We start from the raw sequence: 72,089 nt of genomic DNA on the forward strand, positions 1-72,089 counted from the left end.
TAAACGTCAGGCGGTCATAATAATCTGGCCACTCTGTATGTGTTATAATGAGTTTTTCACTTAATAGATCACTAATGTCTTTCCTGTTAAAACCATACTTAGAAAACATTATTTATTTATCATTCATTTTAATTGATCTCAGAGAGAAGAAGGGAGAGAGAGAAAAACATTGTTCCGTTGTTTCCTGCACTCACTGGATTAGGTATTGAATCTGCAACCTGGGCATGTGCCCTGACTGGCAATTGATCCACCACTTTCTGGTGTATGGGACGATGCTATGCTGGTACCCTGACCCCAAATTCCAGCTCCAGAACTGTGAGAAAAATACATTTCTGTTGTTTAAGCCACACAAATTTATGATATTTTGTTATGGCTGTCTGAGCTGACTAATCTATACTAATAAAAGGGTACTATGCTAATTAGACTGGGTTGACTGGACATCTTCTGGTTGTCCTTCTGGACAAAGCCATGGTGGTGGGGGCTGAGGCAGAGGCAGTTAGGGATGATCAGGCTGGCAGGGGAGAGCAGTTAGGGGCGATCAGGCAGGCAGGCAGGAAGAGTGGTGTTTCTGATTTCTTGGGATATATTCCTAGAAGTGGGATCACTGAGTCAAATGGGAGTTCCATTTTTAGTTTTTTGAGGAAACTTCATTCTGTTTTCCACAGTGGCTGCACCAGTCTGCATTCCCACCAGCAGTGCAGGCGGGTTCCTTTTTCTCTGCAACCTCTCCAGCACTTGTCGTTTGTTGATGGTAGCCATTCTAACAGGTGTGAGATGATACCGCATTGTTGTTTTGAGTTGCATCTCTCGGATGATTAGTGACTTTGAGCATGTTTTCATATGTCTCTTGGCCTTCTGTATATTCTCTTTCAAAAAGTGTCTATTTAGGTCTGTTGCCCATTTTTTTTTATTGGATTGTTTATCTTCCTTTTGTTAAGTTGTATGAGTTCCCTGTAAATTTTGGAGATTAAATGATCAGAGATAACATTGGCAAATATGATTGCCCATGCAGTGGGCTTTCTTGTTGCTTTGTTGATGGTTTCTTTTGCTGTGCAGAAGCTTTTTATTTTGATGTAGTCCCATTTGCTTATTTTCTCCTTAGTTTCTATTATCCTAGGAGCTGTATCAGTAAAGATACTGCTACAACATATGTCTGATATTTTGCTGCCTGTGGATTCCTCTAAGATTTTTATGGTTTCCTATCTTATATTTAAGTCCTTTATCCATTTTGAGTTTATTTTTGTGTATGGTGTAAGGTGGTGGTCTAGTTTCATTTTTTGCATGTATCTGTACCAGTGGATAATGTTAATCCCCCTCCCTTTTTTCCTGATTTATCTAAAGTTTGCTCCAGTCTTGGAAACTGACTTAATCTTTCCCCCTCTTACTTGGAGGAGGGATTAATACAAAGATTTAACATTTTGAATCACCCAAAATTTTTTGGGGGGGAATTTTTGGATCTTTTCCCTCTCACCTAGAGGAGAGAATGAAGCCCACAGACATCTCCCAAATCACACTTTTTAATCCCTTAGCTTTAGCTACCATGACCAAAAGCAGCCCATGGATCCAATGAGCCAGTTCTCCTGGGGTTGGAGCTATCATTTCAAAATCACATCTGACCCTCACAACAAACATCATTTCAGCTGCTGTTTCATGCCACAGATGGCCATGTGGCCACTGGGCATTGAAGGTTTGTCATTGTGTCCCCTTCATCCTTCCTTTCCCAAACATGCTTTAGCCACATTTCAGTGAGTCAGGTGGTTTTAGAAGTCCTACTTCAGACATCAACTGTCACTCCTCATTTGGGAATTTGTTAGAAGAATTTACAGGATTCAGCATATAGTTGTATTTATGGATAAAACTTATTGTACTAAAAGGATACAAAGCTAAGTCAGAAAAGGGGAAAGGCATATTGGGTGAAGTCCAGGGGAAACCAGAAGCAAGCTTTCAAAGGTCCCATAGGAGAACCAAGATGGCGGCATAGGTGAACACCTATACTTGCTGCCTCTCACAACCCCATCAAAATAACAACTAAAAGGCAGAACAACTACCACCCAGAACCACGGGAAAGCTGGCTGAGTGGAAGTTCCACAACTAGAGAGGTGAAGAAAGCACATTGAGACTGGTAAGAGGTACGGAGGTGAAGAAAGTGCTGGCACCTTCATGTGCTGCTCTTTTAATAGGGAGGGAGATACCAGCTTCCGCTTGCTCTGAACTCTAGTTCGGGGGACCCAGACACATCCGGGGAGAAACTGGACTGTCTGGCATCAGGACAGGAACAAGGGCGGCTTTCTCTCAGAGGTGCTCGCAGCAATCATTGTTCCTGGGCTGGGGTGCAGGATGCAGAGACCCAGGGACTTCTCTGGTGCAGGGCTGACTGGCAGCCATTACTGTTTGCTCCACCCTGGTGATTCCCAGAGACTCCGCCCCACCCAATTTACAACCCAACCCAAGCTGTGCCCAGCAGCTTTTGCATATGAATGGCCTGTGCTCTCTCCACCTAAAACCTGTCAAACTGCAGCTGGGTCAGAGAACCCCAGAGCTTCCAAAAGAAGGCCCAAGGCCAGCAGCAGCAGCCTGCCTTGCTTCACAGCTGGGCCTCATGTGGGCACTTCCAAACCCCATACAAAGAGGAGGAATCTGCAGATGTCTCCTGCTGGGCGGCCCCCGACAGTGGCTGACCCTGCACCTCCTTGGAGATCCAAGAGCCAGTGTACCCAGTGGTCAGAGTGAGACCATACCGGATGACAACTCTTTACATCCATAAGAGACACACTCAAGGGGCAGACTCAGTGAGCACCAAAGCCCCACTGAAGCAAGTCCTGCCCCATAAGGGTGTCTCCTGTGCAACAGATCTTCCAGTGTAGACACAGCTGGCCATCATAGCCAATTGGCCTGGAGGTCAATTCCTCCCAGTGATACCAACAGCAATCAAGGCTCACCTACAACAAGATTGTGCAAACAGCCCACCAAGAGGTTCATCAAGAGCGTCCACCTCAGGTGACTTAGGAGGCTGAGTCACTGGGCCCTATAGGACACCTACCACACAAGGCCACTCTATCAACTCAAGGAGACTTAGCAGCTACCCAGTACACAGAAACAAACACAGGGAAGCAGCCAAAACATGGAGACAAAGAAACAAGTCACAAATGAAAGAAATGGATGAAAGCAAAATATTGGGTCTAGAGTTCAAAATCATGGTTATACTCAAGAATCTTCTAGAAACCTCTGAGAAATTTAGTGAGACCCTCAAGGATATGAAAAAGGTCCAATCAGAAATTAAGCATACACTGACTGAAATAAAGAATATTATACAGAGATACAACAGCAGACTAGCGGATCCCAAGAATCAAGGCAAAGATTTGAAATATGAAGAAGCAAAAAACACCTGGAAAAGCAAAAAGAAAAAAGAATACAAAATATGAAGATAGTGTAAGGAGCCTCTGGACAACTTCAAGCGTACCAACATCCGAATTATAGGGGTGCCAGAAGAAGAGAGAGAGCAAGATATTGAAAACCTATTTGAAGAAATAATGACAGAAAACTTCCCCTACCTGGTGAAAAAAATAGACTTACAAGTCCAGGAAGCGCAGAGAACCCCAAACAAGAGGAATCCAAAGAGGACCACACCAAGACACATCTTAATTAAAATGCCTAGGGCAAAAGACAAAGAGAGAATCTTAAAAGCAGCAAGAAAAAAAACAGTTAGTTACCTACAAGGGAGTACCCATACGACTGTCAGCGGATTTCTCAACAGAAACCATGCAGCAGAAGGGAGTGGCAAGAAATATTCAAAGTGATGAATAACAAGAACCTACAACCAAGATTACTTTATCCAGCAAAGCTATCATTCAGAATTGAAGGTCAGATAAAGAGCTTCACAGATATGAAAAAGCTAAAGGAGTTCATCACCACCAAATCAGTATTATGTGAAATGCTGAAGGGTATTCTTTAAGAAGAGAAGAAGAAGAAAAAAGTAAAGATAAAAAATTATGAACAACAAAGTGACAACAAATACATATCTATCAACAAGTGAACCTAAAAATCAAATGAATAAAAACCTGATGAACAGAACAGACTGGTGAATATAACAGAATCAAGGGTATGGAAAGGGAGCAGACTGACAATTCCGGGGAGGAAGGGATTGTGGGGGGTGCGGGAAAAGATTGGACAAATAGTTTATACCTATGGACGAGGTCAGTGGGCGGGGGGTGGGGGGGGGGAGGCCTGGAGTGGGGTGGGAACTGGGTGGAGGGGAGCTATGGGAGGGAAAAAAGAGAAACATCTGTAATAATCTGAAAAATAAAGATAAAAAACAAACAAAGAAACAAAAAACAAAGGTCCCATAGGATGTGCATAATTCCTCCAGCAATGAGATGTGGAAAATGGCCAAGAATTCCTGTGTTTAAAAATGCAAGATTTTTAAAAAAAATATATTTCTTTATTGATTTCAGAGAGGAAGGTCAGAGAAGGAGAGAGAGATAGAAACATCAACGATGAGAGAGAATCATTGATCAGCTGCCTCCTGCACACCCCCCACCGGGGATCGAGCCCGTAACCCAGGCATGTGCCCCTGGCCGGGATTGAACCTGGGACCCTCCAGTCTGCAGGCTGACACTCTATCCACTGAGCCAAGCTGGCCAGGGCTAAACATGCAAGATTTTTCAAAGGTCTCTTTGGAACACTGAAAGAGTAGTGAAAAGAGCCAAGATTTTGTTTTTATGATGCACGCTTCAAATCTGGCTGCGCTGCTTAGTAGCAATGTCCCCTTGGGCAAGTGATAATCTCTTTGAATGTCAATTTCCTCATCTATAAAATGTGATACAAATCTCCCAGTCACAGGGGTTAAAATGAAAATAGCATATGTATAATATTTGACTCCATACTTGTCAAAAAGTAGGGGCTCAATCTATGCAATATTCTTCTTACCTTGGGGGAAAAAGGCCACCAAAGACAGGGACCATAATGTTTACAGAAGCTTTGTTGTTAATAGCCTCCCTGGACACAACCCAAATGACAGCCCCAAATGACCAGTAGGTTGGGAAAAGAAAGTGGAATATTCATACGCTTTTTTCATGACACAGCATGAACTATTCTTACTGCAAAAGCATGGATAAGTCTCACCAACATAATGTTGAATGACACAAAATAATGCAGGCTATATAATTCCATTGAAAGAAAGTTCAAAAGTAGGCAAAATTAATCTAGGATGACAGAGAGCAGAAATAGTAATATTTTGGCGAGAGGATGGATGGGAAGGAAGAAAGAGGGAGCCTGCTGGTGTGCTGGGAATGCTCTGTCTTCACCTGCAAGATGGTGGTTACACAGGGGGAAATGTATGTGAAAATTCATCAGACTGTGCACTTAAGAGTTGCTCATTTTACATGTAAATTATTTACATTTGAAAAAGATTTTTAATTGATTTTTAGAGAAAGAGGAAAGGGGAAGGGGAGGGAGGGAGGGAGAGAGAGAGAGAGACAGAGACACTGATGTGAGAGCAAAACATCTCAGGGACAGAGCCTGCAACGGGGCAGGTGCTGTGTCCTGTAATGGAATGGGCAACATTTCAGTGCTGGGATGACGCCCAACCAGCTGAGCCACACCAGCCAGGGCTATTTACATTTGTTTAACCTGTCTAATAAAAGACAAAAAGGGTAATTGACCGTACCTTCGCTACACTTCCCATTGACTAATCAGGGCGATATGCAAATTAACTGCCAAGAAAGATGGCGGTTAATTTGCATACGTAGGCGCCAAGCAACAGAGTGAAGCTGGCTGGGCCCAGGCAGGAGCAGCAAGTGAAGGCTGGTGTGGCGAGCGAAGAGCAAAGAGGGAAGCCCACTGCGCCAGCCTCCACCACGCCCCCGGGGCCTGGGCCCCTCCTGGCGAAGAGGCCTGGGTTCCGGGCGCCGGAGGAAAACTGGTCCAGCAGCCAGGGGAAGGGGCCCCTGAGGGGCCCCAGACTGCGAGAGGGCACAGTCCGGGCCGAGGGACCCACCTGAGTGCACAAATTTTTGTGCACTGGGCCTCTAGTGTATAAATAATGTCAGTGAAACACCCTTGGTCCCAGGAGCTGCATTTTATATCAACATCAATTTTATTTATTAGGAGAGTATCCAGCTCTAGATATGACATGCCAATAGCTGGCCATCTTGCAGGCTGCAGTCAGCCTGTCCCTGTGAGTGACCCCATTTTAGAGCCGGCCTGGGGCTGACAGGCATATGATGAGGGTCATGCAGGATCACCATTGACAGCTGGAGACGCCATCACAGCCATCGGCAGCAGAGCTCTGGGAACATCAGGCAGTGGACTGTGCTTCCCACCCTGAGGCTGCGAGGCACTAGCCTGGCAATGGAAGGATTACAAAGCCTCTCAATTTAAAGAGACAGGGGGGAGGGGAGGGGCGTGTGGGCAGCACAATTTATAAATAGACATTTCCTGGGGCTGCCTGATGGTGAAGGGGCTGTTTAGTAAATCTTTCTCCTTTTAAGGATCCATTTTCGGAGACCATTTGAAAACACCAGTTTCTTTTTTGTCTTTGGGGAGATCCTAGGTTTCATCAAGTCAGCTGAGTTTGACAATATTCCTCTCTGCCAGATTTAGAGACAGGCCTTGGCTGTTTTGAATCACCTCTCCATGGAGCACAGAGATGATGATGATGATGATGTGTCTTTTGCCAAGTGGATGAGCAGCTTCTGGGGTCACAGCTGGATAGAGGAGGATGGGAGAGGACTCCGGGCCCGCCGAGGATCACAGGACACCAGTTACAGGAAAGCTTCCCTGCCCTGCCCAGTGAGTTATCCCATGGAACAGGGAGGGCTGGACTAGGGGAGGGGGATTTCTCATAGATAATTTTTGAAGAGTCCCGCAGTATAAAGTTTTCTTTGGTTGAAAATCAGTACTCCCAAATCTTTTTTATGTCCACAAAAATACCTTTTATCATTTTGTCTTATCCTCCAAGGGACCTGATTTTCTTCTACTAGGTAGTGATTTCTTTATTATTATTATTATTATTATTATTATTATTATCATTTATTTTTGTTTTTATTTGTTTTTTCTTTTTCCTTTTAAAATTTCCTTTTTATTTATTTCTCTTTTTTTCTTCTTGATTTTTTTTTTTCGTAATGATTTCTTCATTTTAGTACTAAGGTATCTCTAACTTCTGTGCAGAGTTCCTGATAAGCCAGAGATAATCCTACTGAGTGACGATATAATTCAGGTCAAAGGGAAGAAACCTGATGCTGTAGTTAGTCTGTGTAGCATTGGTGTGGACCGATGTGTGATTTCCAATAGTCTTTTTAAAATAGTGAAAATAACTTCACTATTTGGCGAATTCTAAGGAACTGGGGATTCCACATAATAAATCACTCCCTTTGCCTGGCCAGTGTGGCTCAGTTGGCTGGAGTGTTGCTCCATATTCCAAAGGGACACAGGTTCCATTCCTGATCAGGACACATACCCAAGTTGTGGGTTCAGACCTTGGTCGGGGTGCCTACGGAAGGCAGCTGCTGATGGATGTGTCTCTCATTAATGTTTCTCTCTCTCTCTCCCCCCGCCCCTCCTTCACCCCCCTTTCCCTTCCTCTCTGAAATGAATAAAAGTATATTTAAAAATAAATACATAATTAATTAAATAAGTAAATAACCCCCTTTGATAAATTTGATACACGTTTTTTTCTGGTTCCCATTTGGTTTCCTGATGGGAGAGGTAACCAAAATTCTCCCATCCTCAGCACTACTTTCCTACGACTGGGCAGAGCACCCAGGGCAGGGGTGGGCAAACTTTTTGACTCGAGGGCCACAATGGGTTCTTAAACTGGACCAGAGGGCTGGAACAAAAGCATGGATGGAGTGTTTGTGTGAACTAATATAAATTCAAAGTAAACATCATTACATAAAAGGGTACGGTCTTTTTTTTTTAGTTTTATTCATTTCAAACGGGCTAGATCCGGCCCGCGGGCCGTAGTTTGCCCACGGCTGACCCAGTGTCTAGGGAGTAAGATGTGAGCTGGAAAGCCCTAAGAGGGGAACGGATGGGCCTGAGGAGGTGCGGACTGGGCAGCAGGTACCGGCAGGGTTCTCTCCGCTCACCTGGGGGCGGGGGACAGAAGATGCCACAGTGGACATGTCTGTCCTCTGCCTCACAGCCACACAGTGAGATGCTACAGCTTTTCTTTTTCACGAGTCACTTAGAATCCCAGGTACCAGAGCATCCCTCCCCACCCCCTGTTTCTGCCAACCCCAGAACCAAGTAATTTGGGGGGTCATGTTATTTTATTTTATGTTTAGCTCCAGAGTTCTCAGGTGCAACCTCTTTTATTCCCAGTGATCAGCAAGGTGGAGGAATGAGACCTCTTTGAGACACAAATGTTTAAAAATAGGTCTCTTACTAAATGTGTGCTCCAGGACAAAGGGCAAGTTTCAACACCTCTGTGAGTTCAGGTTCCTGACGTGAAAAAGAAGAGATTGGGCTGGATGGTCTCTGAGAACACTTCTTGCTCTGCCTTTCCCTGACTCTGTTGTGAAACAGAACACCTACTTATCACACTCCTATTTTAATCTCTTATGTGCCACATCCAGTGAGGCATTCACGATGTGTGAGCCGGGATATGATTAGTTTCCAGTTTCCAGGTAATGTGAACCAGGAAGAAACAAAGAGGAAAAAATGTGATTTACTATTTTTCACAACAGCCCTTTGGAGCCACAGGAAATATGAAAACAAAGGAAGATACATGACATAAAATATTTCTTAAATAAGTTTTACTATCTATTAGACTTTAAAAACTGAGATAAATCCTTTATTTAGAGAATTGACTTTTAGGTTGCAATGTATATTTTGTTCGTTTTTAAAATATATTTTTATTGTTTTCAGAGAGGAAGGGAGAGAGAGAGAGAGAGAAAGAGAGAGAGAGAGAGAGAGAGAGAGAGAGAGAGAGAGAGAGAGAGAAACAGCAATGATGAGAATCATTGATCAGTTGCCTCCTGCATGCCCCCTACTGGGGATAGAGCCCACAACCTGGGCATGTGCCCTGACTGGGAATGGAACCATGATCTCCTTGTTCATAGGTCATCACTCAATTATGAAGCCGCACCAGCCAGGCTAGGTTGCAATGTTTTTCCGCGAGTTTTAGGTGCTGAGTTCACTGGTCCAGGGCTTTAACATCAAACGGACTTTCTCGGTGCTTTAGCATCTCAGTGCTTCTTCTGTGCTCCAAGGAGCAGCATGTGTGCTGCCCACATTATGTCAGTGGAGGGGACAGGGGATCCAAAGTAAGCCTCTACCTACCTGCAGCCAAGGTTTTTAAAATTTGCTTTAAAAGAACACATCCTCCTCCCCCCATGTTATCGTCTGCCTTCATGTTCTCAATTTAAAACAGTAGAAGATATTTTTAACCTTTACTTTTATTTCTGACTGACATTAGGGTGGTCCACACGCTCAACGATGATAGCATCTCGCCAATGGGGTGGTTCTCGTGTAGCTGCTCTCCACAGGGAGCACTGCTCACACACCTGCGAGGTAATTGGGTTTAGGTGAGGTCGGGAGGGCAGGGCCCGGCCAGACGCGATGGTGCCCTTACAGGAAGAGGCACCAGCGAGCTTGCTCTTTCTCTCCCTCCACACGCATGCACCGAGGAAAGGCGAGCACACGGAGAGAACGCAGCCATCTTCGGGCAGGCAGAGGGCCGAGCTGGCCGTCACCTTGACCTTGGCCTTCTCAGCCCTCCAGGCTCTGAGAAGTAAATCTGCTGCTCAAGCCCCCCAGTCTATGGTATTTTGTCATGGCAGCTTGAGTTGACTAAGAGATGTTCCCACCAAGAATGGTCATCACCGGACAGTGGGGACCCAGTGGAGGAAAACATCACTATACAAGATTGAATGGAATGGCATCTGGGGGTATGATCTCAGCGGCATGTGGTTTAGATGAGCTTAGTTTGGCTGCTCCAGTTTCTGAATGAGGGAGACAAGTCCTTGAAAGGGGGAGCAACCTCGGGGAAGGTTCCAAGTGTCTGAGGCGTGGAGCTTCGTAAGTGCCAGGAGGCTTTCTTTGGCTCTCCCTTATGTCCCTAGTTATGACTAGTGATAGGGTCTTCATGGCAGATTCACCTGCCACGGCATGATTTAGTGCCACCGTATGACAGAGCAGGATTCATTTATTCCCACAATTTAAAAAAAGCATTTAAATGCATTGTTTAAGAAATATAATTAAGTAAATGCATAGTTTAGAATATTTTTTAGTTTCCCTAAAGGATGTCCAGTGGATGATATTGCATCTCTTTATTATTTCTACAAGAAATACCTACCACTTTATCAACTGAAAACTGGAATTTTTTTCCCCTGATGCTGTTTCCGTTTGTCGACTAATTTACATCCATCTTGACTCTGATGAAATCATTAGGCACTGTTATATATTACTAGTGACCTGGTGCACAGATTCATGCACGTTGAAAGGAAATTAATTAGAAGGTGGCCAGCGGGGCTGGACTGGGTGAGAGGGGCTGGACACGCCCTGAATCCAACCTCCCATGGTCCCTTTCCAACTGCCTGTACCTGGGGGGGACATGGCTCGAAGGGCATCTGCGGAGTGAGCAGGGTCCCTCTGGCAGGTGGGGTCCTCGGCCTGGCCTGTGGGGATCAGGCCAAAACCGGCTCTCTGACATCCCCCAAGGGGTCCTGGAGTGCGAGAGGGCACTCTGCAAAGTTGCTGTCATACAGGGTGTGGAACGCAAATGCAAGTGTGCAGTAAACCAGATTCAGGGCCGACAGTGCCCCGGCAACAACATAACTCACAGCTGAAGGTGGAATTGCGTGTCCCCATGAGGAATTGGGATCCCTCCTCTCTGGTTCCGGGGTGTGTCAACCTAGAACTGCCCCTGCCAAGTCACTGCAGCTTGGCAGCTCCTGCGTTGAATGTCTGCCCCCTGGTGGCCAATGTGTGTCATAGCTACCAGTTGGATGGACACTTAGCATATTAACCTTTTAAATATAGAGACTAGAGGCCCAGTGCACAAAATTTGTGCACAGTGGGGGGGCGGGGAGGGGTCCCTCAGCCTGGCCTACACCCTCTCCAATCTGGGACCCCTCAGGGGATGTCCAACTGCCTCTTGCAATCTGGGACCACTGGCTCCTAACTGCTCACCTACCTGCCTGCCTGATCACCCCTAACCACCTCTGCCTACCTGCCTGATCACCCCTAACTTCTCCCCTGCTGGCCTGATTGCCCCTAACTGCCTCTGCCTCACCCTGTACCCAGGACCCAGGAGTTCCTCCTCTGGCCGGTCGCAGGCATGTGGGACCTGGGCTTCCCTCCCTCTGGCCGGCTGCAGGCACCCAGGACCCGGGCCAGCTTTGCCAGGGCCAGCCGCAGCAGCAGGGGACTGTGGGTGGGCGGCTTCACCTGGGCTACAGCTGCAGCTGCAGGTGCCTGGGACCATGGTGCAGGTGGCTTGTCCCTCTCCCAGGCCGCAGCCCCAGCCGCTGGCACACAGGACCACGGGGCGGGCAGCTTGTCCTTCTCCCGGGCTGCAGCCTGGGTGGTCCCCATTCCTCTCTCGTGAGCTCATTCATTTGTGCCTGGCTGGTCCCCATTCTTCTCTCCCCAGTGTTGAGTGTCTGAGCAGTTAAGGCGTGACAGGGCGTGATGACATGAGGGCGTGATGACCATTTGCATACTAGCTCTTTATTATATAGGATTCCTCACATAAAATTCTTACATAGTATAATTCCTGAAGACCTACAAAGTATTATTATTACTTTTGCAGTAGAATTCTGCTACCTCTGGTACATTGTTAAAAGTGACATTTATAGGCAGTTTCACATAGAAATAGAATGAAGTTTTTGCTGCTGTTCAAGATAAAAGTTTAGCATTATTAATCGAAGAAAGAGATGCCTCATGCTTAGGCATGGCACTTGATTTCTCCAGTAGTCACTAGGCACACACGTCTTGGGCGAATCACTGAGCTAAGCTAAGATTCATTTTCCTCATCTGTAAGTGAGGAAGCATGACTTCCTGGGAGGATTTGTTCCAAGGTTAGTGATCAAGGTCAGAGTCCCCGGAGTCCCTGCACACACTGTGCACTAAGACTCCACACCCAGAGCCTCATCTTTCTGCTCACTGTCTGTCACCTCGCTGCCAGTGGGTGGCCAGGAGCTTGTGTGTACTCAGAGGGCAGGAGGGGTACAACGCGAGGGTGACTGCAGTGAAAGGCAGGATAAAGAACATCACGTTGTTAAGCTCTGAAGTGAAGATCTTACATAATCAACATCTTTAAAATCAGAACTTGGGGTCAGAGAGTACAGAGGGCTTTTTTTTTTTTTTTTAACAGCACGGGTTTCCTGGGCCCACCGTGAAAACAGCTAAGCTGTTAGAGCCTCTTCTGTAACGAGAGCCAGCGCACTGGGTAGTTACTGCTCTGGGAGTCAGTGTCTGCTGCAGGCTCTGCTGCTGGGGCCCCTGGGCGCTCAGCCGGTGAGGTCAGCCCCCACCCCAAGCGACAAAGCCTCCTTCCGTGACTGTGCAGGAGGCAAGTACACACTTGGTAAAAATAAGTTTTGTGGGGGCATTGATTCATGTCTTTGTCGAGGAAATTACATTACAAAGGCGTATAAAATTGCCAAAGTAGAACTTGCATAGTAAGTAACATTTCTAAAAGTGGGAATTTCTCCCTGTAACCAATTAGAGTGCCCTTTTATATTTGTTTCTCACAAAGCTCCACACCAAAAACAAACTGGAAATTCCACCTGATATAAAAAGATATTGTGATCAAAACTCTTGCTTTTCTTTTAAAAAATATATATATGTTGTTTTTATTGATTTTAGGGAGAGAGGAGGAGAGAGGGAGAGATAGAAACATCAATGATGAGAGAGAACCGTGGATTGGCTGCCTCCTGCACACCCCTTACTGGGGAGCCAGCCCGCAACCCGGGCATGTGCCCTGACCAGGTGGGAACTGAACCAGTGACCTCCTGGTTCACGGTTTGACGCTCAACCATTGAGCCACACTGGCTGGGCATAACTCTTGCCAATCTTTTCAGGCCTCTCAGTGGAAGAGGATATCAATATTTCACTCCCAGTCTCACATTTTAAAATTTTGTTTGAAAATGTCATTGTGGTGCCTGGCCGGTGTGGCTCAGTTGGTTGAGTGTCAGCCCACGCACCAAGAGGTCACTGGTTCAATTCCCGGTCAGAGCACATGCCCAGGTTGTGGGTTCCACCCCCAGTAGGGGGTGTGCAGGAGGCAGCCAACTGATGTGTCTCTTTCTCTCTCTCTCCCTCTCTTCCTCTCTCTCTCTAAAAAAATCAATAAAAACATATTTTAAAAGTTATAAAACATGTAACTGTGGTAAGAACAGTTAACCTGGGATCTATACCCTCAGCAGATTTTCATTTTTTTGCAGTTTTTAAAGTATATAACCCATTGTTATTATCTAGAGGCACAATACTGTAAAGCAGATCTCTGGAACTTATTCATCTTGCATAACTGAAATTTTATATCCACTGATTAGCAACGTTCCATTTCCCCTCCTTTATCCCCTGGCAACCATCAACCTATTTTTTGCTTCTATGAGTTTGACTATGTGTTTTGGTTGTTTTTTTTTTGTTTTGTTTTGCGTTTGACTATGTTAGATACCTCATGTAAGTGGCATCATGCAGCATTTGTGCTTCCCTATCTATCTCAAAATTTTAAAATAATCATTTCTTTTCTTGATAATGTAAATTCACTCATTGTAGAAAACTTGAAAAATACTAAAAAGGAGGAGAAAACAAACACAATCCCACATCACCGAGAAAAACCTTTGGTCACAGTTCGGTATGTTTTAAAATTGCCCATCCTATGCTAGCACCTTACGTCAAGCCCCTCCACATCTCCCCATTCCAGTCTCCCTCCCCTCAGGCCCCCATGCCCTCCAGCCCCAGCAGGTTTTTCTTCCTTCCACCCCACAGCTCCTCCTCCTGTGACAGGGCCTGGGCACCTGCGGTGCTAGTCCTCAGGCAGAAAATGTTCCTGTTCTCTAATTAACCCTGCTTGTCCTTCAGATTGTAGCTTAGTCATCACACCTACACGGAAGCTTCCTGCTAATCTTCCCAGCCTCACCCACCCAAGTACACACAGTTTCACCCTGTTATATCCCCTCATTGCACCTTGAACCTTTGTGTTTTGCTTTGTTTTTGGTTAATCCTCATCCGAGGATATTTTTCCATTGCTGTTTAGAGAGAATGAAATGGAGGGGGAAAGACAGAAGAAATATCGATGTGAAAGAGACACATGGATTGGTTGCCTCCTGCATGCATCCCGACCGGGGCTGGGGATCTAGCCTGCAACTGAGGTATATCCCCTTGATGGGACTCAAACCCGGGACCCTTCAGTCCGCAGGTCAAAGCTCTATCCATTGAGCCAAATCGGCTAGGGCCACCTTGAACCTTTGTAGCATTAGCCGAAGGAGTAAGCATGTGGCCTATTTGTTTTGTGTTTTTTCTCTGAGGCAGACATGAGCTCCAAGATGGGCACACTCTGCCTGTTTTGCTCCCCAACTTATTCACAGCACCAAGGACCATAAACGGACTTGTACGTACATATTTCCCTCATGTATCTTGGCAGCTTTACAAATCTTTAACCATATTTCTGATCATCGTTTGACAGTAAGTTTCTAGACATGTGTATTTGTCTTCTAGGGCTGCAAAATGCTCCCGACTGGGTGGCTTGAATAATAGAAATTTATTTCCTCACAGATCTGGAGGTGGGAAGCCCAAGATCAAGGAGTCGGCAGACGTGGTTTCTTTTGAGGTTCCCTCCTTGGCTTATAGACAGCCACCTTCTCACTGTGCCCTCACATGGTTTTTCCTGTGTGAACACATTCTTGGTGGTCTCTGTGTGTCCAAATTTCCTCTTCTATTAGGACACCAGTCAGACTGGACTAGGGCCCACCCTAGTGGCCTTATTTTAACCTAATCCTTAAAGGTTCTAGCTCAGTAGTTCTCAACCTTCCTAATGCCGTGACCCTTTAATACAGTTCCTCATATTGTGGTGACCCCCAATTTCATTGTTACAAATTGAACATAATTAAAGCATAGTGATTAATCACAAAAACAATATGTAATTATATATGTGTTTTCTGATGGTCTTAGGTGACCCCTGTGAAAGGGTCGTTCGACCCCCAAAGGGGTCTCGACCCACAGGTTGAGAACCGCTGTTCTAGCTCCAAATGAGGTCACATTCTGAGCATCTCACATAGGGCTTCAATATGTGAATGGAGGGGAGGGACACAACTCAGCCCATAACAACACTCAACAGATGGGTCCAAGGAGCAGGATATTTTAACCTCCCGACACATTCTGCCAATGGCTTACTGGGAAGGTGTGTCCATTTACAGTCCTACCAGCCAGGAATCACAGGCCTGTCTGTCTCCACTCTTGCCACTTCTTAGTATCACTAAGAAACATTTTTATTTTTATTTTTGCTAACCTGAAAGGCGAAATTGTACATTATTTCATTTAAATAATCTTTGGTGACTAGTAAGCATAAACAATTCTTACCATTTGGCATTTTTTTTCATTCTTTATATATCTATTAGTCCAATAGATATTTAATAAACTCATCCTGTGAATAAGGCAAGGTGCTGCAGAGGCCTGGGATTTCACAGAGAATGAAACACAGCCCTTGATGTCATGGAGATACAAATTAATGGAGAAGAGAGACATGTTACAAAATTACCCAAATTACCGATTACATAATGAGAGTTGTGAGCGCCCAGGAGAACATCTAGCAGGGACCTCAACCAATCAAGGTGGCAGGAAAGGCTTTCTGTGGGTATGCAGTTTCAGTGGTGACTGAAGGATGATTAGCTATTATCGAGGCAAAGGTGGTGGGTGAGGTCACAGGAAGAAAGAGCAAAGGGAAGCTAAGGGTATAGTGGTAGAAGGCAAGGGGCAGAGTGTTTCCAGAAGGGCAAATGGGTTGAATGCTACTGAATTAATACTAAAATTGCAACGATACAGGGAAGATTAGCATGGCTCCTGAGCAAGGATGACACGCAAATTCATGAAGCGTTCCATATTTTTTCAAAAAACAAAAAAAGAAATTCCTTCTTTGTACAGAAATCACATATACATTTTTGTATTATTTCTTAAACATGTGTGGTTTCATTAAAATTTGTTATGATTTTGGAATTTACTTATACATATCAACTCAAGGCTTTGAACACTTCATGATATTGCCCTAATGGTGGAGGAGTAAGATAACTAGTCTTGGGATGTTCTACTTAATGTTTTAACCGATTGATTCTAGTGCTTTATTATAGAAGAAAGGTCCCACTGACGAAAAAGATAAAAAAAATTTCAGTTCAACCTGAGGTTTGTTTAGTTAGTAATTTATGACTGTTCTATCTCTGAGCTAATTTAATGCAGTCTCTTTATGTTGTGTACATTTTTATTCTATATTTCCAGTTTCCTGTGCTTCCCAGAGTCACATCATATGACAACCATCCTAGAAGGCATTCTCATGAGGACCAGGGATTTCGATGTCGTAACCACATGAGGGATTACAGAAAACGCTCAGAAACCTTCAAGGACCCATTGGAATCAAACAGAAGATCCCATTCCAAAACTCGGGCATTTTCAGAGTCCTTTGAACAACAACTGTGCTTTAGAACCAAACGCTCTCTGTCTTTGGTATGTAACAGAGTTATTGAATATTTAAGCCACTTTAGAAAAGGAGACCCAAAGGGTTCTTCCTCCCCATACTCGTGGAGAACAAATCTAACTTTTTCATTTACAGCTTGTTGACGAGACCTTTGAAGAATGACACTCAGTTTTACTGTACATAGCCCAGATGTACATAATTTTTAATTATTTTTATTGAAGGCTTCTGGTGTAGGAAGAATTCCTGGAGGACCATTAGTGGAATGTTTTTGTTATGGAGGTCCTCTAGTTCTCTGAGACTGCTTTCATCACCCTTATTATAAACTAGAGGCCCGGTGCACGAATTTGTGCACAGGTGGGGTCCAGCTGATCAGAGTGGGGGAGGGCCGATCAGGGGTAGGTCCAGCCAGGGGGAGGGGCTGTGGGCAGTTGGCCAGCCAGCCCTGTCCCCTTGTCAAACTCGCGGTCTAACTCCTGGTCAAGGGGGATAATTTGCCTATTAGCCTTTTATTATATAGGATAATTGTGACTCATTCTCCTTGCACTTCTCCTGTGCAGTATTTAATCCAGTAGCAAGTAGTCCGTGATGCCACATTCCCTTGAACTTTTAGAAAGCATGTGGAGGGAACTCTCTGGTCACTTTCTACTAGTAGTAGGTTTCCAGGAGTAGGGGTGGTCCAAGTGCTCACAGTGGCCTTGGGAGGGTCTCAGTAAACTGCAAGGAAGACAGGCTGAAAATGGGGGAATAATAGAAGCTCCACTGGTGATGCTGAGCTTGCTTTATAAAGTAATAATGTAGAGATCAATTAATTTGGGGGTACAGTTACTTTGGGGAAACTTGCTCACTGAGTCGTCTTGAACAAAATATTTCTTTTTTTGTGGACCTTTGCTGTTTGTTTTATTTTGCAAAACAGGAATGATTATATATATATTCTGCCATATAGTAGACAGAGCAAATAAGTGAACCGAGGTGTATTACCACCTGGTTCAGCTGCGCTCTGTGCACAGCAAGGGACACTCAGGTGCTTCCTGCCTCATTGCCCATCTGAGCACAATGCTTTCTGCCTATCAGTAATGGCTGCTGGGACTGTACCGTGTGCCTTTGCCTCACTTTTGTCAGAGAAATCCTGTGTATCTATGTTCCTCCTTCAGTAAGCTGCTCTCTTCACCTGATCATAAGAGGAATACAGAAGGAAGAATAGTAAACAGCTGTCACTTATCAAGAGCTCCTGTTTTATCCTTTCTTTATACTGCTTTTTAAAAAAATATGGTTTCAGACTTAGAGCAATGTTACAAGAATAGTACAAAGAATACACCCTTCATCTATATTCCCTCCAGATATTAACACTTATCATATTTACTATACTCTCTTTCTCCTTCCCATCCCCAAACAAGAGCACTAGAACATTCTTTTATATAAACACAGTACAATAATGAAACTCAGGAAATTACCACCAATGCAATACTTTTGTATATAATTTATTGATCTTATCCCTATTTTGCCTCTTGTCCTGATAATATTCTTTGTAGGGAGATTTCAGATCATGTGTTGCAAGCAATTCCTTCTCTTTACTTTGTTCTATTCTGCGGCAGTTCCACAGTCTTCACTTGTCTTTTGTAACACTATCAGTTGAAGAGTACAGGGCAGTTACTTTTTAGAATGACGTTCAAATTGGGTTTATCTGATATTTCCTCATAGTTAGATTAAGATTATGATCTTTTGGCAAGAATAAAGCAGAAGTGAAGGAATTCCTGTTTTAAAACTACATGTTAAAGTTACTGATTATATTCATTTAGGAAATTTAACTGCCTTAAATCCTTTCTGGAATAAGATAGGGTATAAATATATTTTGAAAAATACTTTAATCTAAACACTTCTCTGTTGATTGTAATGGCCTTGAATTGTTTTTCACATAATCTTATAAAATTGCTTAAGTGAAACCATTTGCTAACATTCCTAAAATATAACATGTTGTTCCATTCATTTCCCAAGTTCTTCCTTTTAAAAAAATATTCTTTTTAAAATTTACTTCAGAAAGGAAGGGAGAGGGTGTGAGAGATAGAAACATCAATGATGAGGGAGAATCATTGATTGGCTGCCTCCTGCATGCCCCCTACTGGGGATCAAGCCTGTAACCTGGGCATGTGCCCTGACCAGGAATTGAACTGTGACCTCCTGGTTTGTAGATTGATGCTGAACCACTGAGCCATGCCGGCCGGGCCTAAGTTCTACCTTTTGAATGCCAAGATAACCAAGGCAGCATTTTCAACTGTTTTTTTTTTTTTTTTTAACTCAAGAATTCTTTTCATAGATATCTATATATATATAAAAGCCTAAGCGATAGGCTGGCCAGCCCACTAGTTGACCGGCCGACCAGCCAGCCAGTAGCTATGACCCGCACTAACCACCAGGGGGCAGATGCTCAAAGCAGGAGCTACTGAGCTGCGGTTACTTGGCAGCTGTGGTTCTCAGGTGACACACCTGGAACCAGAGAGGAGGGAGCTGGATTCCGGGGTGTGTCACCTAAGAACTGACCTCTCACAATCCAGGACCCCTCAGGGGATGTCAGAGAGCCAGTCTCGGCCTGATCCCTGCAGGCCAGGCCAAGGGACCCCACTGGTGTACCGATTGGGCCTCTAGTATACTATAATAGCTAGAAACCTGCTAGGAATTTACAAAATTATTTCAATTTTCATGTGATAAAAATATTTATAGTAAATAATTTTAAATTTAATATTTTCTTTTATATCAGTTTTAACAAGTATATTATAAAGTTTATCTTAATACAAAATTAAAAATTCAGAACATATACAGATATTTTAAAACTTTTTTCTATTTCACAACTGACACACCTTTCCAAAGCTGACTACATTAAAAAGTGTGATTTGTCAGTGAATTTAAAAATGACATTTATTATCTTTTGTTTGGGCTCCAGGTGCATACTAATATGTAGATTTAAATTCTGTGTCTTTTAGCATCAAAAAGACCCAGAAATTGCTTTTGTAGCTGATTATGACCAACAACAAATTACTTTTCAATATCATCTTGATATTGAAAAACTCAATTGGCTTATATTGATAATTTTCACATTTTGTTTCTAAGTGAGATAAGAAAAATATCTCAGGTCTTACTTTTGAGCATTTCTCAGTCTTTATTCTCAATAAAGGAAAAGCCAAAGTGGAAATAATCGTCACCATATTTTTGTTTTTATACTGTTCTTTAAGTATTAGAGACATTCATGACTGCTAAATATACATTTTGATCAGACGGATGTGTCTAAATACAACTGCTGCACCTAATGAAAATAATCTCGGGGCACATTTATGGAGCTAGTTCAATTTTTAAGTTCGTCTTAGTTTGTATCTCAGCTTCATCATTTGTTTGGCTTTCTGTCTTCTGTGACAAATGGACCCGTATGGATAGAAATGAAACGACCTTGGTACATTCCACAAACAATTTACACTGCAGAGCAGCTGACACCCCTGCAGGGCTGAGTCCGGACCTTGCTCATCTCACCGCCACTCGCCACTGCATCAATTCACTTGACAGGCATTTGGGGGTTCCCAGGCGTTTCTAGGTCAGATGGAGGAGGGGAGAACAATGATTTTATTTCTTTTACTTTAAAAGAGAAAAGTGTAAACAGATATCATCATCACCACTCTTTGAAAGGCCTTCCCTGACCATGGAAACAAAAGAAGCATCCCCCCCCTGCCCAACGTTCCCTGTCATTTCATCCAGTTCATAGTTATCATTGCACTCGTCACTATTGGTTATTCTCTTGTTTCCTTTTAGACTTACTGTCTGTGTCCCTCCACCTAGGTATACAAGGTAGGAAGTTGGGTCCTGTAGTTGGTGCCGTATCTCCTGATCCCAGTGAATACAGGCCCCTGGGTAACCTGCTGGGGACTGTTGATGATTTGGGTGTTTTTTTTGACACTTCAGTCTTCACAAAGTCCTCAGATTAAAACCAGTGCAAACCCTACTATTAATATAATTTAAGGGAGTGGACACAGGGAGGTTAGAATCATTGCCTGTATGATTCACTTACCACATCCCTTTTCAGTTCTGTGCTGTGAAATCACCTCCCTCCCTGTGTCAGAGGCAGAGCCAGTCACGTGCCAGCTGAGTGTCCTCCACAGACCATCACAGGCCCCTATTCCTTTTATTTATGACTAAAACGCTTAGCACCACCCTTAGGCTTATGCTAATTTATTACAAGAAACTGAGGTGTGGAAGTCTGCTCGATGGTCAGGCCTTGCTTCATTTCTGGTAATTAAGAGAAATGCGGAACGTTGTCAGCCGCCGGCACTTTCATGCTTCTCCGACCTTCTCTTCCAGGGACCTGAGAGCAGGAGGGAAAGAAATGAAAGAGAAAGCCTGCGGATGGAGACGAGATCCCGGGAGAAAGCGGAGGAGAGAGGGAGCTCTAGGAAGGAAGAGCATGGGGAGGCACACATGGTTCCTCTCTCGGAGAAAGGACCCAAATAGCACTTTGTTTCCACTTTAGGACGACAGATGCTGCTGCATTTTTTGAGTTCTGTATACTACGCTGGGGGTGGTAGCTGTAAAAAACTGTCTGCGATGCTGAGTGATGGAAGTGGGCGCTGGTTCCACTGCTCCCCAAGAAGACTGCATCATTCTCCAGCTCTGGCATCTGAGTTGAGAGTTTGATCTGCTTTGTTGTCCTTTTATGAGAATCCTATATAATAAAAGGCTAATATGCAAATTGTCCCCTCAACCAGGAGTTGGACCAGGGGGTGGGGTGGCTGGCCAACCACTGGTGGCCCCTCCCCCACCATTGGCCCTGCCCCCTATCAGCCCCCTTCACCCCGTTTGAGGCGGGGCCAGCTGCCAACCTCCCACGTCTCCTTCCCCCAGCTGGCTAGCCTGATTGGCCTTGATTGGGGCGCAAGGGCCAGACCCCAGCTGTACATGAATTTGTGCACCAGGCCTCTAGTAAGAAGGATGAAAGGTATTTTAATAGAATAAAGTAATTCTTGAAAATGTAAAGACAGTTATTTAAAGAGCCATCCACACTTCTTCACCAGCCCTTCTTCACATCAATATCACAAATAATCTTAAAAGTCATTGGTGTGACTCTAGGTTTACTTCCTTATTAGAAGTAATTATGTAAGTACTAGAAGCCTGGTGCACAAAATCTGTGCACGGGTAGGGTCCCTAGGCCTGGCCAGTGATCAGGGCCGATCTGTGGAATGACTGGTGAGGTGATCAGGGTCCCCTGATTGCACCCACCTTGGCTGGCCGGGTGCTGCCCACTTGCTGGCCCTGCCCCCTACTGCTGTGGCTGCCGGTTCTCTCCTTCTGCAGGGCAACCGGTGGGGCCATTGGTGGGCCCCCGTTGGTACCTGCCTTGGCTGGCCTGGGGCCTGCGGGCTGGAGGCAGCTCCTGCATTGAGCATCTGCCCCCTGGTGGTCAGTGTGCATCATAGCGACCGGTCGTTCTGCCTGTTGTTCTGCTGTTCAGTCGATTTGCATATTAAACTTTTATTATATAGGATGTCTAATGGCCAGCGTTTAATAAGGACTGGTAGTTAACATGCCAAGTACTAGGCTGAGGTCATATATTTCTATTTTTACTGATTTCAGAGAGGAAGGAAGAGGGAGAGAGAAACACCGATAATGAGAGAGAATCATTGATCGGCTGCCTCCGGCATGCCCCTCACCAGGAATCCAGCCCACAACCTGGGCATGTGCCCTGACCAGGAATTGAACTGTGACCTCCTGGTTCATAGGTCAACCCTCAACCACTGAGCCACTAGGCTGAAGTCTTTAATGCACTACCTAGAACAATTCTCAGCACTCTAAGGAGGGACCTCTTCTCTTCACTTGCTGGCTGAGGAAACGGATGTTTAGGAAACTTCAGGCCCTCACAGGTGTGGTGGCCAGGCTAGGAACAGAGTCCAGTTCAGGGGTGGGCAAACTTTTTGACTCGAGGGCCACAATGGGTTCTTAAACTGGACCGGAGGGCCGGAACAAAAGCATGGATGGAGTGTTTGTGTGAACTAATATAAATTCAAAGTAAACATCATTACATAAAAGGGTATGGTCTTTTTTTTTCAATAGTTTTATTCATTTCAAACGAGCCGGATCCGGCCCGCGGGCTGTAGTTTGCCCACGGCTGGTCCAGTTCATTCTGACTCGTGCTCCTACCCTGAGGCAGGGCCTCCATTTCCCCTTATCAGTGGGTCCTGTCGCAGTACTTGAGAACTGAGCAGGAGTGGGAGGAGGTTACCATTTTGATTACATGAGTGGAGACTGATTCTCTGAGGTCTGCTGTGTGTTCTTGGTTGTACCTTTATGTGGTTATTCTTTACCATTTATTTATTAATTAGTTTTTTTTAAAATATATTTTTATTGATTTCAGAGAGGAAAGGAGAGGGAGAGAGAGATAGAAACATCCATGATGAGAGAATCATGGATCGGCTGCCTCTTGCAAGTCCCCCACTGGGGATTGAGCCCACAGCCCGGGCATGTGCCCTTGACTGGAATCAAACCTGGGACTTTTCAGTTCAAAGGCTGACACTCTATCCACTGAGCCAAACCGGCTAGGGCTATTAATTAGTTTTATCCTACATAATAAAAGCCTAATATGCTAAGTGTCAGACTGTTTGACCGTTCGACCAGTCGCTATGATACTCACTGACGACTAGAGGGCAGACGCTCTGACCGATAGATTAGCTTGCTGCTGGGGTCCGGCTGATCGGAACTGGGGGAGATGGGCCGGACACACCCTGGATCCCTCCTGCAGTCCCTCCCTGGCCCCAGTCTCTCTGGACTGGGCCTGGGTGAGACCGGCCAGATATGCCCTGGAGCCAACCTCCCCTGATCCCTCCCTGGCTGGCCAATCTCCCAAGGTCCTTCCCCAGCCTCTAAATATTTCTAATTAATTTCCTTTCAATGTGCATGGATCTGTGCACTGGGCCTCTAGTTTAAACATAATTAACATGTAACACTATATTAGTTTCAGGTGTATAACATATTTGTAGAAATTGTGAAATGATTACCACAATAAGGCTAACATCCATCAACACACATAGTTACAATTTTTTTTTTCTTATGATGAGAAGTTTTACGTACAATCTACTCTCTTAGCAACATTCAGATATCCTGAGAGTATTGTTAACTACAGTCACCATACTGTCTATTACATCCCATGAATTATTTAAAAAGTATGGAACACCTCATGAATTTGTGTCATTTTTGCTCAGCAGTCAGTCTTTTCTGTGTTATTCCAGGCTTAGTATATGTGCTGCTGAGGTGAGCATGTGTTTTACTTATTTTTTCAGCTTTGTTAAGGTATAATGGACAAATAAAATTGTATGTATTTAAATTGTACAACACAATGATTTGACATATGTACACTTCATGAAATGATTATGTAACCAGGTCAATTAGCACATTGAAGCCATATTCTATTACTATTTTTTTCCCTAAAGGAAAAGATTCTAGCATTCTCTAATACTCCTCTGAGGTAGGCTTCGTCTCTGTCTTGAATCTTCAAATGCCCAAGGGCAGTTACTCGCTGTGTTGTAAAGAAGAGTATCTCCCCAAACTACTTACAACTAATACGATAATTGATTGATTAGGTAAGACACAAACTAACGCTGACATAAACAGTAGAAAGAAGGAACAGGAGAAGGAAAGAAGAGGAAAACAGGCCGAAACCGGTTTGGCTCAGTGGATGGAGCGTCGGCCTGCGGACTGGAGGGTCCCGGGTTCGATTCCGGTCGAGGGCATGTACCTGGGTTGTGGGCACATCCCCAGTGGGAGATGTGCAGGGGGCAGCTGATCGATGTTTCTCTCTCATCGATGTTTCTAGCTCTCTGTCTCTCTCCCTTCCTCTCTGTAAAAAATCAATAAAATATATTTAAAAAAAAAAAGAGGAAAACAGTGAAAGAAAAGTAAAATAGTGATGATCTTTTTTTTAAAAATATATTTTATTGATTTTTTACAGAGAGGAAGGGAGAGAGATAGAGAGTTAGAAACATTGATGGGAGAGAAACATCGATCAGCCGCCTCCTGCACACCTCCTACTGGGGATATGCCCGCAACCCAGGTACATGCCCTTGACCGGAATCGAACCCGGGACCTCTCAGTCCACAGGCCGATACTCTATCCACTGAGCCAAACCGGTTTCAACAATAGTGATGATCTTTGACTTGAATTATTTCAATTTTCATACTGCTTACACCTGCATCCATTTTGTCGCCTTTATACACAGTTTTATACTTTTCACACACGTAAAAGATAACTGCAAGCTTTACACGGTGGCGTTAGCCTGTTATTTGCCGCCCCTGCGGGGGAGGAAGGGGCCTGACCTGCCACCAAGGGCAGCACTGTGCTGAAGTTGTGGGAAAGCCCAGGTTTCCTTCAGCGCTTTTCTGTCTTGTTAACCAAGTTTCTGAGGATGGTCTGCCCACTGGCTTTGACCCCTATAGAAAGGGCTGGGAGAGGTGGCCCATCCATGGGAATAGGAGCCAACTGGATGGAGTTTCCTCCGCCCAGTGTCTGGCTGGCGGAGACAGTCGCCACCTCCTACCCCAGCCAAGACACCCGTGGAGGTCTTTCGGCTCCCTGGACTCAAGAATGGCAGGACCTGGAAAAATCATGATTAGGGTTTTTATAATATATTTTATCAAACTGGGAGGAAGTCTATTTTCACCATATTTTCAGGGCCATAGTACATGGAGGAGGGGGGACTCTCTGAAAATGAAGCTGCCAGCTTAATTCCTTCTTTTTTATATTTTTTAAAAATATATTTTTATTGATTTCAGAGAGGAAGGGAGAAGGAGATGGAAACATTAATGATGAGAGAGAATCACCTTTATAGCACAAAGCAGCACTTCTAATAAAATTATATTTGTAGATAATCTTTTCCCCTTAAAATGGAAATTTTTAACTTATAAAATCAATATCTGACACACTTTCAAATAATGTAGAAGCATATAAAGTGGAAAGCGGCCATCCTCTGGAAAAGCCCAGTGTCAGCATTATAAACTTAATATAGTTCAGTTATGGTCAGGGCACTCTGGTTTCTCATCTCTAGGGGGCAGAGTTGAGCTGACATTTGGGCAGGTAATGCTGGATACAGAGGAGGCTGGCCAATGACAAAATCATTACTATTCCTTTCAACCAGAAAGGAGAGAAATGCAGCATTTCTTATCCAAACTCTGAGGTTAGAGTAAATGTATTAGATGTTGGGTAATTCTTATGATTTATTAATGTATTTAAAAGTAGACACAAAGCTTATTTCATCTAGCATAATACTCTCCAGGTCCCTCCCTGCTGTCTCAAAGGGTAAGTAAGAGATCCCTCATTTTTACAGTTGCATAGTGTTCCATTATGTATATACCACAGCTCTTTTATCCACTCATCTATTGATGGGCACTTGGCTGTTTCCAGATCCTAGCTATTGAAATAGTGCTGCTATGAACATAAAGGTGCATATATTCTTTCTGATGGATGTTTTGGGATTTTTAAAATATATTCCTAGAAGTGGGATCACTGGGTCACGTGGAAGTTCCATTTTTAGTTTTTTGAGGAAACTCAATGCTCTTTTCCACAGTGGCTGCACCAGTCTGCATTCCCACCAGCAGTGCACGAGGGTTCCCTTTTCTCCACATCCTCGCCAGAAGGCCTGGAGGGAGAGTATGGGGTGGAGGGAGTCAATGGAGGAAAAAAGAGGGGACATCTGTAATATTTTCAGCAATATAGGTAAATTTTAGAAAAAAGTAAACACAAAGGGCAATGACTAATTGGTTATTTTTGTTACTGGAAAGGGGATCTGGTCTTGAGTGGGTCTGCCTAGGGCTGGCCAGTAGTGTGTGGGTTCTTGACTTTGTGCAGGAAAGATTTCACAAAAAGAGTCCAGGTGATTTTGAGAGTAAGTTTATTAAAGCTTGGGACAGTGAAACAAGAAGGTGCCTAGGTTAGGAAAAGCAGCTGGAGAGAGACTAGGCAGGGAAACGAGCTGAGACTCGGGTGCCTTGGCTCACTAAGACATCAGAGAAAAGGGGGCAGTGGGGACAGGTTCAGGGGGTGAGCCCAGGACGAGCTGCTGCTGCCCATCGCTCCCTGGTTGCAAGCTTCATGGGGGTCCTTAGGGTTTAAGAGATACATGCCTGTGGGGGAGAAAGAGGGGAAAGGAAAAGGCCCATGTGCTTCTGGAAGGGAGAGCTCACACTAGGACTTCAGTTGTGAAGTTTTTTAAAGGCTGGGAGTTTAGGGGAGGATCTCAATAGAATATGAATCAGTTTCATGCTGATGTGCCAAAATGAGGTTTATTCTTGTAACTTCATCTGTCCTTGGGTGTGATTGGCAAATGGCACTAATTGGATTTTTGCTATCTCCCTGAGCAGGGTGATTTAAGCTATTTACTCTCTGGTTGGGGAGAAGTGTAAGCCATTTACTCTTTTTTTTAAAAAATGTTTTTAGCCCTAACGGGTTTAGCTCAGTGGATAGAGCGCCGGCCTGCGGACTGAAAGGTCCCAGGTTTGATTCCGGTCAAGGGCATGTACCTGGGTTGCGGGCACATCCCCGGTAGGAGATGTGCAGGAGGCGGCTGATCGATGTTTCTCTCCCATTGATGTTTCTAACTCTCTATCTCTCTCCCTTCCTCTCTGTGGAAAATCAATAAAATATATTTAAAAATGTGTTTTTATTGATTTCAGAGAGGAAAGAAGAGAGATAGAAACATCAATGATGAGAGAGAATCATCAATGAGCTGCCTCCTGCACGCCCCTACTGTGGATCAAGCATGAAACCCAGGCATGTACCCTGACAGGGAATCAACCATGATCTGGTTTACAGGTGGACACTCAATCACTGAGCCACACTGGCTGGGCTAAAACATTTACTTTTTAAGTGTCCTTGGTTTAGGGAAGATAGGATTTTGGGATTCACTAGATGGCTGTAAATAGCTTGGCTGTTTAATTATCTGCCTCAGTTTCCCTATTCTGCTTGTCCTGGCTTACGAGCTTGTCTCAATTTCCACGGGACACAAAAAAAGAAAGAGTGCTTAAAATACTGTTTAGATGATTTACATTTGCACAATGGGAAATTTTAAACTGGGGGAGGGAGGAATTGTACGTTCTGATTTTCTATGCCTTTGGAATTTTTTAGTATTCTATTCTTTTTAAAAAATATTTTTATTGATTTTAGAGAGAGGAAGGGAGAGGGAGAAAGATAGAAACATTGATTGGCTGCCTCCTGTACGCCCCTTACTGGGGATCAAGCCTGAAACCCAGGCATGTGCCCTGACCAAGAATCTAAAGATGACCTCTTGGTGCATGGGCAGATGCTCAACCACTGAGCACATGGCTGGATTTACATCCTATTCTAACCTTGGATTATATAATTCTGTTTTGGTTAATTCCTGTAGTTTTCAATTGGCTGAGCACAGTTCTTCCCCTTCTGCACATGTGGAGATGTGAGGAAGAAAACAATACATGGGAATCCCTGTGTACAGTTTGGGGAAATGTAACTTGGTGCTGCCACTATGGGAACAGTATGGGGTCCCTCAAAAAATTTAAAAATAGCCTGGCCAGGTGGCTCAGTGGTTGAGCAATGACCTATGAACCAGGAAGTTACTGGTTTGATTCCTGGTCAGGACATATGCCCTGGTTGTGAGCTTGATTCCCCATAGGGGTTGTGCAGGAGGCAGCCAATTGATATTGCTCCCTCATCAATGTTCCTCTCTCTCTTCCTCTCCCTTTCTTTCCCTCTTTAGAATCAATAAAAAACATTTTAAAAATTAAAAATAGAGTTGTCATACAATCCAGCAATACTTCTGGGTATTTATCTAAAGGAAATGAAACACTAACTTGAAAACATATGTGCATCCCCATGTTCACTGCAGCATCATTTACAATAGCCAAAGTGTCCATCAGTGGATAAATGAGTAAAAAGATGTGGTATCTATACACAAAGGAATATTATTCAATCATTAAAAAGAATGAAATCTTGCCATTTGTGACAGCAGGGATGAATGTTGAGGGCATTATACTAAGTGAAATGAGTCAGATAGAAAAAGACAAATACAGTATAATCTCACTTATGTGTGGAATCTAAAAAAAAAGCTCATAGATACAGAGAACAGATTGGTGGTTGCCAAAGGCAGGTGTGTGTGTGCGTATGTGTGTGTGTTTTTTTTTGGGGGGGGGGGGCAATGCGGAGGGAAGAATGGGGGAAGAGGGTCAAAAGGTACAAACTTCCAGTTATAAAGTAAACTAGAGGCCCAGTGTACAAAAATTTGTGCACTCGGGGTTGAGGGGGGTCCCTCAGCCCGGCCTGTGCCCTCTCGCAGTCTGGGACCCCTCAGGAGATAACGACCTGCTGGCTTAGGCCTGCTCCCAGGTGGCAGAAGGCAGGCCCAATCCCTAGGTGCAACCCCTAGTCAGGCTCAGAGCAGGGCCGATTGGGGAGTTGGGGTGCGGCCCCTGTCACGCACAGAGCAGGGCCCATCAGGGGGGCTGGGGCTCCATAGCCTGTCATGCACAGAGCAGGGCCAATCAGGGGGTTGGGGCGCTGCCCCCTGTCACGCACAGTGCAGGGTCCATCAGGGGGTTGGGTAGCTCCCCCTGTCACACACAGAGCAGGGCGGATCAGGGGGTTGGGGCGCCGCCACTGTCACACTCAGGGCAGGGCCAATGGGGAGGTTATGGCTCTACCCCGTCACACACAGAGCAGGGCCCGTGGGGGGGGTGGGGTTGGGGCGCCCACCCTGTCACACACAGAGCCGCAGGGCGATCAGGGGGTTGGGGAGCTCCCCCCATCAGGCACAGAGCAGGGCTGATCAGGGGGCTGGGGCGCCTTCCCCTGTCATGAACAGAGCAGGATGGATAGGGAGGTTGTGGCCCCGCCTCCTGTCACACACAGAGCCGCAGGGCGATCAGGGGGTTTGGGCACTGCCCCCTGTCACGCTGATCCCGGTGCCGGGAGGCCTTGCAGCTCCACTGATTCCGGTGCTGGGAGGCCTCCTGGCTCTGCTGATCCCAGTGCTGGGAGGCATATTACCCTTTTACTATATAGGATAGAGGCCTGGTGCATAGGTGGGGGCCGGCTGGTTTGATCTGAAGGGTGTTCCGGATCAGGGTGGGGGTCCCCACTGGGGTGCCTGGCCAGTCTGGGTGAGGGGCTGAGGGCTGTTTTCAGGCTGGCGGGTGACTGAAGCTCCCAACTGCTCCTTTTTTTCTTTTTTTTAAATTCTGGGCCAGCTTTAGCTCTGGCTCCAGCTCTGAGGCCTCTGCTGCTGAAAGCAGGTTCTGGTATGTTTGTGTCCTATAATCGAAACACTCTTCCAACTCCAGCTCTGAGATCCCGGAGGGCTGAAAGCAGGTTTCTGGGGTTTTGTTTAGCTTCTATATTTGTAACAATGTTTCAAACTGCAAGCTCAGAGGCCGGCAAGGCAGGCAGGGAACGTTGGAGTCCTCCATCACTGAAGCAAGCAAGCCTCATGTTAGCTTCAAGCTGCCTGGCTGCCGGCTGCCATCTTGGCTGGCAGTTAATTTGCATATTGCCCTGATTAGCCAATGGGAAGGGTAGCAGATGTACGGCTAATTACCATGATTCTCTTTTATTAGATAAGTCCTGGGGATATAGTGTACTGCATGGTGACCATAATTAATAATGCTATACTACATGTTTGATAGGTGCTAAGGGAATAGGTCTTAAAAGTTCTCATCACAGGAAAAAAGTTTCCTTAAACCATATATGGTGATAGAAGACTTATTGTGATAATCATTTCACAATATGTACAAATATTGAATTGCTATGTTGGACACCTGAAACAAATGTAATGTTATATGTCAGTTATAATGTTATATGTCAAGTATATCTCAATGAAAAAATAAGCAAACAAACCAAAAACAATAGTGAACGGAGAAGCCTTTCTATCTTACCCAGCCCTTTTAGTCCCAGCTCATGCATGCTTGTGTGCCCAGCTGGGCTCTTGAGTGGCTTAAACCAGAGGCAGCCACACCTCGCCTTGGCTCAGAGTCTCTCCCTTGATGACTAATTGCCAAGATCTGCCTGCACTGTGCTGGGGAAACAGCAGTGAGCAATGCCTGTTGTCCAGGGACTCACATTCCAGGGAGGAAAGAGATAGCAAACAAAAATTTACACATCACTGGCTCAGAGATAACTTGTTAAAAAAAACACTGTGTCACTGTCTAGCTTGAAGACCTTGGCAGGTTTCCTGTCATTTAAAGAATTAAATCAAAACCTTTTAGCACGACATCAAACACCCATCTAACTGGTTTTCAAACTTTAAAGAAGACATTGTTTCACACTCTTCTGACCTCCTCTCTTTTTATCCCCTCCTCAATCTTCTGTGCACAACACATCTTTCTTCAGAGCTCATGTGTTCACTGTTATTGTGTAAATTGCCTTCCAGTGCTTTGGTGGAGGGATAAGTACAAACAAATGAAGACTTTATAATAACTATTGTGTCTATTTGTTTAGATTTTCCATTTGGGATGGGCACTGGTTAGCCATTAATTAAGGGGTCATGATAATATACTGCTCATGAACCATTTTAACATGAGTAAGGAGCCAACCAAGGACTTTCCCAGGAATCTCTTTTCTCATCTCTGAAATACCTCTACCACCTGTGATTAGTTCATGTGTTTAAAGGCTGCTCCCTATGTTCTTATAAACAAGTGGCTTTACTTCTCACCCCTCAATTTGCAAACATAGTAAGACAATGACAAGTCACCATTTCCAGGAAGTGCAGGAGCAAATAAAAAAACACACACAAAACAAAACATGGTAAGGAGGGGGAATGAGAGAAGCAGAGCACAGGACTTTTAAAGACCACCTGATAAAAAGGACTAGGGATGTGATGTGCACATGGTGATGATCGTTACCACGCATGTGTGATATACATAAAGGCTATTAAGAGAGCAAATCCTGAGTTCTCCTTACAAGGAAAAAAACACACATTTTCTCTCTATTTTTAAAATTTCTTTTCATTGTGTCTATCTGAGATGATGGATGTTAACTAAACTTACTGTGTAATCACTTCACAATATATGTAAGTGAAACCTTTATGCTGTACACCTGAAACCCATACAATGGTGCACGGCAATTATCTACGTATATAAAAGCCTAAGCGACCATTCGACCAGTAGCTATGATGCTCACTGACCACCGGGGGCAGATGCTTAACACACAGGCATGGAAACATGGAACAGACTGATGAACCTCAGAAGGAAGTGGGGGAGATAAGGGTGGGAAGAGATTAACCAACGATCTTATATGTATACTAGAGGCCCGGTGCATGGATTCGTGCAATGGTGGGGTCCCTTGACCTTGCCTGTGGGGATTGGGCCAAAACTGGCAGTCTGACATCTCCTGAGGGTTCCCAGATTGCAAGAGGGTGCAGGCCAGGCCGAGGGACCCCACCAGTGCACGGATCCATGCACCGGGCCTCTAGTATCTCAATAAAACCGAGGGGAAAAAAGATCATCTGATCCAAGACTGTCCCATCCCAATTCCTACTTGAGGCAGGAACTCCCTCTGCAGTGAGTCTGCCAGGTGTGTACCAGGCTTTGTTTGATGACTGCCAGGGCTAGAAGGCAGTCTCTTTCACTGCGTTGAAGCTCTCATAGTCGATGCTGTTGTTATCCTGCTCTCCTTCTCCTCCCACCACACACACAAAAAGGGCCCTTTCTCATCCTCAGCTGCAATCTCCCTTTTGTAAGGGCTCCATCCATGTGGAATGTGGTCTTTTTCTTTGCCTGGAGTACCTTACAGCATAGCTTCCTCTCCTGAATGATGTCACTACAGTTCTAGAGGAGAGCACGCATGCCTTTCTCTACCTCTCTCCGCCCTGTGGGAACCTCGGGGGAACACTTTGTGCCATCCACCGTTGCTCACAGAACCTGAGTTCCACAGCCCATCACCCTGAATGCCTTCACTTGAACCTCTAGTTTGTCAATGTTTTGTTTAAAATATGGCATCCATAGTAATAAAAATGTAAGTGAAAACAAGAGGCTATATATTTTTTATTTTTATTGATTTCAGAGAGGAAGGGGGAGAGAGAGAGAGAGAGAGAGAGAGAGAGAGGAGAGAGAGAGAGAGAGAGAGAAACATCAGTGATGGGAGAAACAGGGTGCAGCTGCCTCCTGCATGCCCAGCTGCCTCCTGCATGCCCCCCACTGGGGATTGTGCCCACAACCCGGACATGTGCCCTGACCGGGAACCCAAGGATGACCGCCTGGTTCATAGGTCAACACTCAACCACTGAGCCATGCTGCCTAGGAGAGACTATTTAAAACTCAAATTTGCAAATGTTTAAAAATTTTTCTCAGAGTTTGGAAAGGTTAAGCTGTAATATTAAAGTACAACTTTTGTCAAATGCTTGTTCTACATCAATTAATATGTTTGTATGATTTTTCTTCTGTAGGCTGTTAGTATCATGGTTTGTATTGATTGATTTTTGAATATTGAACAAGCCTTATAACTCCGGGAAAAAACACACACTTGGTCATGGTGTCTAATTATTTTTATGTTTTGCTGGATTCCATTTGCTAATATTTTGTTAAGGATTTTAGTGCCATATTCAGGAGGGGTATTGGTGTATAATTTTCGTTGTCTAATGTGTTTGTTTGTTTGTATATCGGAGTAACACTGATTTCACAAAGTGAATTGGAAGTATTCTCTCTTCTTTTATTTTCTGGAAGGGATTATATAGAATTGGTGTTAATTCTTCCTTGAACATTTGGTAGAGTTCTCCAGTAAAACCCATTTGGGCCTGGAGATTTTGTATTTAAAGTACGGGAGCACTTATTTATTTATTTTAATTTTCTTTATTTTTTATTTTATTAAATTTATTTGGCTGATAAAACCATACAGGTTTCAAGTGTGCAACTCAACAAAACATCATCTGCACACTATGTTATGTGCGCACCACCAAAGTCAAGTCTCTTTTCATTTCCATTTATCCCCCCTTTGCCCACTTCCACCTCTCCTCACCCCTTTCCCTCTGCTATCATCATACTGTTGTCCATTCCTATGTGTCATATATATATTTTAGTGGCCCGATACACAGATTTGTGCACATTGAAAGGAAATTAATTAGAAGAGATATTTTAATATTGCTGTTTACGCTTTCTCAATAATAGAAGTGTCAACCAAATTCATGATTGACAATGACAGATCGAAACACATGCATGCAATTGGCGCCAGCGAGAGCTTTATATATCTTGAGCATGAACTAGTCAACTTCACCTTTTATCTATAACTAGAGGCCTGGTGCACAAAAATTTGTGCACTTTCGGGGGGGGCGGTGTCCCTCAGCCCAGCCTGTGCCCTCTCACAGTCTGGGACCCCTCGGGGGATGTCCACTTGCCAGCGGGGAGCAGGTCTAAGCTGCAGTCGGACATCCTTAGCGCTGCTGAGGAGGCAGGAGAGGCTCCCACCACCACCGCTGTGTTGGCAGCCGTCAGCCTGGCTTGTGCCTGAGCATAGCTCCCCCTGTGGGAGTGCACTGACCACCAGGGGGCAGCTCCTGCATTGAGCATCTGCCCCCTGGTGGTCAGTGTGTGTCATAGTGACCAGTCATTCCCAGTCGTTCTGCTGTTAGGGTCAATTTGCATATTACCCTTTTATTATATAGGACAGAGGCCTGGTGCATGGGTGAGGGCCGGCTGGTTTGCCCTGAAGGGTGTCCTGGATCAGGGCAGGGGTCCTGCTGGGGTACCTAGCCAGCCTGGATGAGGGGCTGATGGCTGTTTGCAGGCTGGAAAGCCCCCAGTGGGAACCCTCACCCCATGGAGGTGTAGCCAGCCTGGGTGAGGGGCTGAGAGCTGTTTTCAGCCTGGCCACATCCTCTTCAGGGTGGGGGTCCCCACTGGGGTGCCTGGCCAGCCTAGGTGAGGGGCTGATGGCTGTTTTCAGGCTGGTCAAGCCCCCCAGTGGGGACTCTCACCCCATGGGGGTGAGCCAGCCTGGGTGAGGGGCTGAGGGCTGTTTTCAGGCTGCCCACAGCCCCTTCACGGTGCGGGGGGTCCTGGCCAGCCTGGGTGCAGGGCTGATGCCCGTTTTCAGGCTGGCCACACACCCCCGCCCACCCCTCCCCCCCTATGGTGACCCAAGCTCCCAACCTCTCCTTTTGGGCTGGAAGCAGGTATCTGGGATTTATTTATCTTCTATAATTGAAACTTTGTAGCCTTGAACGGCACCCAGGGCTGTCCAGGGCAGGCAGGAAGCTTGGCTTCCTCCATGGCCAGGGGCAACCCAAGCCTCCTGCTGGTCCAGCTCCGTGGCTGCCACCATCTTAGTTGGGTTAATTTGCATACTTGCTCCTGATTGGCTGGTGGGCTTGGCTTGTGGGTATAGTGGAGTGGTGGAGTGATGGTTAATTTGCATGTTTCTCTTTTATTAGTGTAGATAATAAAAGTGTAGTATGCTAATTAGACCCGATGTCCTGGATGTCCTTCCAGATGATCTTCTGGATGAAGCTGAGGCTATGAGGAAAGCCTGGGTCTGGGGTGCTGGAGGGAAGCCTGGGTCCCATGTGCCAGAGGGAAGCCAGTACCGGCAGCTGGGGGAAGGAAGGCCTACTCTTGCACAAATTTTGTGCATTGGGCCTCTAATATATATATATATATATAAAATAAACTTGCTTAATTGGATCTGCCTTTTGATTTATCTAAACTTTTCCAGCCCACTGAAGCACCCCAACTTCTCTTTCAGGTAATTTTCAGCAACACAGCAATAAATATCAACACGAAGCAGATTATTATTGTAGATCACGCGGGGAGAACAAAGGGTGAATATTTAATGGCAGCTGTGTTTGACTATATTCTGTGCAGTGAGAAAACCTGAAGTCTTTTTCAAGGCCCACCATTTCTTACTTCTTTTCAGTTGGGTCAAGTTTCTAAACTTTCTAAATCTGTTTTCCGGCTAATGGAAAGAAAATAGGATTCTACCAAGTCTCCTATCTACCTACCCCAGGACTTCTGTGAGGATCAAATGAGATGAGGCACGGGAACACGTGTCACAGACATTTGGTTATACTGTGAAATGTTTGCACCTGGCTATAAAGTAAGCCATGTTCCTGGGATGAAGAAACTCCAATGAGGCTAGTCGCTAGGGAGAGGAAGCCAGGCATTGCTACCTGATGTCATTACTTGATGCCCACAGCGACTGTTTCTTGCCTGGGCTGGGCTGTGGGCTGCATTTTGTGCCATGGGGTCTTGACAGCATTGGCTGCAATTGGTGGGGTGTCACTCTGGGTGGTAGCGGAGCCTGTGTCCCACTTGGGGGAAGCCGAGTGTTGCTTTGTTGGCACCAGGTCTGTAGTGCCATTTCTTTGTAAATGGCAAGTGCACATCATGGCAGCTCCTGCGTTGAGCGTCTGGCCCTGGTGGTCAGTGTGTGTCATAGCGACCAGTTGGATGGTCGGAGGGACGCTTAGCATATTTTATATATATAGATTGCTTAATCCCTTTACTTCTTTTTTTAAAAAAATATTATATATTTTATTGATTTTTTTACAGAGAGGAAGGGAGAGGGATAGAGAGTTAGAAACATTGATGAGAGAGAAATATCGATCAGCTGCCTCTTGCACACCTCTTACTGGGGATGTGTCCGCAACCAAGGTACATGCCCTTGACCAGAATCGAACCTGGGACCTTTCAGTCCTCAGGCCAATGCTCTATTCACTGAGCCAAATCGGTTAGGGCCCCTTTACCTCTTTTTTTCCCAGCTCCCCTACCCTTCTTCCCCCTGAGATCTGTCAGTATGTCCCATGCCTCCATGTCTCTGGATTTATTTTGTTTGTCAGTTTATTATGTTCATTAGATTCCACATATAAGTGAGATCATATGGTATTTTTCTTTCTCTGATTGGCTTATTTCACTTAGCATAATACTCTCCAGGTCCATGCATGCGATTGCAAAAAGTAATATTGTCTTCTCTTTTTACAGCCAAGTAGTATTCCATTGTGTATCCACTTTGTTATCCACTATCTACTGATGGGTATTTGGGCTGTTTCCAGATTGTGGCTATTGTAAATAATGCTGCAATGAACATATATATAGAGGCCTGGTGCACAAATTTGTGCACGGGTGAGGTCCCGAAGGGGATGGAGTGGGGCTGTCCCTCTGGGCGGGTGGTGGGACACCCTTGCCAGCCCGGGATTGCATCTGTCCCGCTGACACTCGGGTTGGTTGTTGGGAGCCACCTGGTGGCCACTTTTATATCCTCTCTTCTTTACAGGGCGTCTACGGAGGGGAAGCACCCTAGGTGCCCAAGGCCTTCCAGGAGGCTGGCAGTGCTGTCAGGATCTTGCCAGCGGTGCTGGTCCATTGGTGCCTGGTCCATTATCCAGAGATTGGACCTGCAGGACTACTGAGGGAGTGAGTGGCTGCCGCTGGGCTGGTGGGTCGCCAGATGGGTCGGTCAGCTGAGCAGTGCTCCTGCTGTGGGAACACACTGACCACTACGAGAAGCTCCTGCATTGAGTGTCTGCCCCCTGGTGGTCAGTGTGTGTCCTAGTGATTAGTCGACCGGTTGTTCGGTCATTAGGTTGCTTAGGCTTTTATATTATACGAGAGGCCCGGTGCACAAAAATTTGTGCTCTTGGGGGGGCGGGGGGTCCCTCAGCCCGGCCTGTGCCCTCTCACAGTCTGGGACCCCTCGGGAGATAACGACCTGCTGGCTTAGGCCTGCTCCCGGGTGGCAGAGGGCAGGCCCAATCCCTAGGTGCAGCCCCTGGTCAGGCTCAGAGCAGGGCCGATTGGGGAGTTGGGGCGCCGCCCCCTGTCATACACAGAGCAGGGTGATCGGGAGGTTGTGATGCCACCCTCAGTCACGCTCGGGTAGGGCCAATTGGGGGGTTGGCGCACCTTCCCCTGTCACACTCAAGGCAGGGTCGATGGGGAGGTTGTAGCATGCAAAGAGCAGGGCCAATCAGGGGGTTGGGGCACTTCCCCCTGTCACTCACAGAGCAGGGCCCCATCAGGGGGGTTGGGGCCTTGTACCCTGTCACGCACAGAGCAGGGCCGATCAGGGGGTTGGGGTGCCGCCACTCTCACATTCAGGGAAGGGCCGATGGGGAGGTTATGGCTCTACCCCGTCACACACAGAGCAAGGCCCGTGGCGGGTGGGGGGGGGGGGTTTGGAGGGGGTGGGGGGGGGTGGGGCACAGCACCCTGTCACACACAGAGCAGGGTCGATCAGGGGGTTGGGGCGCCACACCCTGTCACACACAGAGCCGCAGGGCGATCAGGGGGTTTGGGCGCTGCCCCCTGTCATGCTGATACCAGTGCTGGGAAGCCTTGTGGCTCCGCTCATCCCGGTGCTGGGAGGCATATTACCCTTTTACTATATAGGGTAGAGGCCTGGTGCATGGGTGGGTGCCAGCTGGTTTGCCCTGAAGGGTGTCCTGGATCAGGGTGGGGGTCCCCACTGGGGTGCCTGGCCAGACTGGATGAGGGGATGATGGCTGTTTGCAGCTGGTCACACACGCTTCAGGGTGGGGGTACCCACTGGGGTGCCTGACCAGTCTGGGTGAGGAGCTGAGGGCTATTTTCAGGCTGGGGGTGACTGAAGCTCCCAACCGATCCTTTTTATCTTTTTTTTTTTTTTTTTTTATTCTGGGCCAGCTTTACCTTTGAGGTTTGGCTCCAGCTCTTAGGCCTTCACTGCTGAAAGTAGGTTTCTGGCTTTTGCTTACAATGTTGTGATTGTGCTGGCTGAAGCCGGGCAGGTTTCTGGGGTTTTGTTTAGCTTCTATGTTTGTTACATATTTGCTTGCAGCTCAGAGGCCTGCAGTGGCAGGCGAGGAACGTTGGAGTCCTCCGTCACTGAAGCAAGCAAGCCTCATGTTAGTTTCAAGCTGCCTGGCTGCTGGCCGCCATCTTGGCTGACAGTTGATTTGCATATCTCGCTGATTAGCCAATGGGAAGGGTAGCGGTCGTACGCCAATTACCATGTTTCTCTTTTATTAGATAGGACTAGAGGCCCGGTGCACAAAAATTTGTGCACCCGGGTGGGGGAAGGGGGGGGTTCTCTCAGCCTGGCCTGTGCCCTCTTGCAGTCTGGGACCCCTCAGGAGATGACGACCTGCTGGCTTAGGCCTGCTCCCGGGTGGCAGAGGGCAGGCCTAATCCCTAGGTGCAGCCCCTGGTCAGGCTCAGAGCAGGGTCGATTGGGGAATTAGGGCGCTGCTCCCTGTCATGCACAGAGCAGGGCGGATTGGGAGGTTGTGATGCCACCCTCAGTCACGCTCAGGGTAGGGCCGATTGGGGGGTTGGGGCACCGCCCCCTGTCACACTCAAGGCAGGGTCGATGGGGAAGTTGTGGCACCACACCCTGTCACGCATAGAGCAGGGCCAATCAGGGGGTTGGGGAGCTCCCCCCTGTCACACACAGAGCAGGGTGGATCAGGGGGTTGGGGCGCCACCTTCTATCACCCACAGAGCAGGGCCGATCAGGGGGTTGGGGCGCCGCCACTCTCACACTCAGGGCAGGGCCGATGGGGAGGTTATGGCTCTACCCCGTCACACACAGAGCAGAGTCCGTGAGGTGGGGGGGTTGGGGCGCTGCACCCTGTCACACACAGAGCCGCAGGGTGATCAAGAGATTGGGGAGCTCCCCCCTATCAGGCACAGAGCAGGGCTGATCAGGGGTTGGGGTGCTTTCCCCTGTCAGGAACAGAGCAGGGCCGATAGGGAGGTTGTGGCCCCGCCCCCTGTCACACACAGAGCCACAGGGCGATCAGGGGGTTTGGGCGCTGCCCCCTGTCACGCTGATCCCGGTGCTGGGAGGCATATTACCCTTTTACTATATAGAATAGAGGCCTGGTGCATGGGTGGGGGCTGGCTGGTTTGCCCTGAAGGGTGTCCCGGATAAGGGTGGCGGTCCCCACTGGGGTGCCTGGCCAATCTGGGTGAGGGGCTGAGGGCTGTTTTCAGGCTGGGACTGAAGCTCCCAACTGCTCCTTTTTTTCTTTTTTTTTTTTTTATTCTGAGCCAGCTTTAGCTCTGAGGCTCCAGCTCTTAGGCCTCCGCTCTTGAAAGCAGGTATCTGGTTTGTTTAGGATCTACAATCGAAACACTGTACCAACTCCAGGTCTGAGATCCCGGCTAGCTGAAAGCTGGTTTCTGGGTTTTTTTTTAGCTTCTATATTTGTAACAATGTTTCAAACTGCCAGCTCAGAGGCCTGCAGCGGCAGGCGGGGAACGTTGGAGTCCTCTGTCACTGAAGCAAGCAAGCCTCATGTTAGTTTCAAGCTGCCTGGCTGCTGGCCGCCATCTTGGCTGACAGTTAATTTGCATATCTCGCTGATTAGCCAATGGGAAGGGTAGCGGTCGTACGCCAATTACCATGTTTCTCTTTTATTAGATAGGACTAGTAGCCCGGTGCACGAAATTCATGCACTGGGGGGTGGGGGGGCGGAAAGGGGCCCCTCAGTCTGGCCTTCACCCTATCCAATCTGAGACCCCTCAGGGAATGTCGAACTGCCTGTTTGTGCCCACACTTTTAACAGATAATAGCTCCATTGTTGTTTCTTTCTTATGCTTAACACCATTGGAATTAGTAGGTATTCAAAGTGTGTATACATTTTGGGGGGACACCCTGTATATCTCTAGTCAGCAGTGAAAAAAACCGACAGCAGATTTGGAACCCCCAGACAGGGAACCTCGCTCACTCCCCACATGTCTCCCCACTTCACTTTCCACCTTTGTGGGCAGCAGAAGAATCAACGTTTTCTCTCATTAATTCAGAAAAGCACGTCCTGTCATCCGCTGCCTGGCAGGAGTGCACTAGGCCGCAAGCAAGCGAGGTTCAGTCAGGGCAGCCTTCGCTCATGGGTGCTGGCACCCAAAGTGCACATTCCTCCTCTACAGTCGCCCCGACTATCCCACTGTTTCACTAGAGGACGGAATTCCTCTCCGCCTCTGGGTTCTTGATCTTGAACACTGACCGAAGGCACCTCAGCGAGGGCCGCCCACGCCCACCAGGTGTGTCTGTCTGCACCTGCTCCTGCCTCAGCACCTGCATTAACCCCCCAGAGGTGATCTCGTAGCTGCACTGACCTCCGTGGGAACAGGGCATCACCACTCCACCCTCTCACTGTCATCTCACAGGCGCCCACCCTCAGCACCCAGAACACCCAGACACTCTCCAAAGGACCTGAGCGCGTCAGAGGGGATGTGTGCACATCCTGTGGGGGTGTTAGGCATGCTGGGTTGATGGAAGTGTGGAGGAGAGGCGGGGGGAACTTGTGCACGCCTTGGTTTGCAACTGTTGCAGGCGCGGGAGGGTGACAGTGTGCTGGGGGATGTTCGCACGCCAGTGGGGATGTGCACACCAGAGGCCTCTTGCTTTGCAGATCCGCAAACCCCCGTGGTGCGGCCAGGAGGACGTCAGTCTGGCCCGCCACGGTGGCTCTCCCTACGATCCTGCACCTTCTGGGCCAGGAGGCAGATCTTGCGCAGCCACTCTTGGGCGCTGATGGCTTGTAGGCGCTACTTCAGCTCAGCCTGCAGGCTCCGCTTGGTGCGCTCACAGCTGTCACCACCGCCATGTGGGGAGTACAGGCTGCCCTCCACTGGCCTGCCTTCCCTGTCCAGAGGCTCTCTGCGTTGCTCACCTGCCCAGAGTGACTGGGGCTGGGCGGAAGCCAGGTGTCCTGCCCTGCCCAACCCCAACCGATCCACCACTGTGCAAGCTGCCACCCCACCAGGAAGGGTCACGGATCCAGGTCCCGGGACCACGGACAGCCTCAAGCGCTGCCCCCTGCCTGCCAGGACATGGATCCAGGTCCCAGACCGCGGACAGCCTCAAGCACTGCCCCCCGCCCTGCAGGGTCACAGATCCAGGTCCCGGGGCAGCAGACAGCCTCAAGCACTGCCCCCTGCCCGGCAAGGTCACAGATCCGGGTCCCAGACCGTGGACAGCCTTGCCCGCTGCCGCCTGCCTTCAGTATGCAAATTAGCCGCCATCTTGTTGCTTCATGGTGGGGATCCCGCTTGGGTGCCTGGCCAGCCTGGATGAGGGGATGATGGTTGTTTGCAGCTGGTCACACCCCCTTCAGGGTGGGGGTCCCCACTGGGGTGTCTGGCCAGTCTGGGTGAGGGGCTGAAGGCTGTTTTCAGGCTGGCAGGTGACTGAAGCTCCCAACCTCTCCTTTTGTTCTTTTTATTCTGGGATTTATTTACCTTCTATGGCTGTCACTGGAGCTGAGAGCCGGCTTTAGCTCTGAGGCTTGGCTTCAGCTCTGAGACCTCGGCTGCTGAAAGCAGGGATCTGGGTTTGTTTGGCTTCTATAATTGAAACCCTGTTGCGGTCCTGCTGGTTGAAGCCCGGCTGGCTGAAAACAGGTTTCTGGAGTTTGTTTAGGTTCTATAATTGCAACATAGTTGCTTAGACTGCAGCTCAGAGGCCGGCAGCGGCAGGCGGGGAATGTTGGCTTCCTCCTTCACTGGAGCAAGCAAGCCTCCTGTTCGCTTCAGCTGCCTGGCTACCGGCCACCATCTTGGTTGGCAGTTAATTTGCATATTGCCCTGATTAGTCAATGGGAAGGGTGTCGGGGTTATGGTCAATTTGCATGTTTCTCTTTTATTAGATAGGATATATTCTTTTGAATTATGTTCCAGGATTCTTAAGATATATTCCCAGAAGTGGAATTGCTGTGTCAAAAGGTAGCTCCATTTTTATTTATTTTTATTATTTTATTTTATTATTATTTTTTTTATTGATTAAGATATTACATATGTGTACCCTCTACCCCCCCCCCACCCCCCCCCCCGCTCATCCCCTCACCCCCCCGTTGTCCGTGTCCATTGGTTAGTCCTATATGCTTGCATATAAGTCCTTTGGTTGATCCTTCACCCTTGCCCCCACCCTCCCCTACCTTCCCTCCAAGGCCCGCCAGTCCAATCAAAGCCTCTCCGTCTCTGGATCAGTCCTTGTTCATCAGTTTATGTTGTTCATTATATTCCACAAATAAGTGAGATCTTGTGGTATTTATCCGCTCTCCAGTTCCATCGATGCTGTGGCAAATGGTAAGAGTTCATTTTTCTTCTTCCTCTTCTTAAAGAATACCTTTCAGCATTTCATATAATGCTGGTTTGGTGGTGATGAACTCCTTTAGCTTTTCCTTATCTGTGAAGCTCTTTATCTGACCTTCAATTCTGAATGATAACTTTGCTGGATAAAGTAATCTTGGTTGTAGGTTCTTGGTATTCATCACTTTGAATATTTCTTGCCACTCTCTTCTGGCCTGCATGGTTTCTGTTGAGAAATCAGCTGACAGTCGGATGGGTATTCCCTTGTAGGTAACTGACTGTCTTTCTCTTGCTGCTTTTAAGATTCTCTCCTTATCTTTTGCTCTTGGCATTTTAATTATGATGTGTCTTGGTGTGGTCCTCTTTGGATTCCTTTTGTTTGGGGTTCTCCACGCTTCTTGGACCTGTAAGTCCATTTCTTTCACCAGGTGGGGGAAGTTTACTGTCATTATTTCTTCAAATAGGTTTTCAATATCTTGCTCTCTCTCATCTTCTGGCACCCCTATAATTCTGATGTTGGTACGCTTGAAGTTGTCCCAGAGGTTCCTTACACTATCTTCATACTTTTTGAATCTCTTTTCTTTTTTCTTTTTCGGTTGGGTATTTTTTGTTTCTTTGTATTTCAAATCTTTGACTTGATTCTTGGGATCCTCTTGTCTGCTGTTGGATCTCTGTAAAATATTCTTTATTTCAGTCAGTGTATGCTTAATTTCTAGTTGGTCCTTTTTCATGTCCTCCATGGTCTCACTATACTCCTTGAGGGATTCATTAAATTTATCGGCGGTTTCCATAAAATTCTTGAAAAACCTTATAAACGTGGCCTTGAACTCTATATCCAGTCGTCTGTCCTCCTCCGTTTCTGACAATTGTGACCTGTTTCTCTGTCTCCGTATTTTGGCTGCTTCCCTGTGTTGATAGAGTGTCCCTGCGCGCCAGGTGTCCTGTAGGGCCCAGTGGCTCAGCCTCCCCAGTTACCTGGGGTGGACACTCTTGGTGCACTCTTGGTGCCTTGGTTGATGTAGGATCACTGGGAGGAATTGACCTCCAGGCCAATTGGCTGTGGGAAGCAGCTGTGTCTGAAGTGGGAGAATGGTCCCCTTCTGACCACTGGGTACAGTGGCTCCTGGATCTAAGGAGGTGCTAATTCAGCCCCTGCCTGAGGCCTCACAGCCGGGCCACTAAGAGGCTCAGCTGTGAAGCAATGCAAGCCGCTGCAGGGCCTTGGGCCTTCTCTTGGAAGTTCCGGGTCTGGCTGGCCTGGCTGCAGTTAGGTAATTATCAGGTTGCAAAGGGCCGGGGCATTCACATGCAAAAGCCTCTGCCGCAGCCTGGGTGGGGTGGGGTCTCAGGGAGTCAAAAGGCCGGAGAAAGAAGCAATGGCTGATTCTCTGCGCCCGGAGTCACGCGTCTCAGTGTCCCGGTAATGGCTGCAAGCACCTCTGAGGGAAATCCGCCCTCAAGTTCGCCCGCTGCCGCCTGAGAGAGCAGCCTCTCCCCGTATGTGTCCTGGGTCCCCAGAGACTTCCCAGAACCGGAGATCAGAGCAGTCGGGAGCTTGTGATTCAAAAAGACAGCCGCGTCCTCAGGTGCCACCCCCTTTCCGCGTGCGCGAGCCGCCGCGGTACCTCTGCACTCAGCCTCCGCAGCTCCTCTGGCTCTCAGCGTGCTTTTCTTTTCTTCTAGTTGTAGAAATTACACTCAGCCAGCCTTCCTGTTTTTCTGGACGATGTTTGCTCCGTCCTTTGGGATAATTTTCAATTGCTGTGGGAGGCGACTATTTCCCGGTGTTTATCTATGCCGCCATCTTAGTTTCTCCTTTTATTATTTTATTTATTTATTTTTTTTTAAATATATTTTATTGATTTTCCACAGAGAGGGAGGGAGAGAGATAGAGAGTCAGAAACATTGATGAGAGAGAAACATCGATCAGCTGCCTCCTGCACATCCCCTAGTGGGGATGTGCCCGCAGCCCAGGTACATGCCCTTGACCGGAATCGAACCTGGGACCTTTCAGTCCGCAAGCCGACGCTCTATCCACTGAGCCAAACCAGTTTCGGCTAGCTCCATTTTTAATTTTTTTTGAGGAAATGCCATACTGCTTTCCACAGTGGCTACACTAATCTGCATTTCCACCAGCAATATAAGAGGGTTCCCTTTTCTCCACATCCTTGCCAGCACTTGTTGTTTATTGCTTTATTGATGATAGCCATTCTGACAAGTGACACCTCATTGTAGTTTTAATTTGCATCTCTCTGGTGATTAGTGACATTGAGCATTTTTCATATGTGTATTGGTTATCTATATGTCCTCTTTGGAGAAGTGTCTATTCAGATCCTTTGCCCAGTTTTTAATTGGGTTGTTTATCTTCTTGGTGTTGAGTTTTACAAGTTCTTTTTATATTTTGGAAAGTATGGGAGTATTTAAAGAACGAATTAAATTTCCTTAAGAGTTATAGGGATATTCAAAATATTGATTTCATATTGAGTTGTACTAATTTGTGTTTTTCAAGGAATTGGCCCATTTCATTTAAGTTATACATGTGTGTGTTGTTTTCTTATTTTCTTTTTGACTCCTGCAAGGTCTGTTTAATTCTTGACATTGGTAATTTGTGTCTTCTCTCTTTATTTCTTTGTCAATCATGCTAGTGGTTTGCCAATTATATTGCTTTTTTTCAAAACCTAGCTCTTTGTTTTCACTTTGTTATAGCCTTGTGAGGGTGGAAGTCCAGACTCTACACTTGGCCTCCGCTGTGCGGGTGTGGGCTGAGCCACAGTTTTTTCTGTGGTGTTTGGCTGGAGTAGAGCCTTTACTATCTAAAGTTATTGTTACGATTGTTTTAGGCTCCCCTTTCCTAGCCCTTTGGCTAGAGAGAATAAGCTTTTGTTGGGCTCCAAGTCTGGGTTAATGAAACAAAAAGAAAACCCGGAGAACTCACCATTATGTCATTCTTTGGGTCCCTAGATTCCTAGCCAGTGTGTCATCTTCCTCTTCTTATGTTTGTATATATATATATATATATATATATATATATATATATATATATTTAGGCTCTTTAGTTGACTAACAGGAGAAATAGGGAAAATTATGTAAACTCTACCTTCTTGCAGGCTGGAATCCCCAGAAATCTTTTTTTTTAGCGGATTGATCATGGAAGGTTGGTCATATACCTTGACTACCATTCCAGTATTGAGTAGCTTTTGTGATAAGAGGTGCATTCTTGTCAAATTACAAATGCTTCAGTAAGTCAAACTTTTGATTGATTTCAAGGGCCAACCCTTCTTTGTGAGTTTTCTTGGCTGCCAGAGGGATTGAGTATTGTGAATCCACTCATGGTTTCTCAGTTTACTTGTCAAGCAGGGCCCTGAGTTTTTGGAGAGCTTGTGGAGGTGTGGTAACATTGCAATCAGGGTGCTCCAGACTGAAGTGTCTGACTAGCCCACTGTGGCAACCATACACTAAGGTAGCCCCCCATGATCTCTACCGCCTGGCTTTTAGGAAGTGCAGGAGCTAAGAGTAAACCCTAGGGGGTAAGAGTAGCTGCTAGCTGACATCCAGAAAGAACCTGGGGAACTCGGCCCTATAGCTGCAAAGAAATGAATTGAGACAGCAACCTGACAGAGCTTGAAAGCAGATTCTTCCCCAGTCAAGCCTCCAGATGAGAATGCAGCCTGGACAACACCTTGATTGTAGCCTTGTGAGACCCTGAGCAGAGTCCAAGTAAGCCACGCCTGGACTCCTGACCCTCAGAAACTGTGCAGTAATAAATTTGTGGTGATCTGTTACATAGACAGCAATAGGTAACACATATACCAACCAAGAGGACATCATCTATGCGGTGAAAGCTTTGGGCATAAGAAGGTACAGGCACTCACAGGAAATCCTGACCCACCCACTCCTGGAAAATGGCATATAAGTTTATGTACCCATGGTACAGTGCTGCAAACATCTATTGGAGACTTTGGTAATATGCTGAGATAGGCTTCTCTGCATCTTGGTAGCCTTTATCTGAAAATGAAGATAATTATAATATTTACTTGTAAGGTGGTTGTTAAAAAACTAAATATGATAATGTGGGTCAAGCTGGCACCTTCTAATGTGTGTGGCCCAATAAGTGTGGCTCTTGCCATGTTAATATGGGGTCACATTTCAATGAGGTCACATTTCTGTCAACATCTTTAAGTTATAATGGCAATGGATTTGCAAATCTCAACCTCCCCAATCCCCACCAATTAATCAACCAACCAACCAGTTAACCCTTCCACGATTTCCCCAGGATCAAAGCATTGTTGGGGGAGAGTCCTGTCTAATTTCACATAGCACCAAGCAACATTTCTTATTTCCACCATCCAACAACAAAAACACCAAGCCAACCCTGGCCTTGTCTCCACAGATAACAACCACCTCCTGGTTAATAAGGACTTCAAAGGGTTCATTAGGGCTTTTCCGTCAACAAAAAGAACACTATCCTCAAGGGACAGGCTCTCGGATTTTATAATTTGCTCCCTGTGGAAAGTGGAGAGAATGTAGTTCTGACCTGGTCTGAACGCCCTTTGGGAGCGTGGGCATCGGGGAGCCCCAGTCCCATGCACTTGGAAACGCAGGGGACTTAAGCGAGCGCGGGGCACGCCTTAATTTCATTCCAAGAATAGATTGAAATCATCCTGTGTAAACCAGTCTAACTGCCTAAAAGAACGGGCATAACAGGGGCCTGCGTGCGGAGGAGCCACACCTCGCCCCGGGCCCCTCTCGGGCTCGCTTGCCCCGCCGAGTGCCACATCAGCGCGCGCGCAGCACTTCCAGGTTCCTTAAGGGGATGGAACGCGCTGGCCCGGCGGGCGGAGGCGGGCCCCAGGCCGGCCGGAATGGCGGGCCGACCGGCCAATAGGCGACAGGTGAGGAATCGCGGCCACCAATGAGCTGGAGCTTCGGGTAGCCGCGGCGGCTGAGATTCGTGCCGGGCGAGGGAACCAGATGAGGCACATCTGGACAGCTGCGCTGAGGAGCTGGGCAGCCCCTTCGCGGGGGCCCAACGTCAGCTGAGCACGTCTCCCACGTCCTCTCCTTCTGGCCACTTATTATTGATTCATTTCCCCAAAGAAGCAGCCAAGGATCCAAGTGTAAAACTTTCCCCCCCCTCTAATGCGAGACGGGGCCAGGTCCCATCCAACACATAGGTTCATTTTCATGGGGCTCTGCGATCAAAAGAACAGAAGGAGCAACAACAAAAGCCGAGCGGCTGTCTGACTTAAACTGGCAAAGTGGGAAAAATAAAGTGTTGAGTAAACAGACGGAGTTGGGTAAGTTTTGGAGACGTGCTGGGTGTCTTGTTCCTCCCGCTGTGATCTCTATTCCGAGTCTTTCTGCTGTTCTCACTAGCCTCTTCGTCAGGGAAAGGAAAAATACCGCTCGCTGCTACAAACGGCACAGAGCCTTGGCTTCCTTTTCTTCTACTTTGCTGAGATTTTTATTTAATTTAAGTTTTTGGTCATCTGTATGCTATTTTTAAATTTCCTGGGAACAGACATTAAATTGGTACCCTGTTGTAAATCTCTCCTAACTTCAAAAGTTGAACCTACTGATATATTTATTTTTTCTACTTGCTTTCTGTGAAAACAGATTGTATATTTGTAAAGCCGAATTCTGTATACATCCTCCTCTCTCTGACTGTCTTGATAGAAGGTTGAGAAAATTACCTGGCTTATTCAGAATTAACAAAACTTTTGCTTCATGAATGGGATGTTTAATATTAGATTATTTAAAACCTCAATTATACAGGTAATTGCTATTTCACTTACATTTGAATGTAATTGTAACTGAAATGTGTCTTTTCTATATTCTCCTATCATAGTGGGAGGCCCAAATTCCTTTATGATTGTCAAAAAAATCGTAAACATATGACAGACAACTGTGTTTATCAGTAACTTTGTGCTATAATTGTATATTAATCCTATAATTCTATCAAAATAATATGCAGAATGATCAGTAGATGTGTATGCTTGCAGACTGTTCTGGTATATATTTCAGGATGGAAATGATGGCAAATACTGAGCTAGGTAAGTGGCCTGAGGCCCATTCCATTAGAAACAGCTATAATTCTCTCTATTTAAACAATGTTTCGGATTTGAGACCTTGTCATATATTATTTACTATCATGGCAGATCTGACCAGAATTGATCTTTAATTCTGGCTTAAAAAAACAGTAGGTGAGAATTTGGTGTCATAATTGCAAGTTGCAGATCATGTTTTTGATTCAAAAGGTCAATGCATACACTGGGTGGAAGAATTGAAGTGGTTTTCAGGGATGCAGGGTTAGAAGGAACGGTGTTGCGGAGAAACAATGTAAAGAGACAGCTGGCTCGGTTCAATCCACAACCCCACTGTTGGACCTTGGGCATGTTAGCCAGCCCCTCTGTGCCTTAGTTTCTGCCTCTGTAATGTGGAGACAGTAGCACCTACCTCATGGGGTTGTCTTGAGGACTGAGTTAAGATATGTTAAATACTTAGAACAGTTCTGGCACGTAGTCTTTGCTGTTGTGGTGACTCTTGATTGCCTTCCCAGCTCCTCCTGCTGCACACCAGTTTTCCCAGCCGCCATCCTGACCTCTGTGCTAGCAACTAGTATGCTGACCACTTGTTAGCAATGCACTGTAGAGGGTTGTACAGGAGAGTTTTGAGAGGGGAGTGAGGTAGAATTTATCAAGTGCTTTTTTAAATTTTTTTTTATTTTTTATTTTTTTATTGACTTTTTTACAGAGAGGAAGGGAGAGAGATAGAGAGTTAGAAACATCGATGAGAGAGAAACATCGATCAGCTGCCTTTTGCACATCTCCCACTGGGGATATGCCCGCAACCAAGGCACATGCCCCTGACCGGAATCGAACCCGGGACCTTTCAGTCCGCAGGCCGACGCTCTATCCACTGAGCCAAACCGGTTTCGGCTTATCAAGTGCTTTTAGAAAGATCTAGAAAGGTCTGGGAGTTCAGAGGATGGAAAGATGACTTCTTATTATAGGATGGCTTCGTGGAAAGGTTGGCATTTCTGGGGGAAAATTTTGCCCAACAGTTTTAATGGAGAGGAAAGGGATCATAGAGCAATAGCAGGGGGCAGGCATTTTAGGAGGAAGAGAAAGCCTGGGCAAAGCACTGAGGCTGGGAGGTGTGCTCTATGTGGAGACTGAATTGAAATGCAGGACAATCTGAGGGGTTAGTCCAGCCGTGGGCAAACTACAGCCCGTGGCCGGATCCAGCCCGTTTGAAATGAATAAAACTATTGAAAAAAAAGACCGTACCCTTTTATGTAATGATGTTTACTTTGAATTTGTATTAGTTCACACAAACCCTCCATCCATGCTTTTGTTCCGGCCCCTCCGGCCCAGTTTAAGAACCCATTGTGGCCCTCGAGTCAAAGAGTTTGCCCACCCCTGGGTTAGTGAGTGGAAAGGTGGGAAAGGTGGGAGAGGTGGAGGATGCATGGGGAGCCTGATGGGGAAGGAGAGGCGTGGGAGGTAGATTGGTGGGGGATGGCAAGCTGCACTGGCAAAAGTTACATAGTGGAAGTATTTCTGGAATGACCCATCTCTGGAGTCCTGTCTCTACCTTTTGCCCAGCATACCCTCCCTGTCTGCTCTGTTGCTTCTGTGACCTGCCTTCAGGGCCTGCAGGCAATAATGGGGTAGGATGGACCAGTGAGTCTGGACCCCAGTTTTTGGACTCCCTCTGTAGTGGCTGTCTTAGAGCTCTGCTGAAGTGGTCTGGCCTCCTGGGCCATTACAAGGGCGACTTCTCAGAAACAGGGCATGCCCTAAAGTCTTTGACTTGGATTATTGTTGCACCTCTCCCCTGCCCCCATACACACACACTGTGTGCAGAATAGCTCTTTCTCCGCCCACTGACAGGATTGTCTAGTCACATGTTAATACTTATCCTTTTATAATGTACAATTATTGAAGTAGACGAGACTTCTAATATGCACCTAGGTAGAGAGTCAGTTTGGAGATCTCTTGCTTTCTCTTCCTCCAGGGCCTATGTCAGAGCGAACCCGAGTCTGGCCCTGGTGCTGCTGCTGACCACCTTTGTGACGTCAGGCATGACATTGAGCCATTATGGTCCTCTCTGGGCCATCATCAGTAATATGGCCTCTAAGTTCCCTTCTCCCTTGGATGTTCTTTCATTCTTCTCCTCCACCATCCCGGGGACAGCCTGTTGCTTGCAGATGGCTATTTGATGCATCCATGGCTAACATTTTCTCACCACTAATACACGGCAGGCATTATTCTAAATGCTTTACATGTCTCAGTTTATGTAAGCCTCTCAACAGCCCTGTGAGGGTTGGTATTTATTAGCTGAGAAGACAGGCACAGGCAGATTAAGACACTTGCCCAAAGTCACACAGTGAACAAATGGCAAAGGCAGACTCAGTGTAACACCACAGCACAAGCCTTTAAAAAAAATCTTTATTGTTCAAAGTATTACATAGGTCCTTCTTTTTCCCCCATTTACCTCTCCCAGCCCGCTCCCGTCCACTCCCGACCCCCCAGGCCCTCAGCACCCCATTGTCTGTGTCCACGGGTTATACATGTATGCATACAAGTTCGTTGGGTGATCTCCTTCCACCTACCCTCCCCTCTGAGGTTCAACAGTCTCTTCATGTGTCTATGTTGCTGGGTCTATTTTTGGTCACTAGTTTATTGGGTTCACTAGATTCCACATATGAGTGAGATCATGTGATATTTATTTTTCTCTGACTGGCTTATTTCGCTCAGCATAATACTCTCCAGATCCATCCATGCTGTTGCAAATAGTAAGAGTTCTTTCTTTTATATTGCCATGTAGTATTCCATTGTGTAGATGTACCACAGTATTTTTGTCCACTCATCTGCTGATGGGCACTTGGGCTGTGTCCAAATCTTAGCTGTGGTAAATTGCGTGCTATGAACATAGGGGTGCACATATCCTTTCTGATGAGTGTTTTGGGCACAGCCCAAGCCTTAACCACAGTGGGGCTGCTCTTCTTTGTGGGGGTGGTAGTCAAGAAGTCCATGGAAGACGGATCATTGAAGGAGCAGGGAACATTCGGAGAATCACGTTGGTGAAATTTCCCTGGAGGGGCCAGAATACCATCATGAGTCTTGCTTGTGGGATGTGCTGCACATGGGGACAGGAGACGTTTTATTTGTTCATACTCGGAGCTCATTGTTTGTTCCTCCGTTTTTCCAACTTGTTTCTACAGAACCACCATAGTCCTGGACTTAAAGTACACATTGAATAGAGGTCAGTTGGATGATTATCTTCTTTGAAAAACCAAAACAGTGTATAAAAGTCAAAAGTAATGGTTTCTCCTTTATTTACTTGCTTTCTTCCCATCCCATCACACTCTCCAGGGGTAACCTTTGTTAATAGTTTTGTCAGTATCTTTCCAGTCCTTCTCTAAGTGTCCACTCACAGGTATAGATCTAATCATAAATATAATTTTAAAATATAGATGGGACTGCAGTATTTTTTTTTTAAATAGGGAAACTATGAAATGTTCCAAGGCTTATGGAAAAATGGGGCAATTCCAGGTACATATTCTATCCCAATTTCTTGGGCATTCTGGCTTCTTGTCTGATTTCTGGAGATGCTGTGGTTTTGGAGTAAGAACTTCATGATGAAAGTCAATATAGGGCAATTTTAGGTGTCCTGTTACTAATCATACCCGGTCTGGATTTCACATCATTTTGGGCTGAAAAGTATTGTAATTTGCTTTTTATCTCATTCCCTTAATGTAGTCACTCCTTTAGTATATCACACTGACTAAGCACCTGGACCGGAGTCAGACTGTGAGGGTTCCAGTCCCAGATCTGCTTCTTCCTAGTGCAGTGCACCTGGAGCAAGTCACTTTTTCTAGGAGGCTTTCTTATCTGCAAAATGGGGTTATCAATAGGCATTAAATGAGAAAAATCAATTTAACTCATTTAGCGTAGTGTCTGAATCTTAGTAAAGCCTATACTAGTACATGTCAACACTTCATTTTTTTAAATTGTGGTAAAATATGACATAACATTTGCCATTTTAACAATATCTAATTGTATAGTTCAGTGGTATGAAGTACACTCATATTGTTGTGCAACCATCATCACTTTCCGTCTTCATAACTTTTTCATCAAACTGAAATTCCATACCCGTTAAATAACCATCTATCACCCTTGCTGTCAGCCTCTGATAACCACCATCCTACTTTCTGTCTCTATGAATTTGACTACTCGAGGTGCCTCATCTAACTGGAGTTATACAATATTTGCCCTTTTACCATGCTCATTTCACTTAGCATAATGTTTTCAAGATTCATCTATATTGTATCATGTGCCAGAATTTCATTCGTCCTGCGTTGCTCCATGATGGGGATACATTTCGAGAAATGCATCCTTAGGCGATTCCGTCCTTGTGCAAACATCACAGATGCGCTTACACAAACCTGGGTGGCAGCCTCCTGCACACCTAGGCTAAACGGCATCGCCTATTGCTCCTAAGACGCAAGCTTGCACAGCATGCTACGCACTGAATACTACAGGCAATTGTAACACAAAGATAAGTATTCATATATCTAAATGGAGACAAGGTACAGTACAAAATACAATAAAGTGCGTGTGCGTATGTGTGAGCATGCCGATGGTGGGGAGGGCAGGAGGAAGGCCGTGGAGGGAGGCTCCCTGTGCGGGGGAGTAGAGCTCAGAAGGAGGGATGGAGGATGTGAGAGAGAAGGAAGAGGAGGGGAGGAAAGTGAGAGCAGAGATCAGAAGAGAACCAGAAAAATAAAGCTTGAGACAAGAGATAATAAAGGGAAACGGGGAGGAGAGAGAGTGAGAGAAGGAGGGAGAGAACAGGCCTGGAAGGAGAGAGGGATAAGAAACTGAGGAAGGGAAGTGAGTTTGTTAGCCTTCTCCTCTTGCTCCCTCACCAACTCTAGGCCACAGCCTCCAGTGGGGCACAGGGCAGACAGACTACATGCTGAGCCTCCTCATCTATTTAAACCATCCAGTGCTAGCAGTAAGCTCAACAGCTTAGTTGGGTCTAGCCTTTTCTTTCAACATCACAAATAAGCTTTTTGTTTATAATCCACTTAATCCTTCTGGGACCACTGTCATACATTCGGTTCCTCGTTGATGGAAACTCCATTAGGTAGCGCTTGACTGTACTTTTTAAGGCCAAATGATATTCTATTGTATGTATATAACACATTTTATTTATCCTTTCATCTGCTGATGGACATTTGGGTTGTTTCCATCTGTGATGGTTAATTGTTTATGTCAATTTGGCTAAGCCATGGTACCCAGATATTTGGTCAAATATTCTAAATATTTCTGTGACAGTATTTTTTTGGTGAGATTAAAATTTAGATTACTAGACTTTGAGTAAACCAAATTACTCTCCATACTGTGGGTGGGCCTCATCCAATTATTTGAAAGCCTTAATAGAAAAAGACTGATCGCTCTCAAAGAGGGAATTCTGCCAGCAGACTGCCTTGGGACTTGAACTGCATGAGCTCTTCCCTGGGTTTCCAGCCAGCTGGCTTTCCATGAAGATTTTGAACTTGCCAGATTCTTACAGTCACGTAAGCTAATTCATAAAATCAGTCTCTATCTATCTATCATCTATCATCTATCCATCCATCCATCCTATGGTTCTCTGGAGAACCCTGACTAATGCGTTATATTTTGGTTATTGTGAATAATGCTGCTATGAAGACTTGTGTACAAATGTCTGTTGGAATTACTGCTCTCACTTCTTTTGGATATGGACCTAGAAGCAGAATTCAGGATCACAAAGTAATTCAATGTTTTTATTTTTTGAAGAACCGCCATAGCAGCTGCATCAGTTTACATTCCCTCCAGCAATGCACAAGGGTTCCAATTTTTCCATATCCTTGCCAACACTTATTCTGTGTGTGTGTGTGTGTGTGTGTGTGTGTTTTAAATAATTGCTCTCCTTATGAGTGTGAATTGATATCTCATTGTGGTTTTGATTTGCATTTCCCTAATGATTAGTGACCTTGAGCATCTCTTGCATATCTTCTTTGGGGCAATGTCTACTCGAGTTCTTTGCTCATTCTTAAGTCAGGTTATTTATTTTGTTTTTGGTTTTAGTTATGGAGTTGTAGGAGCTATTTATATATTCTCAGTATTAACTACTTACTAGATATATGATTTGTAGATATTTTCTTCTATTACCTGGGTTCCTTTTCAGTCTGTTGATTGCGTTTTTTGATGCTCAAAAGTTTTTTATTTTGATGTCATCCAATTTATTTTTTCTTTTGTTGCTTATATTTTAGTGTTACACATTTAAGAAATCTTTGCCAAATCAAATATCATGAAGATTTTCTTCTAAGAGCTTTTAGTTTCAGTTCTGACATTTAGATTTTTTCTATATTTTGAGTTAATTTTTGAAAATGGTGGAGATAAGGGTCCAATTTTATTCTTTTGCGTGTGGATATCTAAGCCATTCACTTATCAATCATTATAATGTTCATCTTTATAAACACCATTAGCATAGGTATAGCTATAGTTTAAAAACATTGATTCATTCTTGACATTTAAAAAAATTATGTCTAAAGAGCTAATTTTTTCCTCATAGTTTCTACTCAAAATTTCTACTTTTTGTAACTTTTCATGTTTCCAAGGAAGAAAGATTATTTCTGTGTTGAAAGGGCATTAATTGTTGATAGCTTTCCTTCCTTCCTTCTTCCCTTCCTTCCTTCTTTCCCTTTCTTCCTTCCCCCTTTTTATCTTTCTTTGGCTTTTAGAATTGAAAAAGTAATAATTTATGTTTGCTTAAAAAATTGAAACAGAGTATATAGAGTCAAAGATAATGGTTTCCCCTTTATTTACCTGCTTTCTTCCATCCCACTACTCTCCCCAGAGGTAACCTTTGTTAATAGTTTGGCCTGTATTCTTCTACACCTTCTCTAAGAGGTCACTCACAGGTATAGATCTAAACATAAACATAATTTTAAAATATAAATGAACCATATTATACTCACTGTTCTGCCTTTGCTTTTTAAAATTTGCCAATATCTATGCACATACAAATACATACACATATACATGTGCAATATGCATACCACAACTTGTCCGTGGAAACATACAGATCTTTGTGCTCTTTTTCTACAGAAGACCAAGTCACTGAAAGTACCAGTAGCATTGGGCTCAGATCCTCAAGCCAGGCTTGTTTGCACTGTTTCCTCTCTGTGGACTGTTGGCATCTCCCTGTGAGCCATCTGACTGTTGCCGTTTTTCTCTGGCTTTCAGAGCTCCCAGCAGGACTCTGCCACTCAGCTCCACAGTGAAACCTTGGAAGATGAACCCTTTTTTCATGTACCTGCCACCACTCTGACCAGCCTGGGCCTCGCTGGTGCCATCAACTCTCCTAGAGTGGCAAAAGGTCTGGAGGCAACTGCCTCCTTTCTTCCTTGTTGTCTAGAGCCGTCCTTGCTCTCCTTTGTGGCTTTTTAAAAAATGGAATTTATTGGAATTATTAACTACTCTCATAAAATTCAAAAGACATTCCTCAGATCCAAATATCCCTACATTAAATTACTACTCCCACATTTTAAATAAAAAAAGAATAAAGTCCTGAATTTCACTTTGATACATTTAGGTATGGATTATTTTTAAAAAACATTTTATTTTCTCTTGATGTGTCTTTCAATTTAAAGACCCAACACAGAAATTTTTCTCTAATTATTTGATTCCTTTTAAAAAAATACTTTTTTTTTTAATTGATTGAGCCATGCTGGCGGGCCAATTATTTGACTCTTGTTTGCCCTCTTCCTGCAAGCCAGGCATAATTCAGATTAATGGTATGGAAAATTGTTAAAGAAAGAGAGGAGCCCAGCCTCTGAGTGGTTGAGCATCGACCTATGAACCAGGAGGCCACTGGTTCGATTCAAGGTCAGGGCACATGCCTAAGTTACGGGCTTGATCCCTAGAAGGGGGCATGCAGGAGGCAGCCGGTCAGTAATTCTCTCTCATCCTTGATGTTTCTATTTCTCCCTCTCCCTTCCTCTTTGAAATCAATAAAATATATACTTAAAAAAAAAGAAAGAGAGAAAAAGGCAAAATAGAGAGATATATAGTATTAAGAAGCACATTTAGGGTAGTTTAGGAGCCTGCATATCTACTAAATAATGAAAATTCAATAATACTAAAAATGTCAGTGAAGAAGAAAAAAATCATAAAAAACTGCTTACAGCAAAAATCATAACACAGCTGACACTTGGAGATAAATGCCAGAAGATGAGAGGGTAACAAGGGGAGGAAAAAAGGTTGTGTTGTGGAAGAATGGGGGGAACTGGGTCTGAGCTCTAGAAGCCCCGTACCTTTAAGCACATACGCAGGTGAACTGGCACCCAGTTTCTCCATCTATGGCATTGCTCTTCCTCCTTCCGCTCAGCCCTCAGTCTGTGTGTACGAAGGGCACAAGGACAGACTGTGGAAGAGCAGGGTGATCTTGTTTTTTTTTTCCTTACCGCTTCTATGACTTCTTGGACAGCTAATTTCCGATGCACAGAGCAGACAGATGAATCAAAATCTCATCCTCCTGGGACAAATTTGGGATCCTCCTTATAGACATTTTCCTCATCAGAAAATTCCTACTTCTAAGAGAGGATTAATGAAGTAATGTATGTGGGGGCTTTGTAAACTGTAATGTGCTCCACGGAGGTGAGGGATTGTGTTACCATGATCATGCCTTAAAGCTCATTCTTCACAGAAAGATACAGGAACAACTGTCAGGTGGCAGCCTCTTCTCGGGGTTCTTTGCATTTCATTTTCATAGACACTTCATGCGGTAGAGGCAGGCTAACATTTCCCCCACAATATAGATGAGGTAACTGAGGCCTAGAGAGGTTAAGTAACTTGTCCAAGGTCACACAGTGGTGAAATCAGGATTTAAACACAGAATAACTTCACTCTAGTGTCTGAACTCTTAGCATTTATGCCCCATGTACATTCCCCTCAGGGGTGAAGCAACTGTTATTGTTGCCACTTTCCAAAGGGTTGGTAAGTAGTTGAGTCTAGTGCAGGTCAGCAGAGGTAGTGGTATCTTTGTACACACCGACCTCCTTATGCAGATTCCCCTTACCATCCTTTGTGATCCTGGGAGGGTGAAACACGGTCTCCTCTGTGCCTGACCTGCTCTGTCACCCTGGCCTGCATTATTGCAATGGCATCTCAAACTTTCCATGCCGAAGGACCAATATGGCTTTGGTTTTCTTTTTTTTTTTTTTTTTTCCCTTCAGTCCAAGGTGACTTGAGATGTTTATAAAGATATAAAAACTCCTGGTTGGATTCTGCAGCAATTTCCACACTTATCTTATTGCAGATTGTAAACAGTTTGCTGACCAGCACTGGCCCAAAGGCATGGCTTCACTAACATTGTCCCAGGGCTCTCCTTGCTTTCATTGTTGCCACAAAGCAACCATGATAATTTTTGAGAAATATACATAAGTTTCTATCATTCCTTTGCTTAACCTCCCCCCCACCATTGCATTCAAAATAAAATTCAGATATTCACCATGGCCCAGAAGGTCCTAGGTAAGTTGACTCTGCCTATATCAACCCACCCCCATCTCCACCTTGCCCACTCTTCCCTCAATGGCGATGAAATATAGTCAGGCTTCGGATAAAAAAAGTAGGTTTAAGTAGAGGACACATAGTGATCTGGGTTGTGAGATACACTTTGTTTTGTTCTTTCATCTACTACCTCAAGCACAGATAAATGCTTTCATCACTTTCTCTAGTAGCCAGAAACTTCACACTAGTTTCAAAATGTGTGAGATGGCCAAAACCAAGTCCCAGAGATCTGCGAGCAATTCTGCTCATGTAATGTAACCTATTGCTTCTCTGACGGCTCGGTCTAAAGATGTTTGTATTCTGTTTACACCGTATGTGTGCTTTGTAGGCCGTCTGTTTCATTTCCCAGAAAATGAGACTGTTAAGATTAGGGAATAAAATATTTGATAGTGTGATGTTCTTACTGTTGATGAGAATTTAGTGGTAGGGAGCATGAGTTTAATGAGCTGAGGGGGAAACACATCCTGGCAAAACAGTTTCCAGGCTGCTTTGGCTGTGGCCCTTGGTGCTTGCTATCCAAAGTGTCCCTTTTGTAGAGGCAGCCAAGATTCTTTCCCCAATTTACTCTTGCTTTCCAATTCCAAATGGTGCACTGCTATTGCAATGAATGAGAATGAGGTAGCTCTATCCGAAATGCTTTGTTTAGCTACTTCTAGGAAGCATACTTTTACTGCTAGAAGAAATATGAGAGGTCATCCTGAGGTCAATATCATTTCAGGCCAACCTGCCAATATTCTCTTTGACTTTTTTCTCTCTCACTTTAAAATGTATTTTTTATTGTTGATAGTATTACAGATAACTCCCATTCCCTCCCCTCTTTCACCTCTCCTCCCAGCCCCCGCCCCCAGGTCTTCACTATTCTATTGCCCATGTCCATGGGCTATGCATATCTATACTAATGAAAGGGTAATATGCTAATTAGGCCAGGAGACTTTCCGGATATCCTTCTGGACAAAGCCATGTTGGCGGGGCTGAGGCAGAGGCATTTAGGGGCGATCAGGCCAGGAGGTGAGGGCAGTTGGGGGTGATCAGGCCGGCGGGGGGCGGGGGGGGGCAGTTCTGAGCGAGCAGGCTGTCAGGCAGAGTGGTTAGGGGTGATTAGGCAGGTAGGCAGGTGAGCGATTAGGAATCAGCAGTCCCAAATTGTGAGAGGGATGTCCGAGTGCTGGTTTAGGCCCAATCCCTGTGGGACAGTCGGACATCTCCTGAGGGGTCCCAGATTGGAAAGGGTGCAGGCCGGGCTGAGGGACACCCCTCTCCCAGAATTTCGTGCACAGGGCCACTAGTAAGTATAAAAGTGCTTTGGTTTATCACTTCTCATCCCTCTAACCCCACATCGAGGTATTAGGTGTGTTCCATGCCTTCCTGCTTCAGGTCTTATTTTGTTGGTCAATTCATTTTGTTCATTAGATTCTGCAAGTAAGTGAGATCATGTGATACTTGTCTTTCTCAGTTTGGCTTATTTCACTTGGCATAATATTTTCCAGGTCCATACATGCTGTCCCAAAGGGTAAGAGGTCCCTCTTTTTTTTTTTTTTTTTTTACAGCTGCATAGTATTCCATAGTATAAATGCCCCACAGCTTTTTTACCTGTTCATCTATTGATGGGCACTTGGGTTGTTTACAAATCTTAGCTATTGTACATAACACAGCTATGAACATAGGGGTGCATATATTCTTTCTGATTGGTGTTTTGGGATTTTTAGGATATATTCCCAGAAGTGGGATCGCTGGGTAAATGGAAGTTTTATTTTAAAAAAAATTATCTATCTATCGTCTATCTATCTATCTATCTATCTATCTATCTATCTATCTGTTGGTTTGAGAGAGAGGAAGGGAGAGGGAGATAGAAACAACAGTGATGAGAGAGAATCATTGACTGGCCGCCCTTCACACACCCTCACTGGGGATCGAGCCTGTAATCGAGGCATGTGCCCTTTACCAGAATCAAATCCAGGGCCCTCAGTCCGCAGGCCAATGCCCTATCCACTGAGTCAAACCGGCTAGGGCAAACAGAAGTTCCATTTTTAATTTTTTAAAAATTATTGTTCATATATATATATATATATATATATATATATTTCAGAGAGGGAGGGAGAGGGAGAGAGAGATAGCAACATCAATGATGAGAGAGAATCATTGATTGGCTGCCTCCTGCACGCCCCCCTGTGTGGATCAAGCCCACAACCTGAGCACGTGCCCCTGACCAGAATGGAACCTGGGACCCCTCAGTCCTCAAGCCAATGCTCTATCCACTGAGCCAAACCAGCTAGGGCTCATTTTTAATTTTTTGAGGAAACTCCATACTGTTTTTCATAATGGCTGCACCAATTTGCATTTCCACGAGCAGTGAACTAGGGTTCCCTTTTCTCCACATCCTCATCAGCACTTGTTGTTTGTTGATTTTTTGATGATAGCCATTCTGACAGGTTTGAGGTAATATCTTATTGTGGTTTTAATTTGTATCTCTCTGATGATTAGTGACTTTGAGCATTTTTTTCATGTGTCTCTTGGCCATTTGTATGTCCTCTTTGGAGAAGTGTCTATTCAGGTTTTCTGCCCACTTTTAAAATGGGATTGTCTTCCTTTTGTTGTGTTGTATGAATACTTTATATATTTTGGATATTAACCCCTTATCAGATGTATCATTGGAAAATATGTTCTCCCATTCAGTGGGTTCCCTTTTCAATTTGATGGTGGTTTCTTTTTGCTGGGCAGAAGCTTTTTATTTTGATGTAGTCCATTTGTTTATTTTCTCTTTAGTTTCCTTTGCCTTAGGAGATGTATCGGTAAACATATTGCTCTGTGAGATGTCTGAGATTTTACTATGTTCTCCTCTAAGATTATTATGGTTTCATCCTTGACTTTTTAATCCATTCCCTATTCCAGTAGTTTCCTAACTTCCAGAAGAGGGTTTTATTGTCTTTTGTTAAGGAGTTGTCATGATAATGACAACGATTCTCAAATATTAGTGGCAAGAAATTTATATTCAGTAGCTTTGTTGTGATGTAGGACTGTGCATTTTTGGTAAGCATCCAGATGATTCTGAGATAGGTGGTTCAAGACCTTTACTTTGAAAAACCCAGGTTAAAGAAGTATCTTTTCTGTGTAGTAATAATATTGATACTCTGAATGGCAAGCTCAGACTCTCCTCACAGGTTCCTGTCCTATGAAGTTTGAAGAATAAAATTCATGGACGAAAAGATTTTAAGCAAAAGTGTGGAAGTTTATTGCAAGCACATACAAACTCCCCCTGGGGAGGAGTCCCCCAAATGGGAAAAACCTGCTCTCTCTCTCTAAATGGGAAAAACCTAGTCCAGTGAGTCTCTTTGTCTACGGGTTTGTAAATGCTGGTGGCTTCTTTGTCTGTACGTGTTACTTTCCAATTGGACCCTTCCTCTCCTTATGCCCCCGGGCTTTTCCCAGTTGGCCACTTTCCCCTTTTCCCTGGGTGGTATCAGTTTCAAAGCTCACCAAGTGCCCCCTCTTCTTCTTCCCCTTATCTTGTAACGTTCTTAGGAACCATCTGGCAGCTTGGAGCTGTCTCTGCCCATGGACACCCCTTCCCTAAAACTGCCTCTCCTATCTCTAAAGTCCTTTCAATATTGGTATTGGGTGCAAAGTTGACGGAATTTTAAAGAAGCTTTGTGTGTGCCCAAGATGGAGTAACAGGGCTGGAGTTACCTTTTGCCTGAAATAAAAAAATAAAAAAATATCAGATAAAATATATGAAACAATGATTTTTGAAACATTGGCCTGCAGGCAATGAAGAGCAATGATCTCTAAGATACCGGAAACAAAAGAGGTGAGCTCTAGGAATACTCCAGTTTACTGAGTGGAGAGTGTTTTCAGGTTGAGACCTAGAAAGGGCAGCCCAGGTGGAACGCAGAATGCCTGAGTTGAGGAGATGGTGCTAAGAGCCAAGGAAAACCAAGGGCGCTCGAGTTCATAGAACAGAGTACCAGCAATGAGAGAGCGGTGTTGGGAGAGGGGCCCACAGGTCTGCAGAACATTCTCGTAAGTAATCAGCAAAGTACGGGTCAGCACATGTGTGTGAGGAGACTACTGGGAAGTTGGGGGATGGGGTGAGGGGAGACTGGGGGGTGAGATGGAGGGGAGATAGGGAGGCTGAGGGAGGGAGGAAGCGGGAAAGGAGTGGGAAACAATGCCTTCCACTCACAGAGGGCCCAGAATATTGTCTGTTCTGTCCAACCAGACTGGAAAACTCACAATTCACGTGGTATCGGGTAGAACCATTGATGCCGAAGGAATCCAAGGGCCAGACTTCCCAGACACAAGTGGGAGTGAGGCTCTTGTGATATTTTCAGAAAATGAACTTTCTAAGACTTGAACGGGAGGGTGGACTGTGGAAGAAGGTGTTAATGTAAAAACATTCAAACCTATTAAGAATTTTTGTGAGTTTATTTGAGCCAAACTATGGACAATTGCCAGGAAGCAGTATCTCAATGGATTGGGATAATGCTCCAGAGAATGGCGGGTTTCCATTTATTTTTATACATTGTAATCAAAGGAGGGGACGTACGTGAGTTACATGAAATCCATTGGTGATAGATTAGAGAGGTGGGAGAAAGCGAAGCCGGGGGATGTGTGTGTGTGTGTGGGGGGGGACCTCTGGGATTGAATAAAAAATAAAATGATAGACACATGCAGGGTAGCCAACAGTCAACAACGAACATGATAACAGTGAAGGAATTTGTGGTATCTGTCCTGGCACCCAGGCACATTAGGTTGTGCCCCCAGGGGTCCAGAAAAGGGAAGTTACAAGTTACCCAGACATTTCAAGGGTATGCTATTGTAAATACAAAAAGACAATAGGCTCAGTTTAGGTAAAAATTGACCTCCTCAGGGAAAATACCAGCCTAGGACATGACTATCCACCATGACTGCTTTTATTTAAAGTTTTAATTTCAGGCCAGCCTTTGTGGTTACTTTAGGTCTAATATTCTGAAGCCAATAGATGACTCAGAATCAAAGGCCTTAGAGAGCAGTAGGCTTAAACCAAGGAGGCCAAGATCTGCTGACAGGTGTAAGGGGGGGTGCGCTAAGTCTTTGAAACCCAACTGGAACATTCAAGGAAGCAAGTCAGAAAGACGCAGGTGGAAGAGTCAGAGCTTGATTTCACTACCAGAGGTTCAAGGCTGGGCCAGGGATGGGTGCTCTGGGGTCATACATAGGCTTAGAGCACTCGAGGTCCATAACTGAGCTCCAAGCTTTGAGTCCAGGCCGTCTAATGTCATTCTGAGGATGGGACAGGTTTTAATTTGCTCACCACGCATGTTTCTCTGCAGCATCACCACCCTGAAGTCCAGTCTGACACCCTGTCTTCTGAATATCTCTAGATGTGTTGCTGCTAGAATACAAGTTTTCTCCAGTCTGGCTAGTGCTAAGCATTTTGACATTCCTTTTCACTCTGCCTGTGCAAATATATGGCTTTTCTTTATATAACTTATACATCTCTTGGATGCTGGAAAACTAACTGTTTCTGGAAATGTTATAGCCCAGAACAGTTCTTGGGGAAGCGCCTACTTGAAGATAAGAATTAGATATCATTACTATCATTTGGCAGAGATTTTACTTTCTTTGGGGCATTGGGACTAAAGGATCAGTCTTTGGGAAATTGGAAGCCAGTTTTTCTTTTAAAAGAGGGGTCTTAAAATCACTTATTTTCACCTGGAAAGGAAGCTTTTGATCAGACCTCTTGGAAAACTTTGCTTTTATTCCCAATGATAATCATACTGTGGATTGGGTAACAATACCTGGAATATAGAAATGGATGCTGCCCTGACTGGTTTGGCTCAGTGGATAGAGCGTTGGCCTGCAAAATGAAGGGTCCCAGGTTCGATTCTGGTCAAGGGCATGTACCTTGGTTGCAGGCACATCCCCAGTGGGGGGTTTGCAGGAGGCAGCTGATCCATGTTTCTTTCTCATCGATGTTTCTAACTCTCTATTCCTCTCCCTTCCTCTCTGTAAAAAAATCAATAAAATATGTTAAAAAAAAAAAAAAAGAAGAAATGGATGCTGGCCAGTATTCTCATAGTCACCAGGGTGTTTCCCATGGCAGATTCACTTGCAGTATTTAATAGTAATAATAATAATAATAATAATAATAATAATAATAATAATAATAAACAGCAAGACTAGATGGTAGATGGAGTTAAGATTACACTTTAATTTCCTTCAAATTAGCATTGATTGGAGGAGGTTCTATTCCTCTCTGGTGTTTTCCAATGAAAAAAGAGAGAGAGAGGGAAAAAGACAGACAGACAGACACCTGAGAGACCAGGAAAGCTTGGGCGAGAGCTTTCTGCCTCTATCTGACGAGCTCAGGACTGCCTTCTGTACTCCCCACATATCAGGGCCCATCAGCCTACCAGGAAGATGCAATCAAGACAAAGATGATGGTTTCTGGAGAGAAATACACAGATCACTTGATATAATCTAATTGTCTTGTTCACTGTGATAGGTGTTGCTGTTTTTGCCTTCGTGGTATTTAAAGTTATTTATGCTTTATGGTGGTGATGAGTGAGAGAGGGTGGGGTGAGTGGATGCACCCTGATAAGTGATCACATTCTGATTGGTTCTCTAATGGGAGTTGATTTTTTCTGCAAGAAGAGAATCAGCTTGACTATATGAAACTGGAAGGGGTCCAGCCTTTCACTTCTCTCAGTTTCAGTCTCATTTCCATTTCCCCACTTTTGTCTCTGTTCTTAACTTTCATTCCACTTCCCCCCCAAGCCCAGGATTGCCCTTCTGCCCTTCCTACTTTCTCTCGGACCTCATCCACACAGAAAGTGCACAGGCTTCAGAAGAGGCTGTGATGCGCTATCCCCTCCCCTCTTTTCTGTGGGTCTCATTTTTGGGTTGGAAGTAGAATTTATGTACTACTCTAGTGATCTTTCTCCCATTGAAAAATTAACCCAGTTTTCGTACGTTTTGAAAAAGTTAGGAATGGAAAGAGTCAGTGGAGGGGATGTTTTGATTTTGAGGTATCCTCACACTGGCAGGAAATTAGTTCTTGTGAAAATAAAAGGTTGGGGCTATCACTGAAAAAGCACCGCTCCTACCCTCAGACACACGGGCCTACATTTTATGGAAGACAGCATCGCTCTCACAGTGCGCTCAGTGTAAGCCTCTGAATTTTCCTTTTGGTGCTTTATCAATCGCAGCAGGTGCTGAATCATCAGGCATATTGTTAAATTGGCGATAGAATATTATTAATTGGGAACTTGGCAAGGCCTGGAAAGCAAATTCTCAGAAAAGTTTCAGGCTCGAAGTGTACCATTGTCCCCTCCTTGTTTGGCATATCATTACTTTACCTCTCCATGTTTCAGCTATGCTAAAAGGTAAACAGAGGCATATTGCCCCGGCCAGTGAGGCTCAGTTGGAGTGTCCCCATACCCAAAAGGTGGCGGGTTTGATTCCAGGTACGTGACTGGGCCGTGTGTTCGATTCCGTCGGGGCCCGTACAGGAGGCAGCGATCCATGTTTCTCTCTCACATTGATGTTTTCTCTCAATCTCTCTCTCATTCTCCCTTACATGCTCTCTCTAAAAAATAAAAATAAAAAAAAATAAATCAATAAAAAGCATATTCTCAGGTGAGGGGGGAAAAGATAAACTGAGGCATATTAAAATTTTGAACAGTTTGAGCAAATTTTTATTCAAATTGAGCAGTATCCAATCTAGCAGATAGAAAGGAGTTGTGAGGAGCTTTACAAAATGAAATACTTTTATAGGCAGAAGAGAATGAGAAAAGGGAGTTATTATACTAGACAAGAATATGGTTGGTTATTATAAAATACTTTTCTTTATGGGATGGAAGGGGTCTTATTATAAAATACTTTTCTTTATGGAATGGAAGGGGTCTATCAGGCCGATGACCTAACTAGTGCTGACCAGGCAATTCCTGATTAACTGGTTTAAGATTCTGTTTCTGGAAGAGACAAAACTGTAATTAAGTCTCAGTTTGGTGACATGGGGCTTAGTGTGAGCAAGTTCATTTTGGAACTGTTGCCTTGTTTTTCAAATAGTTAACAAATGATATATAGAAATATCTTCTCCTCCGTTATCCCCAAACCAAAGTTCATCTGTTTGCTTTTTCCTCTGGGTATAATTTGAGAAACAATTAACTTGAGTCCACATTGAATAAAAAAAGCAATAAAAGTGAACAAGTAATTTTTCTGTGGTTTAAGTCCAGTTGGAGAAATGATGAGCAAGTTAGCGTACATTAGCTGAGCATTTTATTCTTATGGAAAGTGCTATCATACTAGTAATTGGAGAAAGCAGTTGTTTACGTGGCACCCTTTGAGGAAAGATTCTGTGGTTTAAATGAGCTTCTCTATTGGTCATCATTAACCTACATTTCTAAAATTAATTTGTTAGAGGAACCGTCTTGTTCATAGGATAAGTGGATTTTGATGGGAGGTAGTGGTGGCTGGAAAGGGTAGAGACTACTGTTTATTCCACTGAGACCCTGAACAGCACGAAGGTGAAAGGCCAGTTAAGAATAGAAAGGGACGCTCTAGCTGGGTAGCTCTGTTGGTTGGAGCGTTGTCCCGATATGCCAAGGTTGCGGGTTCAATCCCCAATCAGGGCACAAACAAGAAGCAACCAATGAATGGGTAAATAAGTGGAACAACAAATCTCTCTCTCTCAAATCAATCAATAAAAAAACAAAAGAAGAGGAAGAAGAAAGGGGAGGGGAAGAAGTGGCTGGGCCAATCTTCTCAAAACATTTTGTTGGAAGCCTGCTTGAAGACTGATTACTCCCCTTAGCCATAGGGTTGAGTCTTACATTTTTTGTAACTAGTTCTTAAATAATCCATCCATTACTAAGTTGATGACCAAAGAAGTCTCTTCCAACTTGATAGGGTAGAGAAATCTCTTCTCTAACCAAAATTATAGAACAATTTCTGCCACCAAGCACTCAGATTTTAAAAGAAAATATTTTTATTGATTTCAGAGAGGAAGGGAGAGAGAGAGAGAAACATCAATGATGAGAGCAAATCATTGATCAGCTGCCTCCTACACACCCCCAACTGGGGATCAAGCCTGCCACCTGGGTATGTGCCCTTGACTGGAATTGAACCTGGGACCCTTCAGGCTACAGGCCGATGCTCTAGCCACTGAGCTAAACCAGCTAAGGCAGCACTCAGATTTCTTACTGGATCTACCCCTGCAAGATTTATCTTTCTAGATTAATTCAGTTGGTTAGGCTAATTTTTGTCAATCTTAAATACTAGTAAATACATACATACATACATACTAATTACAGAGGCAGAAAGCTTTTGAATCTCCTGGGGGAACAGGCATGTTCATGGAAGTTCAGTTCAGGATTATATCAGACGAGAGAAATTACTCTTCTCCCCAAGTGATACCAGCATGGAGTGACCCTTCATAGAGTCACAGCTTTTCAGGGCATGCTACCCAGGATGAATGAGAGAGCATGTCATTTCACATAGTTTCCCTCCAGGTGTCTGTCAACTACGCAGGGGACACATTCCCTATCTGCAGGGCCAGGCTCATGGGTCAACAACCTGTACAGTTGCACAGAGCCCAGTTTTGAAAGAGCCCATGCTTGGTTTAATGCTCTGATGTTTGAAATTCTCAATAATTTATAAACTAAGTTCCCCACATTTTAATTTTGCTCTGGGTTGGTTCTGCCTCCACTCTTTTGGGATCCCTCAAGTGTAACAAGAATGAGAAAATAAAATTTAGGGTCTGTTTCACCACCTTCCTCCAAGTTTATGTATCCAGATGAACACCTAATGAAACTGCTGCCCAGGTTCTTGTCTTAAATGATTTAATGTTTAAACATTTTTAATGAGAGGCTTTCAGAGGCCTCTCTTCCCCTCCTAGAACAATTTCCTATAATTAAAAGGGAATTGGGGTCTTGTCAACATGTGGTACTTCTGTCCTGTGGGAGAAGCATTTGCTAAATCTCCTTGGTTTGCTTTGTTTTCTGGCACCCAGATAGCACAACCTCTCATTCCAGAGGTGCACACCATACACACTCCAGTAGGTCTTGTTTTTTAAGCAAGAACTAGCAATATTCTTATTAGCTGATGAATCCAAATGCCGAAACCAGCAGTATTGATGGAGAATATTTATCCCTGAGTTTTCTTAGTCTTATAGGTGCAGCTCAAGTGAGGGGTGCAGACCGGAGCATTTACCCATTCTCCTTGGGTGGGAGTGGGTGGGATCTGGTTGACTTGGTAGGTTGGCCCAGGCAAGAGGAGAAAAGCCATTGGTGGGCCCATTCCCTGTGGGAACCTCCTAATTTTACTCCTCTTGCACACGGGGCACCTAAGTTGGTTGGTGGAACAATTTTTAGAAATTACTAATCAGGAGGTAGACTTGGTGAGAGGGGGAATAAAAGAGTGTGAGTACTTTGTAGGTGCTAGAGAAACACTTGTGGACAGGGACTCAGTAGTCCCTCCCTGATTGCAAAGGACGGTGTCTTCTGTCTGGTAAGCATCCCAAGTGAGACAATCAGATGTACATGTCTCATGACATTAATTGCAGGGTTGTTGTGGGCCAGGTTTCTGTAAGTTGGGTGGAGGTGGAGGCCATTGGCAGGAAGAAACATGTGAGTGGGAGGAAGAAAAGAGATTTCTCCGGGGCTGTTGCAGGCTGATGCTGGTGCAATATGCTTGTCTTTCTTGAGCATTAAGCTGCATCTGCCAAGATTGTCAGCCGCCAAGCAGCACGTCTTTGGGACTCATGACCCATGATAGGTTTCTGTGAAGGTAAAAGTGTGGTAAGTTTTAATATTGTTTTTACCTATTGGCTGCTTTTGGTGTGTGTCTGGGTGTGTGTATGTAGTAAAACTGACTGAAAGGTGTCGGCTTTCAGCCTTTTGACTTGTTTATTCTGTTGGATAATTTTCAGCATTAACTAAAAAACAAAGGCCCAGTTTTAGTTTCCTTTTTTTTCTTGTCCCTTCTGCCTCAGTTAGGTTCTTGATCTACCAAGACTGAAGAATGACTCGGAAGGGAGTCCAAGGTTAGTTCATCATTTCTAAAGTAACTTTTAGTGTGGAAAGAGCAAGAATTGTTTTATTCATATAGACCTATTTTGAATCCTGACTCTACTGTGTATTTGTGATTGTGCAAATAACTCAATCTCTGTGAATTTCAGTGTTTTAATTTGTGAAATAGTGGTAACAAGGATTTAATGAGCTAATGTTAGCAAAGAGCATAGTTCAGTGTCTGTCAGATGACAAAACTCAATGACACTTGGCTGCCTTTAGTTTGTCAACTCCTCCTCTAGTCCCTTTCCCTACCATTGGAGTCATGGCCTGCCATTCTCGACTCCTATAATCATGAGTGTCCCCAGCCTGCTTATTTGATTGAGGCACAGCTAAGACTAGCCTAATTCCAATGATTCTGTGGACATTTCATTTTATATTCGGAGCTGGCATTGCAGTTAAACAGGCAGAGTGGATGTGGGGAGTTTAACGCTGAATTCTACTTCACTTGATTGGTGACCTTTTCCCCCTCTGCGACCTTTAGGAACCTGGCAGTTGAAGCATAAGTTTTGCCATTCATTCATTCTTTCCTTCCCTCCCTCCCTCCCTCCCTCCCTCCCTCCCTCCCTCCCTCCTTCCAGCACTTAGGTACTGAACCATTTACTATATGCCAGGCAGTTTTAAAAGCCAGAGATTAAGCAGTACAGAAAAATAGGAAAAGCAAAAAAACCCCCTGCACTCATAGAACTTTCATTCTAATGAGGGGGGGCGGGGGGATACAATTAACAAAATAAGTCAGTAAATTATACAGTGTATTAGAAAGGGAAGTATTGTGGGGGAAATAAAGCAGAAAAGGGGGGGGGTGTTGAGGCAGTTTGCAGTTTAAATAGGGTGATCAGAAAAGGCCTCATTGAGAAAATGTTTGAGCAAGGGCTTGCAGCAGTTCTCAACCGGTGGGTCGCGGCCATCGGAAAACACATATAGCATATCAGATATTTACGTTACGACTCATAACAGTAGCAAAATTACAGTTATGAAGTAGCAACGAAAATAATTTTATGGTTGGGGGTCACCACAACATGAGGAACTGTATTAAAGGGTCGCGGCATTAGGAAGGTTGAGAACCACTGGTAGAGGATGTAAGAGGGAAGTGAATTTCAACGGAGTACAAAGGCCCAAAGGTGGAAGGGAACCTGGTATGTTCAAGAAAAAGCAGGGAGGGCAAGGTGGCTGGTAGGGAGTGTTGAGAGGAGAGGATGAGGAAGAAAGGCTGGCACATGCCAGGGGCTACATCATGTAGGGCCATGTAGACCCGTCTGAGAACTTTGTTCTGACACATTTCAACAGGTTAACACTAGCTCCTGTATTGAGAAGAGTCTGCAAGAGGCAAAGGCAGAAACAGGGAGTCTAGTTAGGAGACCATTGTAATAATGCAGGCTTGTACCAAAGTGGTGGTGGGTGTTGGGTAGGGGTTGGTGAGAAGGGATCAGACCCTGGGCATGTTTCAGAGGTAGAGCCAGTAAGATTTCTGATGGATTGGATGTGGGAAGTGAGCGAAAGAGAGTAGTCAGGACAACTCTAAAATTTTTAATGTGAATAACAGGGAGGATGTTGTCATTAAATGGGGGAAAACTGCGGGTAGAGCATATCTAGCCTAGGATGTCAGGAGTTCTGTTTTGGACAGTTTTGAATTTGAGATGTTAGATATCTGAGTGAAGATGCTAAGCGGGCAGTTGGATATAGGAGTCTAGAGTGTAGGGGAGAAGTCTGGGCTAACGATTAAATTTTGGGAGTAATGAGCATGTGGCATAGTATTTAACACCATGAAACAAAATGGGATCTCCCAGTGGGGAGGGTAGATAGAAAACGGTGCTAAAAACTGAACTCTAGGGCATTCCAATTTTAAGAAACTGAGAGATTAGAAGTCATCAGAGAAAGAAGGAAGAGCCAGTGAGAGCAAAAACCAGGGGCGGGCGTGTATTTTCCAGGGAGGAGACAGTGATCAGTTCTGTGAAATGGTGCTGGTGGTTTTGGTAAGATGAGGAACAGGTTGGCCATCAAATTCAGCAATGTGGGTATCTTTGGTTTCTTTAATAAGAGAGCTGGAATCACAGAGAACCAGTAAAGGAGGGAAAGAATGAGGGGAAGGATGAAGTTAGAGATCATTAAATTGCTGTCCATCTTTCCCCACTCCCAACTCAGAAGATCCTAGCTCCTCAACTTTCCACTGTTCTCATTCCTCTTTATTTTATGTTGTCAGCTCTGTTAATGTTTGTAGGCAACTTTAAAATATGTTGAATGGGCTCACATGCAAACAGGATGGGATGGTCCCCCAGATAGGTTTGTCTCCAGCCTCTGTTGGGGTACAGAGCCCGTTATAACTTCCCTTCCCATCTGGTGGTGAAAATGTGACCACATGCCTGGCCCTGAGGGTGTGAGCTCCCAGGCACAGGTGTGTTCATTGCCTCGGCTTGGGAGACAGGCCCTTCCAGGGGATGCACTTGGGGGATGTTCTTTGGGGGAAAATTGAAGCTTCTTTTTGTCTCCTGTAGGCAAGGCCCGAAGAATAACTGTGTCTTAGAACATGTCTTATTGCAGAGGAGGGTAAATAAAACTCTGGAAATTGGAATATACTGGAGAGATTTCAGAGGAGAGCAACAGAGTGAACAACATGATGGTGCAACAAGAAACAAATCAGGGCATCTGAGGAAGCATCTACAGTCCTGTACAGGGTGACCTACATTCTCACAAGTGACTGTGGAATTTGGCAGGTATTTCAGGGAGGCTCTTTGCTGGGCTGGAGCCAGAGCATGGCTCA

General features: G+C 45.1%; 1 protein-coding gene across 1 annotated transcript; it reads left to right on the forward strand.

Annotated features, from left to right (window-relative positions):
* Positions 1–6,624: 6,624 nt before the first annotated feature.
* Positions 6,625–21,121, forward strand: LNP1 (leukemia NUP98 fusion partner 1; the record flags this gene model as incomplete). Its single annotated transcript, XM_081086753.1, has 3 exons — positions 6,625–6,789; positions 16,438–16,662; positions 20,972–21,121. The coding sequence occupies exons 1-3, from the start codon at positions 6,634–6,636 to the stop codon at positions 21,119–21,121; spliced, it is 531 nt and encodes a 176-aa protein (XP_080942879.1). The 5' UTR covers positions 6,625–6,633.
* Positions 21,122–72,089: the final 50,968 nt, after the last annotated feature.

This window comes from Myotis nattereri (genome assembly GCF_964212035.1).
Source record: "Myotis nattereri genome assembly, chromosome: 3".
NCBI lineage: Eukaryota > Metazoa > Chordata > Mammalia > Chiroptera > Vespertilionidae > Myotis > Myotis nattereri.